Source organism: Lactuca virosa, chromosome 5, assembly GCF_052849685.1.
Source record: "Lactuca virosa cultivar CGN04683 chromosome 5, Lactuca_virosa_CGN04683_v6, whole genome shotgun sequence".
In the NCBI taxonomy this organism is placed as follows: domain Eukaryota; kingdom Viridiplantae; phylum Streptophyta; class Magnoliopsida; order Asterales; family Asteraceae; genus Lactuca; species Lactuca virosa.
The window spans coordinates 248240905-248312993 of NC_136430.1; the positions used below are offsets into that span (position 1 = coordinate 248240905).

Genomic DNA, 72089 nt, shown 5'->3' on the forward strand with positions numbered 1-72089 from the left:
ACCTTGGATCTATGTTTTCTCTATTATACATGCAAATATGAATATTCCAAGGTATTCCCCTAACTAGCATACAAAATCATTGATACTTGAGTAATAAAACAAGTTAGAAAACATACCTTTTGATTTAGTTTGATTCCATGGAGCTTAAGAGCCTAGTTCCCCAAGTGTGACACCTCAAATGGTTCACACAACATCAAGAACACTTGGAATAACTTGAGAGAAGAAGTTCCTTTGCTCCAAATCGGCTAAGTCCTCATGTATATTCTCTTACAGCCGATTTCTTGAACTAAGACACCTTTATATACTATGGAGGATTAGGGTTACATCCATGAAAACCCTAATACCCATGACACTTCATTTTACATAGGATCCATGGGTTAAAAGCTCCATGGACTATCCATGGACTTCCATACACTTTTAGCCCATCCTAAATAAACCTTGGCCCAATCCATATATATATATATATATATATATATATATATATATATATATAAGAGTCCATATTTAATTAGTCTCTTTTGATCACTAAATTAATTCCAAATCAATTCTTGATCAATACTAATCAAATAATATGATTTCACATTAATATATTAGAACTTATAATATATTAATATAAATCATAAATAACCTCTTCTCATAAAAGTCTACCCAAATGTTCCGATGCCATGCAACCCAAATGGACCATGCCAGTCTGGTCAAGTACATACCAATTATAGTTATGGACTTAGACACTAATCCAACAAGAGGCAGGTCCCCATGCATTTGACCTTCCTTGGAGCTTGTGATGGTATTATGGAGCATTTATGTCATGCATGGCCATCAAGATCGGACCTTTACGTGACTTTTGGGTATTAGGAGGCTAGATCTAGAGGTTGGAGTTGCAGATCTGACCTCAGATGTCCAAGTGAGACACCCAGATGAGTCAACTCGCCGAGTCTATGAGATGACTCGACGAGTAGGATCGGGTTGCCCCAGTGATTCGTGACCCAGTGATAATCCGTCGAGTTGGGAGTTAACTCGACGAGCTGTGCGAGACCTTTGGAAGAATTCAGAGGATACGCGTGGACTCGGCGAGTCACCTGAGTGCACTCGGCGAGTCGGGTCAACTTTGGCTGTTGACTCATATTGACTTCTGTTGACTTGAGAGTGGATCAATTAGGAACATTGAGACCATGGAGGGGTAAAATGGTCTTTTACCCATCCAAGAGAGTAGACAGATAAAAGAGGACTTTAGGTGTAAATGAGGAAAAGAGGGATATTGATTGAAATGTTGTCTAATGTGTTAGGCGGAGGCTAGTTCGGGATTCTCGAGTGCGTGTCTATTTCCTACTAGCTGCGAGGTGAGTCTTCTCACTATACTTTACCTAGAGGGGTAACCAGAGTTGTGTGATAGAGTATCTTATGTGCTTATATTGTGTATTGTGATATCCTGCATTATGCCTTTGTGATTTATGTTGTATATTATGTTGAGCCTTACAGAGTTAGGACCGGAAGGTCCCAGAGTTAGGACCAGAGGGTCCATCAGAGTTGTGGGACTGGAGGGTCCCACTGAAACACTTTGACCAGAGGGTCTTCAGAGTTATAGCCTCGAGTGGCTAATTTGTTGTATGTGGTATTTGGGGAACTCACTAAGCATCTGTGCTTACAGTGTTATGTGTTATGTGTTATGTGTTTCACGTACTACCGATGATCGCTGGAAGGCACCGACTTGATTGTACACACACACATTCGAGATGGAGTTATATTTGTTTTTGGATCCTGGTTTTATGATAAACAATACTTGAAAAATGTTTAATATTGAATTTTGAGGTTTTGGTGAAATGTGACATGTGATTGATTGTGATTGAAAAACGAAAAATTTGGTTTAAAATTTTACATCGTTACAAGTTGGTATCAGAGCTTTGGTTAGAGGGATTCGGATACACCTTCGGGTATGTCTGGACTCAAACTGAGGATTTGAGAGAAATTTTCAAGAATAACGATTTTTTTCTAAAAACGAGTAAGAGTTTCTAAGAGAAAAGCGGAAAGGAGCAGTGTGTACAATCAGCCAGCGCCCGAACAGTGATTTCCCAAAAATACCCTTACTTTATGTGTTATGAGATATTATGAGATATATATTATGCATGCTAGAGAGTAGGCTAGGTATTTCATGTGTTAGGACTAGAGTAGCTTGATGTGTGATGCCTTAGCCTAGGAGTTATTGCTACTGTGAGTTGCTTTGAGTGCGAGTAGGTAGCAGTGAGGAGCTTATGAGAGGTCTTCTAAAGAGTAGTTTGTGTTCGGAGAGGCATAGAGTACTTGCGATCTGGGATCCTAGCAGGAGGACTTGGGGTGAATACGGATGTGGTGTGGAAGGTAGTATTGGGCCCGTACTACTGGAAACACTGGATCAGTAAGCAGCCCAAGTAAGAATCCTTAGGATGCTAAGGGGCAAGTAGGGGCGAGTGATCGAGTGTGAGTATACTCGAGCGAGACTCTGATGATTTTATGTTGTGTTTCAGAGATATCATGGTAGGTACGCGCCACAACCCGGGGGGCAGTGGTACCAGTGGTACTAGTGACGAGGATATTCGCAGGATGATCCACGAGGAGGTGGCCGCAACCATTCGAGCAGAGATACCGGAGATGTTTGGGTCTATTAAGACCACCCTGATTGAGACTTTTGATGAGAGATACGCTGCTATTACCGAGGCGGCTGCTGCTGCAGCCACCGCAACCGTCATTGCTGCCAGGCCACAGGGGGTGACTCGTTGCTGTACCGGGAGTTCAGCAGCACGAAGCCAACCGAGTTTGATGTGACTCAGGATCCGATTACTGCGATGAGATGGATCTCTGATATCGAGGGGTGTTTCTATACTTGTTCGTGTCCGGAGCACTTGAGGGTACGGTTCGCGCTGAACCAGCTTCGCTTAGGGGCAAAGGACTGGTGCAAGTTTGTTACAGCTCATTTTACTCCTGCAGAGCTCACTGCAGTGACTTGGGAGAGATTCACCACGATGTTTAGAGAGGAGTATGTTCCCCCGGTGGAGAGGGAACGGTTGGCTCAGGAGTTCCTGTCCCTCAGGCAGAGGACAGAGTCAGTGACAGTGATTACGAGGATGTTCCATGAGAGGGCGTTATTCTGCCCTGAGCACATGTCTACCGAGAAGACACGTATGAGCCGGTATCTGAGCATTTTAAGGAGGGATATCCGCGAGTTCGTGGCGAACTCATCTTATCGGAAATTTTCTGAGCTTCAGGCAAATGCCCGGAAGAGGAAGATTGAGCTGGAGACTCAGGCCAGAGAGGAGGCGGAGTCTTAGGGGAGAGATCGGCGACCGGCATAGTCTCAGCCGGCAGCCAAGTGGGATAAGCCCGCTGATATGAGATCTGGAGGCCAGAAGGGCGCACTTGTGGGAAGTGCGGCAAGGGTCATGAGGGGATTTGTCGAGCGGGATCTTGCTACAAGTGTGGCAAGGAGGGGCACATGGCTAAGGATTGCCCCAAGGGATTTGCAGTTTGCTTTCACTGCAACCAGACCGGCCACCGGAAGGCCGAGTGTCCCCAGCTGCTTCAGGGATCAGCACAGGGATCTGCGCCTACTTCTGTTCGAGCTACCGAGAGTCGGCCAGTGAAGGCCGAGGCACCTAAGGCCCGCGGGAGAGCTTTTCAGCTGACAGCGGAGGAGGTCCGCGCAGCACCTGATGTTGTGGCCGGTATGTATTCTTGTGCTTATTTTATTCAAGTTATTTTGTGCTTATATGTGACAACCCGGAACTTCTATCTTGTGCATCTAGTCAATTCAATCAATGCTAAACTCGTTTCTGTGGCCTTTAGCATTGTTTAAGGGTTCGTTTAAGTGTTCTAAGCTTAAGTACAACCAACGTTGAGATTAGGAATGAGTTGCCAAGTCACAAAGTAGCAAATTCGAGCCATACACTCTCTTAGGAGGAGTGTACGGCCGTACACCGCACACCCCACCCCATGGCAGCACACTCAAGGTGGTGGGTCACCCACTCCTATATATATGAGTAGACCCCTTTCCTTCACTCCTTTCTTCTCTTGGCTGCACACTACTCTATCTCTCTCTAGTTTCATCAACCGTGAACCCTTCCAAGGCCTCAAAAACGTGAGTTTTCCATCATCTAGCTTATTATACTTGAAGGACCTCTTGATCTAAGTCTTGAATCATCATGTTCTTCACCCTTTGAAGGAGTACGGCTGCACACCTTCATAAGGTTGGACGTACACTCCTTAAAGGCTCTCCAAAGTGGGAGTTTGACCCCTATCTTCTAGTTGGGCATGGCCCTAGCCTTGTTTCACCTTAAAGTCGTCAAATTGGGCATAAACATGGAGGGTGTACGGCCGCACACCCCTTTGTACAGCCGCACACTCTCCCCAGGGCCGCAAACCCCCTTTGATGATCATTTTGGGCATCAAACTTGCATTTCAACCAAGCATGGGGCCTAGAACACTTCCTTGATGCTTCTTAGGGCCTTGAAACACCTCAACATACACACTCTTTCATGAGTGTACGGCCGCACACTCATGGGCCGCACACCCATGGCCGTACACACCTTTAAGGTGGCCGTACACCTCCCTCACTCAATCATATGTGGTTTTAACACATAGTTCAAGTGTTTCCAAGTCCTTAGGGTGGTTTTCTATCATGTCTAGTCGTGAAATACCCTAATTTGAATCATATATGTGTTATTACATGATAATTAGGATCCGATTGTGTTCGAGGCTTCATTCGACACTCATCATCCCATATCGATCCTTCATTCAAACCATTCATTCGAGGTGAGTTCATACCCCTACGCTTTTACGATTTTAAATGTTTTCAGGGGGGGATACAAGCCAAACACAAAGTATTTTATTAAGTTTTAAACTTATTAATACAATTCAACGATTTCCACGGCTAATAAAATATTTAGATATTTTATCCCTTTTGTACTATGTTGAGTATAAGGGACGCTTTTGTTTTTGAAAACATAAGTTCATAGTTTCAGAATAATTTTTACAAAGTATTTCCGTATCATTTCAATTAAACTGTAATGGGTATAGTTTGGGAAAATTCAATATACAGATTTTACCAATTCAGATTTCATTTATGAATGAATATACATAAACTATGACATATTTAGTTTATAGCATATATTTTCTCAGGAGTATAATATTTAATAATTATTTAAGTATAATTATTACCTTATACCGCATTCAACGGATTTAAAGGCAAGAGAATAAAACAGAATTTCATGTAAACTATATTATACAGGATTGTGAGGCTCTACTTCGAACCCGTACTCTTAGGAGTACTTAATTAAATCCTATCCTACTATAACCAGAGTCTCCTGGAGGGAGAGCGTTAGATTTGTGAATAGATCTATTCGGGATTGACAATCCCACACCTGAACTGCTAGCTACAGTTAGGCGGGCACGCCTGGGGTGACAAATGTCATTTAACCAACACTTGAAGAACGTTGTAAAGGTCTCTAGGTTATATCAAGCATGTTTATACGACTCACAATAAGTATAAACTAATCATTTGTTTACGGGATTTCGCTTTTCAATTAGTTTTATTTATGTAATAAGACTAATATACATCACTGGGAGTAACCAGGGTTTTTCAAAAGGAATAATGCTTAAACGATATAAGTATGGATTTCGCTTTTCAATTAGTTTTATTTATGTAATAAGACTAATATACATCACTGGGAGTAACCAGGTTTTTTCAAAAGGAATAATGCTTAAACGATATAAGTATGGATTTCGCTTTTCAATTAGTTTTATTTATGTAATAAGACTAATATACATCACTGGGAGTAACCAGGGTTTTTCAAAAGGAACGATGCTTAAACGAATAAAGTATGGTAGATACTTGTACTTTCCGATTTAGAACGGGTAATTCAATAACCTTCACTTAAGGGAAATGCATGATTTCCCAGGGTAATCATCAGTATTTTATAAACAGATGGTTTATTAATCAACTAACGAATATTCATATTTCTTTCCATGACTCCTTGGTTTATGCGTGTTAAGTATGAACAAAGAAGTCATAGAAGAAATGGGTTTAATCATGCTTTTCATAAGAAAATATGGTTTTTCTTGAGGAACCCTTTCAGCAAATATCAAAGAATCATTTTACTTAAGGTTTATACATTTATTACTCCGGATAGCATAAGGTTTTCTGTGAAAGATATCACACTTTTCAAAAGAACCGAGAACTGTCTTTCTAAAACAAAATGCTTATGAACTCACCAGCTTTATGCGGATACTCTTTCAAAATTGCTTGTATTCTCAGGGCTCTAGTAGACAGGTACACCCCCGACGCTTTTGAGAAGACTGCCTAGTACCATACTGCGACTCCTGTCGTCTTCTGTAATGTTTGAAATGTGTAAAACACCTATGTAAAACTTATACTTATTAATGCAATGGTTGGCTATACTTTGATTACTATAATGCATGTGTTGTGATACTTATGTGACGTCATCCGCCCCCGAATGTTTCCGTTTCGGTTTGGGGTGTGACATTATATTGTGTTATGCATAGGTACCTTTCTTGTGAGTTCTGTACCTTCTTTGGTGTTATTTGACTCGGGTGCGAGTCGCTCTTTCGTATCATTAGCATTTAGTCATTACATCGGTATCCGACGAGAGGCGCTGAGTCGGCCTCTGAGAGTATCCATAGCCGATGAGCGTGCGGTGTTTGCGACTGATGTGATCCAGGGATGTGTGCCTGAGATTTTTGGAGTCCAGTTTCCGATAGATCTAGTACCGATCGCGATGGGGGATGTTTGTGTCATCGTGGGCATGGACTGGTTGAGTCGATTCGGAGTTGTGATCGACTGCAAGCGTCAGTTAGTGACCATATGAGACCCTAGTGGGGGAGTGCTTACAGTATACGGTGAGGGTACCCGATATGGGTCGACATTTTGCTCGGCTGCCAGAGCGAGACAGAGTCTACAGCAGGGTTGTAAGGGTTTTGTAGCGTATGTTATGGATACGCGAGTTGCTGCCGAGAGATCGAGTTCTATTACTGAGGTTCTGTTAGTGAGAGAGTTTCCAGATGTTTTTCCCGAGGAGTTACCGGGTGTGCCTCCCGAGAGGCAGGTGGAGTTCCGGATCGATTTGTTTCCGGGAGTGGCGCCTATTGCCAAGGCCCCTTATCGCCTTGCACCGCCCGAGATGCAGGAGTTATCCTCGCAGCTTCAGGAGCTGTTGGGGAAGGGATTCATCCGACCGAGTAGCTCGCCTTGGGGAGCGTCGATCCTTTTTGTAAAGAAAAAGGATGGTTCACACCGGATGTGCATTGATTACCGGGAGTTGAACAAGCTGACGGTCAAGAACCGTTATCCACTTCCGAGGATCGATGATCTGTTCGATCAGTTGCAGGGTGCATCTTGATTTTCCAAGATCGATTTGAGATCCGGATATCATCAGATGAGAGTTCGGGAGGAGGACATCCAGAAGACGGCCTTTAGGACTCGTTATGGGCATTATGAGTTTGTGGTGATGCCATTCGGACTCACCAACGCACCGGCAGCGTTCATGGATCTCATGAACCGGGTGTGCAGGCCCATGTTGGATCGGTCGGTGATCGTGTTCATCGATGATATTTTGGTGTATTCGAGATCCAGAGAGCAGCATGAGGAGCATTTGAGGGAGATTCTGGGAGTATTGAGATCGGAGAGGCTTTATGCCAAATTATCCAAGTGCGATTTCTGGTTACGAGAGGTCCAGTTCCTGGGACACCTCGTTAACCAGAATGAGATTTTGGTCGATCCGGCCAAGATTGAGGCAGTCATGAGGTGGGAGGTTCTGAGGTACCCTACCGAGATCAGGAGTTTTCTAGGGTTAGCCGGCTACTATCGAAGATTTATCCAGGATTTCTCCAAAATTGTCGTTCCCCTCACAAAGTTGACCCGAAAGGGCGTTACTTTTTCTTGGGGTCCCGAGCAGCAGACCTCGTTTGAGACTCTTCGCCAGAAGTTGTGTGAAGCCCCGGTGTTATCTCTTCCCGAGGGGATGGAGGACTTTGTGGTTTATTGTGATGCATCCATATCTGGGTTGGGTGCGATGCTAATGCAGAGAGGGCACGTGATAGCATACGCTTCGAGGCAGTTGAAGCCTCACGAGATGAGGTATCCCACTCACGATCTGGAGTTGGGGGCGGTGGTGTTCGCCCTCAAAATCTGGCGCCACTACTTGTACGGGGTTCGGTGTACCATATACACGGACCACAAGAGCCTGAAGTATCTCATGGATCAACCCAACCTGAATATCCGCCAGAGGAGGTGGCTGGATGTGGTGAAAGACTATGACTGTGAGATCCTGTATCATCCGGGCAAGGCTAACGTGGTAGCCGATGCCCTGAGCCGCAGATCAGAGTATGCCCCGATCCGAGATGTGTGTATGAGGATGACAGTGATGACTCTGGTCTTGGATACCATACCAGAGGCCCAGGTGGAGGCCGTGAGACCAGAGAACCGCAAGAGGGAGCGGGTGATTGGTCAGGTATCCGAGTTTGTGACGGATAGCCGAGGGCTTATGACCTTCCGAGGGCGGATTTGGGTACCCTATACGGGCGGAGCTCGAAGTATACTGATGGAAGAGGCTCATAGATCGAGATTCTCGATCCATCCTGGGGCCACTAAGATGTATTTGGACCTGAAGAGAGATTACTGGTGGCCCTGTATGAATAGGGATATTGCTTGGGTAGTTGAGAGGTGTTTGACCTGCCGCCGGGTCAAGGCAGAGCACCAGCGACCACATGGTCCATTGCAGCCTCTGGAGATTCCCCAGTGGAAGTGGGAACAGATCTCGATGGATTTTATCACCAAATTACCGAGGACTGCGCGTGGAGTCGACGCGATTTGGGTGATTGTGGACCGACTGACGAAGAGTGCTCACTTCCTTGCTATTAGTGAGAGCTCTTATACGGAGAGGTTGGGGGAGATTTATGTGAGAGAGGTGGTAGCACGACATGGGGTGCCGATCTCTATCGTATCGGATAGAGACGTGCGTTTCACTTCCAGGTTTTGGAATAAGTTTCATGAGGAATTGGGCATACGCTTACATTTCAGTACTGCGTATCACCCACAGACAGATGGGCAGAGCGAACGGACGATACAGACGCTCGAGGACATGTTACGTGCGTGTGTCATGGATTTCGGAGGAAGTTGGGACACCTAGATACCGTTGGCCGAGTTTTCTTACAACAATAGCCACCATTCGAGTATTGGTATGCCTCCCTTTGAGCTTCTTTATGGGAGGAGGTGTCAGAATCCCATTTGTTGAGGAGAAGTGGAACAGAGGGTGATGGGCAACGCGGAGATAGTGTTGAAGACGACTGAGCAGATTCAGCTAGTGAGGTAGAGATTACTGACGGCCCAGAGCCGCCAGAAGAGTTATGCGGACAGGCGACGGTCCGAGTTGGAGTTTCAGGTCGGGGACTTTGTGCTCCTGAAGGTATCCCCGTGGAAAGGGGTGATCCGGTTCAGGAAGCGGGGCAAGCTGGGGCCCCGATATATCGGTCCTTTTAGAGTGATCGCCCGAGTGGGTAGGGTGGCATACCAGTTGGAGCTACCCGCGAAGTTGAGTCAGATTCATAACACCTTCTATGTGTCCCAGTTGAGGAAGTGTGTGGCCGATGAGACGGCAGTAGTATCGCTAGAGGACATTCAGGTGGATGCGAGCCTGGATTACATTGAGAGACCGATCACGATTTTAGAACGAAAGGTGAAGGTTCTGAGGAACAAAGAAGTGCCTCTGGTTCAGGTCCAGTGGCAACATCGGAGGGGATCCGATTTAACTTGGGAGCCGGAGTCAGAGATGCGGGAGCAGCATCCTGAGCTATTTGAGGGGCATGACTTCGAGGGCGAAGTCTGATTCTAGTGGGGGAGAATTGTAACATCCGGATTTCCAGGTATAATATTTTTTTTAATTATTTATTTTGAGATATGTGGAGTGACTCGAAGAGTTGGTGCCTCAACTCGTCGAGTAGAGTCGCGACTGGTGACGTGGATTAATGAGTGGACTCGACGAGTCGGTGAGCCGACTCGCCGAGTCAGCGCTGCTGAGGGAAACCCTAATTTCTCGGGCTTGTGGCCTATTTAAAGGCCCTTATGGCCTCCCTTTGCGGCCACCTTTCCCCAGAGAGAAACCCTAACCTGCCCTTTTCGTTGTATAGAGAGAGAGAGAGAGACCATCTTGAGCATTCTTGAGCATTTTGGAGGAAGGATTGGAAGAGTTTGGTGGATCTAACCAAGAGGAGGTTGTGGATCTTGCATTCTTCTGTCATTAGCTGCTATTCAGAGGTAAAAAGCTCTCATTCTGGCCTCTTGTTCGTTAGATCTCATTTTTGGGAGCTTTTAGGGTTTTCTCTCAAACATATTGTGTTCTTGAGCTATTTGGGCATGGTTTGAGGTTAGAACCTCAGATCTGATCTAGAGAGGACCTTGAGGGTCCAAAGATTCGAACTTTATTGAGTTAGAGGCAGGTCCCCATGCATTTGACCTTCCTTGGAGCTTGTGATGGCATTATGGAGCATTTATGCCATGCATGGCCATCAAGATCGGACCTTTACGTGACTTTTGGGTATTAGGAGGCTAGATCTAGAGGTTGGAGTTGCAAATCTGACCTCAGACGTCCGAATGAGACACCCAGATTAGTCAACTCGCCGAGTCTATGAGATGACTCGACGAGTAGGATCGGGTTGCCCCAGCGATTCGTGACCCATTGATAACCCGTCGAGTTGGGAGTTAACTCGACGAGCTGTGCGAGACCTTTGGAAGAATTTAGAGGATACGAGTGGACTCGGCGAGTCACTTGAGTGCACTCGGCGAGTCGGGTTAACTTTGGTTGTTGACTCATATTGACTTCTGTTGACTTGAGAGTGGATCAATTAGGAACATTGAGACCATGGAGGGGTAAAATGGTCTTTTACCCATCCAAGAGAGTAGACAGAGAAAAGAGGACTTTAGGTGTAAATGAGGAAAAGAGGGATATTGATTGAAATGTTGTCTAATGTGTTAGGCGGAGGCTAGTTCGGGATTCTCGAGTGCGTGTCTATTTCCTACTAGCTGCGAGGTGAGTCTTCTCACTATACTTTACCTAGAGGGGGTAACCAGAGTTGTGTGATAGAGTATCTTATGTGCTTATATTGTGTATTGTGATATCCTGCATTATGCCTTTGTGATTTATGTTGTATATTATGTTGAGCCTTACAGAGTTAGGACCGGAAGGTTCCAGAGTTAGGACCAGAGGGTCCATCAGAGTTGTGGGACTGGAGGGTCCCACTGAGACACTTTGACCAGAGGGTCTTCAGAGTTATAGTCTCGAGTGGCTAATTTGTTGTATGTGGTATTTTTGGGGAACTCACTAAGCATTCGTGCTTACAGTGTTATGTGTTATGTGTTATGTGTTTCAGGTACTACCGATGATCGCGGGAAGGCACCGACTTGATTGTACACACACATTCGAGATGGAGTTATATTTGTTTTTGGATCCTGGTTTTATGATAAACAATACTTGAAAAATGTTTAATATTGAATTTTGAGGTTTTGGTGAAATGTGACATATGATTGATTGTGATTGAAAAATGAAAATTTTGGTTTAAAATTTTACGTCGTTACACCAATTTTCCAAATTGGGCCCAGACCTCTACATGGTCTTACCCTAAGGCCCACCCATTTAGTCCAGTCCAAACATTTGGCATTTCAATTGGACCAACCTCTCATAATCCTCAAGGCCCAGTTATGGCCCATCTATGGCCCAATTTTCCAAATTGGGCCCAAACCCTCACATGGGCCTTACCCTAAAGCCCGTCCAAATATTTTAGTCCATTTACTTGTTCTTGGATAGCCCATCAATAGCCCAATCACCAAAGCCCAATAGAAATGCCCAACTCAAGGCCCAAGTGAAATTAGGGTTTTCACATGAAATGACGATTAGGGTTAAGTGTTCCTACTTAACCCATTAAGGACTTAATCCATTAAGTCCAATATTGACATAGGTTAATTGCAAATGATTATTAATTAACATTTTCAGTCTAATAAATAATTCCAGTGCGGGTCCCGATCAAATTCCCAAAATTAGGGGTTGGTGACATTAGGGTTTTCCATACCCTAATTAGGGTTTCCAACCCAATCACAACCCAATAGACCCAAAAGCTAAGTCCTTAGATCCATTAGGGTTTCATTAGTCGGGCACCACCCACTACCTCCTCGGATAGTGGTGGTCAACGGCTGCTCACGGCGGCGGCCACCACCCCACGGTGGTGGTTATGGTTCTAGTCCATTTTTGTCTAAGCATCCCAAATGAAATCAAAACGCAAACAATGCACACTGCCACCCAACACGGCGGCTGGTGGCGGTAGCCACCACCTCACGGTGGTGGTTATGAATTTCTTTTCATTATTCTAATCTCTAATTACATTTTACAATGCTTTAACCCAAAAATAACACATCTAAGTAAAATACACACACAACCACCTTATGGTGGCCGACGGTGGCGCATGGCGGCAGCCACCATGGCTGGCGGCCATGGTGGGTATCCTTTCCCGTTTTTCGGCCATCAAACACCATCTACAACCCATATACGCGATTCTGATTTGTTCAAAGGGCTTAGCCACCCACCTGGTGGCTCACGGTGATGGTAGCGACTATTTTGCGATGGTAGCCACACACCTCATGGTGGTGGTGGTGGTTTCTTTTGGTTCCCAATCGAGCAGCAACACACACCAACAAGCCCTTGCTCGGAATTCTGGACGCAACCACCACTTGGTGGTGCATGATGACGACAACAACAGTCCTAGCGGCCACAACGGTGGCTAACGGCGGTGGCTAACTGGAAGAAGCGAAGAAGGTGGTGGCGTAACAGCAATGAACGACGGCAACGAAGTTCCAGCTCCTCCGGCTTCATCGTCGTTGGTGGTGATTATGGTTGGGGACGACAGCAACACCCACGAGCCATGAAGCTTCGACCACCTCGACTGACCCACGTCGTGATTGCAACTCACCTTCTTCTCCGGTAGCAGAATGGCGACACAACACCCACCTGGTGGTCCTCCGACAGCGAAAAGGGTCACTCGACTCGGTGGCACTCCGGTCCCAACATCGGTGGTGGCGGCTGAAAGTGGAGGAAAGGAGGTTGGCGGCTAGAGGGGTTCCTTAGGGTTAGGGTTTACACAGGTTGTATTATGAATATATATGTAGGCTAAATGAGGGTGACGGGTTCACCCGTGTCCACCATCAAACATGTGCATATTAACATGTTTGGTCCCTCCCCATAAGAGTCTTTTCAACTTAAGTCCGGAATTTACTCCTTTAGTCCCTGTCTTTTAAAAATCCTTACAAATTAAGTCCGAATGATACCAAACACATCCCGACTTCTAAAATCCTTTTCAAAATAAATCCCGAGATTACACTTTAACCCCCGAAGATTCAATTTTTGTCATGGCTTCCCGAAACCAACACCCCGCTGATTATTATTTGATTTTGGACTATTATAATATAAAATAATAATAAAAATTACTTCTCGGGGTTCCGGGTTTATTATTTAATTATTCTATTTTAAACGGGATGTTACAACTTCTCACAACCAACAAAACATATCTTGGTATGGTTTTCTTCTTCTTGTTGTCTCTCACATCATTTGTAGCCAACTCCAACACCTAATCCCAATTCAAAAATCACATCAGCAAGCACACACAATTTGAATTACAATGAAATAATGATTATGAATAAAACGAATGAGCTTTACAGAAAAAAATACCTTCGTTTTTTTTTTTTTTTTTTTTTTTTTTTTTTTTTTTTTGCAATTACCTCAACAACAATGTACTCGAAAACGAGGGCGAGGTAAATCAGAGCACCGCTACCCACATGCTTGGCGTACCGACCATTCTTGATGTGCCGGAATATTCTCCCGACGGGGAGCTGAAGACCGACCTTGACGGACTTGGAGACGAACTACTTCTTTGGACCACCTGCATTCCTTCCGACGATACCCTTTTTCACCTTACCATTACCACTGGTCTCCATTTCAAAGTATGTGGATTCTAGAGAAAATAATCGAGGAAATGTTTGTTGACTACACCTGGTCACTTGATAAAACGGTGGAGAAGAAGAGTCATGAAGGCCTTTGCACAGGAACAGAACATGTATCCAAAAAGAAAAAAACAGACCAATTAAAAATGAAGACTAAGGACTAAACTGTCAATCCCTTAAAATCTTGTGGTCAAATTCTGAAGGCCAGATAATAAGGGACGAAAACTGTCATATTGGAAAAGTGTTGTGGCCAAATTCGAAACCACATAAATTCTACTGTTCCTAACCTTCTTGTCCATTAATATATATATATATATATATATATATATATATATATATATATATATATATATATTAATGGGTTTATTCTTTATGCTTTTATTTTCTTTTTTCCTTTGTGAAAGGACAAAAACTACTCTACTTATTGTTGACTGGTCATACCAAAAGGAAGACCCTCTTGTGTACTCTTTCATTTAGGCTGGAGGGAATGGTTGCACTCTTAGCATCCTGTCACATCGCTTTTTTGACTGTCATGTCATTTTTTTGGCTGCCACCTCGCTAGCACCTCATTCTTAACATTTTATAAGGAATGATACCATATCACTTTTTTCACGGATACCCTAATTCAGTAGAGTGAACAAGGAAATGCAGAATGTGGTTTGTTCTCTATTGAGGCAAGTTGCACTCTTATATCTTATTTCCCTATTAGGGAGTAAGAGGGGTAGTTCCCAGAATGGGGAACAAGGTTATGTTGGTACCAATAATATGTGCTAGGAATGTTTATGTTTATATTTTATATGTTATGTGGAATGTTATGCTATGTGTAACTAAGTGATCCATATCTATATCTATATCTATATATACTTATAAAAAATGCATTTTTTTACTTGCACCACATTTATTTGAAACCTCCATGACTTTTAAATTCATTTCTAATAATTATTAAAAATTGGTTAATAATGTTAAATTCATATAAAAACTAAATTCTAATCATAAATTAACTAAACTACAATATTAAAATATCATATTTTACTTCTATTTATAAAATTATGATTTTAATTTTTTAACATATTATAGTTAACTTTTTAGTTTAAATATGTTGTTGTATGTGAGCAATTGTCAATTTAAAGTCACAACTTTTATATAATTTATGATTTTATGCAAAAATAGTTAAATTATTAATTTCAATATAATGTTTAAGGGTTAACTTAAATCAAAATTTCAGTTAAACATCGAGAAACTATTTTATAAATAATTAAAGTTATAAATTATAGTGTTAAACCTAAATTGTAATCCTAAATTAACAACAAAAATCATTAAACTATTTTTTATAATCATTAAGATTTTTCAAATAAGTAGCTTAAAAATAACTTACAATAAAAATAGTTAAAAGTAATATTATATAAAAAAAATTATAATGTTATCTTTAAAAACAATTTTTTTTTTTTGTTGTTTTAAATGATTACAATAAAAGAAACTAACAATATTCATCAAATAAATTTTTAAAAAGTTAAATTTCTGAAATCAAATTAAATAATTAAGAGTTTCCAATTACGTTATTTTAAATAACATACAACAATAACAGTTAAAAGTAATATTATATACAAAACTTATATTGTTACATTTAAAAACAAAAACAATTTTTGATGTTTTAAATAATTATAATGATAAAAATTAAAATCTTAAATAAATAAACTTTTTAAAACTAATTAATCATAACAACAACTATAAATATCATTAAACAATATATTATATATAATTGTATTCATGAGTAACCTGCAGATAGAGACTATTGAGACAATTGAGATTATAAAATTTTAAAAGATGTATACATTATCATATAATTTAAAACAAACAATGTTTATACTTGGGGTGTGCGCGGTGCGGTTTGGTGCGATTTATAGGTAAAACCACAAACCGCACCGCATATGCGGTTTGAGAATTTTAGAAACCGCAAACCGCACCACGGAAACCTTAAACCGCGTTGTGCGGTGTGGTTTAGTGCGGGTGGTTTGTGCGGTTTAAATGCGGTTTGATTAGTTTTTCAACATTATGCGGTACCGGTTGTTCTACTTCGTAAATCATACGGTGTAATTATTCTTTTAGGGAAAATTACAACCATGATACGTTGATAATTTAAATTAGTTAAAAATTATAAAGCATGTATCGTAAAATTTACTAATAAAAGTATATCTATGTGTATATATTAATCATAAAGAAGTATTGCATCGTAATTTCTAAACTAAATTTAACAGTGAATCAATTGAGTTGTTGGTTTAACAAACAATTTAGTAGTAAAGTGTTTATATATGTTCGTGAATAGTTTTATATATTAACTTGCAAGAATGAATGTTATGAGGTGCACGTCATAAAAATCTATGTCAAAATTATACTAATGACTTCAATATATATATATATATATATATATATATATATATATATATATATATATATATATATATATATATATATATATATATAATGCGGTGCGGTTTGAACCGCGGTTTTATAAATATAAACCACAAACCGCACCGCGTAGTGCGGTTTAGAAAAATTACAAACCGTAAACCGCACCGTGACCGTCAAAAACCACATTTTGCGGTGCGGTGCGGGCGGTTTGTGCGGTTTATGCTGTTTATTGCACACCCCTAGTTTATACCAACTTATTATAAGACATATTATATAAGAGCTAACTACAACGTCATTGATATATTTAAAAATATATATTTGTAAAGATTTCAAATATATTGTTATATTCTGCGCAACGTATAGGTATTCACCTAGTGATATTATAAAAGATACATTTTTCATATCATCATATGTATTTGAAACCTTCATGATTTTTCAATTTCCAACTTAATATAATTAATCAATTAATTCAAAATATGTTATTTAATGCAAAATATTATCTTATTTGTAGACTTTTAAAATGATTATTATAATACATTTATTTGTTAATTTATATATTATGAAGAATCCAAAACATAAATCAAAACAAACTTAAAAATATATTCAAATATTATTTTTCAAAATAGTTAAAAAAAGTTTAAATATTCTAAATATAGAACGACAACTTATTACTGGTAGACTTTTTAAGATGATTATTATAATACACTTGTTTGTTAATTTAGATATTGTAAGAAATCCACAACATAAATCAAAACAAACTTTAAAAAATATATTGGAATACTATTTTTCAAAATTGTTAAAAAAATATCAAATATTGTAACCGTAGAACGAAAACATAAATTAAATAAAAAATATTATATTTTAATTTTTTTCAAATAAATGATTTTTAATTAATTAATTAAAAAAATTACATTGCATTAACTTACAAACAATGATCCATATATCAATTAACCATACTGATCAAAATTAAAAAAATAAAATAACAGATAAGTGATTTATAAATTAATCAGTAATAACATTACATTCTAATACTAAATTGAAAACAATGTTCACTTTTATTTAAACACAAATCGCAAACAAATGCTTTTCAATGATATGATTATAATAGATTTATGTTTTATAATATAGTTTAAAATAATTACAAATTTATGTATTAACTTAGTGTAATAGTATTATTTTATAGTTAATGTCTTATTATTTTCAACATGTATATGCAAAAGTTTAAACTATATAGTTTTATTATGTGCAAAACGCGTATATTTGCTTAGTAATGGTAGAGTAATGTGTAAGCTCACTAAGCGTTATGTTTACCCGTTGTTATTTAAGATTTTTCAGGATCGTCAAGTACTAAGAGTTGAAAGAGATCGGTGTGCTGCAGACGACATTCTCTTGAAGACTTTTATGAAAAATAAATGTTATGTTTTTAAACCTGTGATGTTTTTGAGACGACATTCTCTTGAACACTTTTATGAAAAATAAATGTTATTTTTTCAAACCTGGGATGTTTTTGCTTCCGATAATGTTTCTTTTTAAGTATTATTTTATAAATATGGTTGAATGTTTAGAAAACCTTATTTATGTTTTTAAAATGGTAATGACTGGTTTTACTTTGTGTTTATATATATATTTATTTTACTTTGTCTATTTGAAAAAAAAATTGGGTCGTTACAAAGTTCGATGAGTTCCACTTTGAATTGTGATGTAACAATATTTGTTATTAATTTTCGAGTTTCAAATTTAGATTATGTCATAATTTTGAACCATTTTTTGTCTATATGGTTTTGTTTTGAAGTTTTAGTTTCGGCCCCTAGCCATAATGTTTGTGTTCCGCCCTTGATGTCGAGCGAGCATTTGCATAATATGATTATAGAAGATGATGGAAAGTCGATTTGCCATTATAATGAAATAAGAGTTTACCAATATTTGAAGGAGTATGTATTGATACAGTAGAATAAATAGAGAACAGATGGGAAGTATATGACTAAGCTGGACACCACAACCTTCGCGTTGATTGGGTGGAATGTCTTCAATGCTCATGTATATCATGTCGTCGACAATTGGTATGTCGATTTATTTGACGATACAAATGACGATTCGGACATGTTTGTACATGATTCGGGTGAGGATTATGATGACATTATAACTGACGATGATGAGACGTGGTGTACTATGTTTTAATTTTTTTTATGTATTTTTTATTACATATTTTTTAAATAATGAAATAATTTCTTTTTATTAATTTTATAGAATTATATTTAATTAAATTACATTTTTAATATTTTTAATTAAAAGAAAGAAGAGATAGTGAAAAAATGATTATTTCATGGAAAATATGGGATAAAAAGAATACCTACCAACCTAAACAAATAAAAATGTCTAAATATCCACTCACTAGTAATCAAATCCATTTGAAAGTAAGGAACGCTAGAGTTTTTTAAAGAAAATAATAATACTTATTATTATCTTTTTGTTTTTGAAAAATAACATTTTCTCTTGAATGGTTTATTTTGGGGTTGAATTCTAAAATATTGACATAAAAAATTAGATTTTCGGATATAGATATGGATTCCGTGGAGGTAAGCTCTGAGGGCTCCACGGAATCAACTGTAGCTACGCGAAATGACAAAATCGTAAATAAATCAGGGTATTAAAAAAACCTCAAGCTCCATTCCGCAGAGCTACTTCCGAGGAATGAGCTCATTCCGCTCGATTATTATTATTATTTATAATCAATTAATTAATTATTAATAATAAAAAAATAATTATTATTATAATTATAATAATAAATTTAAAAAAATGACAACAAAAAGAAAAAAGAAAAAAAGTAAGAAAAAACAAAAATAGAGAGTAGGATAGGGAATTTGGTGTTACATACAAAAAAAAAAAAAAAAAAAAACCTAAATGTTTTTAGCTGTGTTGATTTAATGATACTGTGGATGCTTATACTTTCAAACTAAGGGCTATTGCCACTAGAGGTGTACATAGTAACCGGTTAAACGTTTGGATCCGGGGCCAAGGGCAACTATGCCAACTACAACCCTACAGTCCTAGCATGGAAACATTTTTTTAACATCATTTTTTTTTCTTTTTTTTTTATCAATTCTAACATTAGATTATAACATATACATTTAATAATTTAATAATAAAATAAAATTATTTCACTATTTATATATAGAACATAGTATTTAATTAGTCCTTTTTATAAATAATGATTACTCCTACCATCTTAATTACTCAAAATAGTATGGGTGCTTCTTGTTTGGTGCAAATTTGTTGAGGGACGCATATTGCAAAGGTTGAAACTTGAAGGAGCAGGTTTGTGATTAAAGTAAAGTTGATGAGAAGAGTAATGAGGATTATCTGAGAAGTACAAGAGAAGCATCTGAGAAGTTTACTTGGAAGTAGTTCAAGGAGGTGTATATAAAAGTTCAAGTTGTTCTTAGTTAATATTTGTTATATTTACATACTTATTCATCTCTTTGAAGAAATTGGAGTCATTCTTATTGAAAAACTATTTTGTATAATTTTTTTGAACCAAAGAATTATGTATTTGATGACATAAAAAAAATAAATAAACTGGAGTGATGTGAAATTGCACCATGTTTATATTTGATGACATCATCAATGTTGATAGTATATATTTTTGGGATAAATACAAATTTAGCCAAAATCCTAACTTATTAAAAAATAGCCAAATAAAATCACTTAGCCAAAAATAGTCCACAAAAGAGTAGTCAACCTACAGTTGACTACTCTTTTCCGCAGTTGACTACTCTTTTCCCCTAAGACTACTCTTTTCCCCTAATGGACTACTGTTTCACGGACCCGTTTACTTTTTCGTGGCCCATTAGCCCAAAGTATATAATGTAAAAATTTTCAGATTAGGTCATTTTTTCCTATTGTTTTGTTGGTTTGACTAATTTTTTCTCTCAACGGAGCACCCGAAAAACAACCAATTTTGTCTACTTTTCATCAAAATTTTACCGTGTTCGTGATTAGAAGTAGGTTTTGTATATATGGTTAAGTTTTTTTTGAAAAAAATCGAAAAAAAATAAAAATAAAACCGTAGGTTTCATACGAAACCTACGGTGTACAAGTGAGCAATGCACAGATTGTGCATTGTGGACTTGTAAACCTACGGTTTCGTATGAACCGTACGGAAAAATATATATTTTTTCGTTTTTTTTTTAAATTTGATACTACACGATCGGAATTGTATATATGTAATATATTGATGAAATTTTTTTCATAAAACTCAAAAAAAAATAGCGAAACCGTAGGTTTTCTGGAAACCTACGGTGTATAACAATTTAATGCACAGTTTGTGCATTAAAGGGTTGTACACCATAGGTTTACAAAAAACCTACGGTTTTTTTTCGGGTTTTTAATAAAAAAAAATTTATAAGTATCGATTCCGTGATTTTTTTTAGAAAAAAAATATAATATCGATTCCGTGATTTTCTTTTAGAAAAAAAAAATCTTGAAACCGTAGGTTTCCTAAAACCTACTGTTTTATATATATTTTTTCATTTTTCTTCAAAAAAAAATAATGTTCCTACCTATTTTTAACGATTATGTATATGTAATAATTCAATGTTTTCATTTTGTGATAAAGTATGTTATTTTCTATGTTGCGATTATAGCAACAAAGTGGTCAACTTTATCTAAAAAGTAATCAAATTTAGTTTCCTAATTTAGCAAAAATCCTTTTTTTATTATTTGGTAAAAAACTATTATTTTACAAAATAAAAAAGTTAATAAGATAATCGTCAACATAATTGTTAAAATAATTCTCAAAATAACTTGTAAAATAATTCTATATTTTATAAACAATTCTCAAAAAATTTAAACAAAATGATTGTTAAAATAATTCTACATATTATAAACAATCTTTTTTATAGTTTATATCACAAAAAAAAAAAAAAAAATTTAAAAATTTAAAACAGTTGTTTTTTTGACAAAACAGTAGATTTTAACCCAAAAACAGTAAATTTAAAAAAAAAACGTATTATTTTCCCAAAACCGTAGGCTACAGTTTGGGAAACCATAAAAAACCTACGGTTTTGTATCTTAAAAATGAAAAAAAAAAATTTATACAAAACACGAAACAATAGACGAATTGGCGAAACAGTAGACGAATATCGAAACCTACGGTTTCGTGGGCTATATTCGGACATTTACTAATTTTTGGCTAAAAATTGCTAATCACTTCCCTAATTTGGCTAGTTTAGTAATTGCCCCTATATTTTTTTTATAGTAACGTATTTATGTTTTTGTTTTGAATAAAAGAAATTTACGTTATTTCATATAGACTATTTAAAAAAATATGAGCCTTTTATGAATAAAATTAAAATATATTATTATACAAATAAAGAATAAAATATATTCCATAATCCATATATGAACAAAATCGTAACTCCTAGTAAATCCGGTTTCTTATGTTCATAATTCTGCTTGCGTCTCTTTTTCCGAGAGAAGCGATATCAAAACCCCAATGCAATCTCCATCTCTCTCTCCATATCTATACGAATAAATCCATCATCATCCTCATAGTCTGATTTATCGAAGGCTTCAATCCTCTGCTCGGATCTTTCGTTGTAAGTAATCTCTTTACTACACAACAAATATATTTGTTTCGGTTTAATACAGGCTAGTTTGCTGTTTCCGTACCAATTTTTCTATCAAAGTATCTGAATAAGGAAATTCCTGTTCATTGCCGTTTATGTTCTGAATCTTCTTCTTCTTCTTCTTCTTCTACGTTTAGACTTCATTTATGGGCCTATTTAGAATGTTTAATCGCATTTTGGTGTTGGATTGTGTATTTATGGGAGTTTAATGTTGGTTCAAGTGGGATTCTTTTAACTTTTACATTGTTGAAAATTTTGATCTACACATAGTCATGTGTACTCATGCAAAAGATCTCCCGAGATTCTTTTTCTTTTCCCTTTTATTTGAATGACGTCTGTGAGTTCACTCTTGATCCCTCTTTAAATTTTGCTATCGCAATGCAAATTTGTGAATCGTTTGACTTAGTTGGCATATATTTTTTGTAAAGATCATTGTTTATTTTAGTGTATTATCCTCATTCGTGGGGTTTTGGCGTTATGTGATTCTTGTTTTCTCATTCTATCATAGGTTTTTGAGCATTGTAAAAAGGATGTTTCATCTAGTTTTTTGTGCATTATCAGATAAGGATTAGTGATTTTGCATTTAGGGTATTTCCATTCTTGGGACGCCGATTTAGATCTATCATAATCCTCTACACATGTGGGAGTTTCATCCAAGGATTTAGTTCGAACTACTTCAGATTATTAATATTTATTTATATAATAATATAATAATTAGTAAGGAAACTATTAATATAAGTATTTATCGTTACTTTCCTTTGGGATAAGTATTGTATCGGGATAAACATCTATCTTTAAAATAATGTAAAACAGAATGGATTGTTAGTTTTATTCTTTCTAAATTTGAATTTGCAGAAAGAATTGATTTTCAATATTATGATAAAGACGACACTTTCTTCGATTTCCCACCAAATTTTAGGCCTTTCAACGGTTAGTCAATGGAACCACGCCATCCGAGAAGCTGTAAACCAAGCTCAATTTCAAAACGCCCTTTTCTTTTTCCACCAAATGATGCAAAAGGGCCTACAACCCAACCATTTAACCTTCCCAATCATCGCAAAAGCATGTGGGAAACTCAATAACATCTGCTACTCGAAAATCATTCATTCCCAAATCATAAAGTCTCCGTTTTCTTCTGATGTTTATGTACAAACAGCAACAATGGACATGTATATAAAATGTAACCACCTAAACATCGCCCACCAAGTGTTTGATAAAATGCCCAAGAGGGACATCGCTTCTTGGAACGTATTGCTTTTAGGTTTTGCTCAATTGGGTGTTGTTAATCAAGTTATGTCGCTCTTTGAGCAAATGAGAGTTGAAAGAATTCATCCCGATTCAGTCACAGTGATTGGGATATCACAATCGATTAGAAATAGAGAAGATGTTTGGCTTATGAAGGCTATCCATTCTTTTGGGATTCAAATTGGGGTTGAAGAAGATGTTTCAGTATCAAACACTTGGGTTTCCACTTATTCCAAACTTAGAGACTTACCCTCAGCCGAAAAGGTCTTCCATGGGATCAATTCAAGCTTCATTACAATCATTTCATGGAACTGTTTAATATCAGGATTTGCTTATTTCAAGAAATCTTTAAAAGCCATTAGTCTCTATAAAAACATGCTTTTTGAAGGGTTCAAGCCAGACTTAAGTACAAATCTTAACTTACTTTCTTCAATAGACAGAAATGAATCACTTATTCATGGTAAGTTGATCCATTGTCATGGAATCAAAATGGGTTTTGATTCAGACATATCAATAAAAAACACCCTAATTTCTATGTACTCCAAATTGGGTGATCTTAATACAGCAAGACATATATTTGATGGCATAAAGGATAAAACTTGTGTTTCTTGGACTGCTATGATTGGTGGGTATGCTGAAAAAGGCAATCTTGATGAATCTTTGACCTTATTTCACTCAATGGAAGCAACTGGTGTAAAACCCGATTTAGTTACAATACTCAATATCATTTCTGGTTGTGGAGAAACTGGATCTCTTGAAATCGGAAGATGGGTTGAAAACTATGCAAATTTAAACAAATTGAAAACTAATTTAATGGTGTTGAATGCTTTGATAGACATGTATGCAAAATGTGGAAGCATAAAAGAATCCCATGAAATCTTTTCCACAATGCATGAAAGAACCGTTGTTTCATGGACTTCAATGATTTCTGGATTTGCTTTAAATGGTGATTTTCAAGACTCTTTGATGCATTTTTCTCGTATGTTGGAATTGGGAATAAAACCAAACCACATAACATTTCTTGCTGTTCTTCAAGCGTGTAATCATGGAGGGTATGTAAAAAAAGGATGGGAGATTTATGATCTTATGACTAAAGTGTATAAAATCGATCCTGGATTAGATCATTATTCATGTATGATTGATCTTTTAGGACGTAATGGAATGTTAAATGAAGCTTTGGATTTGATTCAAAAGATGCCTATGAATCCGGATGTTGGGATTTGGTCTTCATTGCTTAGTGGTTGTAAAATTTATAAAAATGTGGAGATTGGTGAGCTGGCAGCTTGTAATCTTTTTAAAATGGAGCCACAGGCTGCAGCTCCTTATGTAGAAATGGCAAATATTTATGCATCAGTGTTTAATTGGAATGGAGTTATTGAGATTAGAAGATTGATGAAAAAGAATCAAGTGATAAAATCTCCAGGACAAAGTGTTGTTCAATTGAATGGAAAGAGTTATAAGTTTACAGTTGAAGATCAATTTCATCCTAAAGGATCAGTTATATATGAAGTTTTAGATTCTTTAGGTTTACAGTTGAAAGATGAATTGGATTTATCATATTTACACAATTTTGTATTCATATGAGTATTTTGGAGAAGAATTAAAATTAGAGTCAAGTTTGAGATCCTTAACTATATGATGTTATGAGTAAAGTTTTTTTTTTTTTCCCTATAAATCCTGTTTGATTGAGACTAAATAACCATTTTATCCTTTGAAAATGAATGCATCACATAAACAAATTAGAGCTCAAATCTTTTGAAAATTAATCACAGAAACAAATGTATCAAAAAGCATAGTTTGATCATTATTCTTCATGCAACAGGGAAAATTTCATATTTACTTCAATGAAGCCTTGTTCTACTATCCCGAGAGAAAATGTTATAGATGTGTCATCCTCTGACTGCAGCAGCACAAATGACGAAAATACCCTTTCGCGTGCTGATTCCCAAAAACAGTTGGTAATTTACGAACCTTCAAATAATGGAGGCGAAATTGAAGTATTCCCAGATCCGATTTCATATAAACCTCAATCTTTGCAAAGGGTATTACCGTCCGTAGGTGCTTTCACTGCTCAATGTGCTAACTGTTTTAAATGGAGACTTATCCCAAGCCTGGAGAAATATCAAGAAATCCGGGAACATATTACCAAAAAGCCCTTTGTGTGTGAAAATGCTCATGAGTGGCGTGCTGATGTGTCATGTAATGATCCTGCTGATATTGAACAAGATGGAAGCAGACTTTGGGCTATTGACAAGCCCAACATTGCTCAGCCTCCGCCAGGGTGGCAGAGGGAGTTGAGAATCAGAGGTGAAGGAAGCACAAAGTTTGCTGATGTGTAAGTTTTCTTCCTACTTTATCTGATTCTTTATATGATAAAACATTTAAGAATCTAACTTTGGTTGCTACTTTTTATAATAAGCAGATATTATACATCCCCAACAGGTGTTACACTGCGTTCAATACCAGATATAGAAAAGTATGTTTTGTATCCAATTATTTTAATATTGCATCACATATTAAAAGTTAAAACTTAAATTGGTTCCTAATAGTTTGTATAAAACAGGTTCTTGTTTAAACATCCAGAATACATGGAACAAGGGGTTACAATATCACAGTTTTCATTTCAGATTCCTAAACCATTACAGGAGAATTATGTAAGAAAACGTCCTTCACGTGCAGCATCAGTAGCTTTGCAAGATGATAATCCGTATCTTGAACCTTCCCCAGGTATTATACAGTTCTTTTTTCATATTGTAAAAGTTAAAAGTACATTTCAATATCACATTGTTCATAGGGATAAAAACTTAAGTACATTGCTATTATTATGGGTTAAACTATTAAAAATTAAAGTTAAACAATTGTCCATAACGGTAAAAAAGCAAAACATGTTGCTATTATGGGTAAAAATCAAAGTACATTGCCTATATTGGTTAAAAAGATAAAAACACCTTGCCATTTGTCACAATTTTCCCTAAATATATATATATATATATATATATATATATATATATATATATATATATATATATATATACTGGTTTTTGTGTTACTTTTCAGGTAAACCGATGTCATTACTAGGTCCAGAGCAGAACACAAGTTTAGAGCTTGATTTGCTTCCATATCCGCCTGTAAAGAAGGCAAGGAGTGCACCAGGAAAACGGATACACAATTTCGACTTGATGTTTAGACGTACGTAGGTTTTGGTAATTACAAAGAAGCAAATATTAGAATTAAATTCCACATAATTTTCAACTTTTTTTCTTGTAGTGGTAGCAAACTTTGAGCTCCGAAAGCGGGTTCTTTTTTAGGGTTTTGGGAAAGGAGGATGCCAGTGTGATTGTTGTTTTGGGAACTGTATATGGGAAAGAACCCCTAATATTGGCAAGTATATATTACTAATTTAGTACTATAAGATGGTTTGGTTGTGTGTGTGTGTGTGTTACTAGTCTTGCATATAGTTTGGTTGTTCTTGGGTGGGTTTGTAATGTTTGTGTTTGTTTCATGGGACAGACTTGTTGTACAAGCTTTCTAGGGTTATTTTCGATGATGAGAATGAGAAGGGTGTTCATGTCTTTTGGATAAAGTAGAGATAAAAAAACGTGTCCTTGTTCCACCTTTTTGATGGGAGAAAAAATTGCAAAGTTTGTAATATTGTAACAATCACAATCTATAGTATGATAAACTCACACAATTTGTTTTGTTTTGTCATATCTAGCAAAATGTTGCAAACTTTGTCCCATGATATAAATCCCATTGATATCAGACGCAATCTGTTTTGTCTTTTCTTTCTTATGGAAAAATTTGCTATAATCTTGTAAGTTATGGTCCCATTTATGTTGTACAACGTTTGACATGCATCAATGTGAATGATGCAAATAAAATATTTGCTATTTTTTGTATTAAAATAAGGTGTATCATCGACTTGCTCTTGATCTCTTTGTGTATGCAAAATATGTGAATGTACTCGTGATCCTCATCATTTACAATAGCTCTATAAAGTTTGTTAAGTCTCATCCCATCGAATAAGATCCATTTTGTCTATGATTGGATCTATTCTAGAAATCTTAAATCCTCTAAACAATTCTGGTTTATAGTTTGAAAGTGATTAACGTCTCTTTAGGAATAGAATTAGATCCATTTTGTGACAATTGTTTTATAGTCTTACTTGTTTAATACGTAACTATGGAAACACATGTCAAGTATCCGTATCATCGAAAATAAAAGTATTTTAGGAATTTTATTAATATAATTCATTTTATTTGTAAAATGGATAACTTTTGGGAATACTAAGTTGTTGGATAATGAAAAGTTTGAATATAATAGCAATGAAGGTTAAAGAATGTGGTCCAAAAAAGTACATGTTTTGAATTTGACATCACTTGTCAAAGGCAAACCAACGGAAAGGGCCTTGAAATCACTAAGTTGGACCACTTTGCTTATAAAAAGGCCTTTTAGTCACTCTCTATTATATTATTCTGATTTAATTTAATGATGAGGTTGCAAACATGCTCATTTCCGAAGATTTTAGGTCAAGTTCAAATTGATTGGATAGTTCAACTAAGCGACGAAAATACCCATTCTTGTGCTTATTCCCAGAAACAGTTGGTAATTTACGAATCTTCTAATGGTGGAGGCGAAATTAAAGCCATCCCAGATCCGATTTCAAAGTAGAAAAATATTAGAAGTATAATGATGTAATAGAAAGAAGTGAAAGTAGGATACTATAATACAAAAATAAATGGAATTATACTTTTCTCCCACCTTTTTTGGTGGGAGAAAAAATTGCAAATTTTATTCTATTCATAACCATCACAATCTATTGTATGTTAAATTCAACACTTTTTTTTTTTGTTTTTGTTTTTGTTTTGTGTGTAACAAAATGTTGCAAACTTTGTCGTATGATATAAATTCCATTGATATCAAACACTATCTAATTTGTCTTTTCTTCCGTGTAGACAAATTTACTATAATCTCTGTAAGCTATGACTAATTTTTTATTCAAGACAAAACAACAAATGTTATACTCTGTTTGTCATTGAATGATGAATGTGAATGACGTAAATAAAACAACAATTATTATTGTTTGTCTCACCAAATGCTCCCATCATGTGTATGAATTGAATCTATTCTAGGAACATTAATACTCCAAAAAAAATCTCGTTTATAGTTTTAAAGTGAGTAACGTCTCTTCAGAATAGAATAAGATCCATTTTGCCACAATTGTTTTGTAGTCTTACTTGTTTGATACGTAACTATAAAAACACATGTCAAGTATTTGTATCGTTGTCTTTTCGTTTCCAAAAAGACACTAAAAGTATTTTAGGAATAATATTAATATAATTCATTTTATTTGTAAAAAAGATAGCTTTTGGGAATATTAGGTTGTTGGATGATGAAAAGTTGACATCACTTGTGAAAGGCAAACAAACGGAAAGGGCCTTCAAATCACCAAGTTGGACCACTTCGATTATAAGGAGGCCTTTTAGTCACTCTCTAGTCTCTTTTATGATTTGATGACGATGTTACAAACGGGCTGAGTTTTGAAGATCTTAGGTTAAGTTCAAACTGATTTCGATAGTTCAGCTACTTTTTCTGATAGGCTCGAGGGGGATTGGAGCTAAATTGAAAATCCCCAATTGTTTATTAGAAAATGCTCAATAATGTTAGGGATGTTCACAAATATCACTAAATGATTTAGAGTTAATGTTAATTACTCAAGTTTTATGTATATCATGGAATGATCATCAATTCCGAAATGGAGCCGTTTCGGATTTGATATCTATGTAATTTGCAGTTTGCTATCATTTGAACCAAACACTGAGATTTAAAGAATCAATCGATTATGCACCAACAATAATATAAGCAATCAAACTTGTAAGCAAGCATCAATAACAATTATGATACCAATTATTGAAAGAAAAACAGTATAATCAAATGAAAAAAAAAAATCATAATTCACAAACACGAAGTTTGCAGATATCATATTGCAAATAATCAAAAGTACTAATAAAATAATTAAAACACACGAGACTAAGCACTTGATATAAAACGATGATGCCAATTGTTGGATTTAAATTTCAACAAATAATTCCAATTATACAAGTAATAATATATTACATAAATCATCCTTGTGGTTTGTGGTAAATTGCTTGTTAATATCTTTTTGGGAAAATGGCACATTAGCCCTGTGATGTTTTGCACATTTACCCATTGAGTCCCTTAAATATTGTTCGTGCTTTATGAAGGAGTAAACTTATTTTTGTCGGATCAAATTGGTCCCTTTTGAAGAAATGAAGGGGTAAGCCGGTAACTTCTTGGCCACCTCAACAAAGAAATTGACTTTAACTTCTTCCTTTGAAAATTTCCTCCTTTGACTTTGAATCGGGCCATTTACAGTGAATGGGAATCAATTTGGAAGCTAATTTTGACTATTTAGGAAATCAATTTTGACTATTTATCTTTGGATACTTCATCGACTCTTCACAGATGATGAAATCAACGTCGAGCTGGAAGTCTCCCATCCTTTTACTTACTTTTATTCATCGTTTACATCTGTTTCCTAGTTCTCTGGGTTCTCGAATGCTTTAACAACATAGGATCCGTTCATCGGATCCATTTCTTGATGGCCGTGTTGCTGATCGTGAAATCACTCAACTTACTATGTGCGGCGGAGGAGAAACATAAGATAAAAATTACAGGTACAACCCATGGATGGGATGGGTTGTACTGTTTTACACGTTTCAATTCTTGCAGACGGTGCTTTTATTCACCGTGATCGTGTTGATCGGTACTGGATGGTTGTTTCCTGAAACCATTCTGGCAAGAGAAGGGGAAGAAAGTTCTAATGATTGTAATACCGCTTCAGGTTTTAGCAAACATGGCTTCTATAGTAATTGGGGAAACAGGGCTATTCATTCAGAATTTGGTAACATGGAACCAATTGTTCTTGTTGGTAGTCTCATCTGTTGTTGCGTCATTCTTTATCCTATCTTCTTCTGGTCGATTTGTTTATTGAAGGAGACCTCAAAGACAGATGGAAAAGCTGCTATGAATTTGGACACACTGACTTTTTTTAAGCAGTTCTATTTGTTTGTGATTAGATACTTTTTATTCATATACAACCATTTGGGTGTTGCTCAAAATTCAAAATTGAAGTTGAATCTGAGTACTTGCCTTTCGCCATCAGGTTTGTAACAAGAGAATTCAACAAGGTAAACCTTCTTCAGTCTGCTCATGAAGTAGAGAGTAGCTAAACCACCATTAACGCCAAGCAGATAACCACTATGACTAAATTGAACCGGAGTTAGTTCCATAAATGATTTGTTGTTTTAGGGAGGGCTTGATTTTGAGGGTGTGTCTCCGATTTTTTATTTTTTAATGGATTTTGAGACAAGAACAAATGGTGTTTTGACTTTTAAATGAGGAAATGAATACGTGGAACATCAAACCGGCTAATATAGGTTAGAGGGACTAAAAAGACAGGTCACAACAAAGTATTTAAGGGACTCAATGGGTAAATGTGTAAAACAACATAGAGCTAATGTGTCATTTTTTCTATCTTTTTTAATAGGCGTTCTTTTGTTTTGGTTTTTGTTATGATTTTTGTCCCTTTCAAATATTAAATGATTATGTTGTCCTTAACAATTTATCTTTTAATTTATTTATTATTTCTTAATTATTTAAAAAATTTAAACTAAAATGGGTCCACCTCAATCCCGACCCCCACCCTACCTAATTTGATTTCTGAAACAAAACTGTAATCCCGCTCTTTCTCTCTCACTCTCTCTTCTCTCATCATCACCTAGAACCACGACCACCTCTTATTTATGTTAGTCTTGGTCGGGAAACCACTAGACTACCGTCGTTACCCATATCCACCGCTCCTCCTTATCGTTTAGCCTCCTTCTTTGGCAACCCCCAACCCAAAAGCCTTAACGACATGGGTTTGTCTGAAAACCACCTGGCAACATGGATCCTGATCTGATCTGACTACACTTGACGATGTAGATTTGGTCAAAAGCTTCGTCATCATCTCCTCTTACCGTATCTGATATGCACTAAAAACAATTAGAAGAGAGGATGGGATGAGTCAAGATGATAATGGGATGTTGATTTTGAAAATGTGATAGTTTTTGCTGAAATCGATTTTTTAATGGTAAGCGAAAGTTGATATGAGATGATGAGCGATAAATTTGGTGTGTTTTTCATGTAACACCCCATATTCTATCATTGGTACTAACATGCAAGTATGAAATTATGTCCAAAACGGGGGTTATAAAGACCATCAAAACCATAAAGAAGCTACACGAGTATGAAAATGTCATAATACATAAGTAATGACTAAAGATTCTTTCATGATAATCCCTAAGATTTCAAGAGTTCTAATCTTCACTAAATCTCATACTAAGAAAATAAGTCTTCTATAATGTCATTCTTTAACTTGGATACTAAAGGGAATTAGATTTATCTCATGCCAACTATCTGATTTCCTCATCTATTTTACTCGTTATCTTAGTTTCATATTCTGTTTAGAACTAGCTATCTCCTATTAGATGTGTCCCTTATTAGATGTCTTCTATTAGCTTTCTCATATTAGCTGTCTCATATTTTGTTTACAACTCTTTCACGTATTATATATAGCCCCTTTTAGGTTAATCATTTAATAAGAGAGAATACTTTAAAACTTATATTCAATTTTTATATGGTATCAGAGCAGGATACCTTACCTATTAAACGACCATGACAAGAGGAGAAACACACGACAACAACTCTTCTAACAAAAATCCATCATCAGACCTTGCCTCACCTTCTACATCCATCCTACTGACTACCCATCCATGTCAATGAAGTTCTCAGCGACAACAACTATGTCGACTGGGCAAGGGAGATGAAGGATTTTCTCTTAGCAAAGAATAAATCAGGCTTCATTGATGGAACCTTAATCAAACCAACAGAAGACGACGTAGAACTAGGGGCATGGGAACATTGTGATTTCCTAATACGGGGGTGGATGACAACTGTGATGGAGAAGGGGATACGAAACAATGTTAAATATGCTAACATATCCCAAGAAGTTTGGAAATACCTTGAAGAACGGTTTGGAAAAGAAAGTGTTCCTCGTGCGTATGAACTAAAACGAGCACTAACAATGTTGAGACAGCTAATAGGAGATAACTAATAGAAGACATCTAATAGGAGACAGCTAGTTCTAAATAGAATAGGAAACTAAGATAACGATTAAAATAGATGAGGAAATTGGATAGATGGCATGAGATAAATCTGATTCCCTTTATCATAAACAACCACATATATCATAATAAATAACGTTTTGGGGAGAGTGCGTGTTAACGATCACCTATAGCATAAACAAATTTCTATCCAAAGTACTGAAGAACAAAACACAATGTGAACTTTTATTTGATCGAAAACCAACTTATGATCATGAGAGTCTTCGGGTGCTTGGTTTATATAAAAGAGAATAAAAGGGAAAAGGATAAATTTGAAGAACGGGCGAGGCCTTGCGTTTTTCTTGGCTATCTACCGAGGAAAAGGGTTATCGTGTGTATGATTTAAAAGAAAAGAAAATTGGTGTTTCAAGAGGCGTCAAATTTGTAGAGTGTCAATACCCTTTTCGTGACACACACCCTTACACTCTTGAAACCAATAATGGTTCTTCCAGCCCCGATCTTTGGCTAACACCAGCTGATTAAGATCAACCGCCTACCCGAAAATAAATAATGAGTCATCAGAGCCTAATACCGATCACACATCACTCACAAAAATCAAAAACCAAGAAGATGATTTTGGTCAAAATCCCACTGAAAGAAGCTCACAAAATTATTGTAACGCCCCGATTCTCAGGTATTAAATTAATATAAGAATTGTCTTGTTTTCAGGGTCTACTCGACGAGCTGGTTGCCCTACTCGTCGAGTAGCAGCGGGTTGGGTCCACATATTTTAGTGACCTACTCGCCGAGTCCAAGAAGGGACTGGACGAGTAGGAGCTGGCAGATGAAACCCTAAATCCCGGGGTTTGCACCCTATTTAAAGAATCATAAGCCTCCTCCAACCTCTTTACAGTCCCTTGAGAGCTCAACAAAACCCTAATACGTGTGTGTGTGTACTCCATTGTGTTTTAAGCATTGAAAGAGGATTCTTGGGGAGAAGAGCTTGGGGAAAACAAGGGGATTGAAGCAAGGAACTAGTGGGAATCAAGGTCTACTTCAGTGGGCATCTTTTGGGAAGGTATTAAGCTGTTATCCTAACCCCCTTTTCATTCTAGATCTATTTTGGGTGGATTTTAGGGCTTTTCTAGCTTATTACGAAGCCTTTCTTATGTTTAAGCTAAGATCTGAGGTTGCAACCTCAGATCTGAACTCTCTTGGGTCTCTAAGTCCATAAAGCTTCCAGCTTTTGAAAATATGAGACTCTCCTAAGGTGTAAAGCTCCATTAGAAGCTTAGATTGGTCATTTAGAGTCTCTAGGGCCTTGCATGCACGTAAAGTTTGCAACTTTACGTGATAAACATGCCTTAGAAGCTTGGATCTGCAATATGGAGTCGTTACATGGCTTAAAAGTACCTGTATGGAAGAAGGTCTGAAGGGACTCGGCGAGTTGCATAGTCAACTCGGCGAGCCACATGAAGATGGCCATTTACTCGACGAGTTGGATGAACAACTCGGCGAGTCCGTTGAAGATTTCCTTGGACTCGGCGAGCCAGTCAAAGACTCGGCGAGTCGGCTAGGGTTTTCCCAAACCTTTGGACACGTATGAACTCGGCGAGTTACAGGGAAACTCGACGAGTCAACCAAGGATTTCACGACTTCTTGAGTTCAGGAAGGACTCGACGAGTCGGTGAACTGCACTTGACGAGTCGGGTCAGCATGGACTGTTGACTTTGACTTGGACCAAGGGTTGACCAGTTGACCTCTGGGGGTATTTTGGTAATTTGGAAATTTATGGAAAAGGGTTTTATGGTGACTATAGGTGGTGGAGTTCGTGTTGGTTATTCGAGAGTTTGAGCCTATCACTTCAGTGTGACATTGTGAGGTGAGTTATCCTCACTATATCAACAGGGTATACGGCACCAAGGCCGACCCTTTATGATTTACATCCTGGTCTAGGATGGTTGCTATGTTGTAGCTATGCTAGATTTCATCCTGGTTTAGGATGGTTGCTATGTTAGATTTCATCCTGGTTAGGATGGTTGCTATGCTAGAGATCAGTTAGATCGGTATCCTGGTTATAGGATGGTTGCTATTGTAAGGGTCGAAGATCTGTTGTAATATGTCGAAGACCTAAGTTTATTTTACAAGGCATTTATGTAACGAAGCTTAGATGTTTAGTCCTTGTAATTTTTTGTGTGCTTTCATGTTTCCTATAAATAGGGACATTACTTAGAGTTAGATAAGAGTCTTTTTATGAACTTGTCTATTTTCTCTCTATAACATTTGAAAGCATAATAGAGCTGAAACCAGATCATATTTACATCGTGTGTTCAATCTACATTCGTTTAACTCTGATTTGATTCATACTTGATTCTACACTTCATCAATTGGTATCAGAGCAGGAATCATCATCTGCGATCTGATTTTCACTCTGATTCAAAAGGTTTTTTAATCAAATTTCTGGTTCAAAAAGTTCCGCACCTTTTGACGTGAAAAAGCGTTCTAGATCTCCAGTTGTGATTCGATTCTGCAACTGATTTGTTGAATCGAGTATTCTACTTGATATTTCTGTTCAATTCAGCAATTTGCTTTCAAATTCTCTTTGATTTCTCATAAATTCTCAAAAATCTTCTTTCGTACATCAATGGCGAACTTCAATTTCAACTCGATGACTTCATTCTCTCACTTGCTAGGATCTTCAACTAAGATTCCTATGGTTATTCCTGAATACTATGATTAATGGGCGGATCGGATGCAAGATTACTTGAATGGAATCGATGAAGAGCTTTGGTCATGTATCTCTGGGAATATTAATCCTCCGACAATTGTGCAACCAATTGGATCATCGTCTGGAACTTCAAGTGTTGATAATCAAACTGATCGATTGAAGAAACTTGAGAAAATATGCATAAGAGAGTAACGCGGTGCATTGCCTCCAGTTTTCTATAACTATGTCAGGAGTTGTACAACTGCAAAAGATATCTGGAATAATCTCAAAGACAAGTTTCAGGGAAGTGAGAAGAAAAAAATAAATTCAGTTAAGCAATGTTTGATTGAATTAAAGGAGTTCAAGGAAAAAGATGGTGAAACAATTGAATGCTATTATGATAGACTGAATGAGTTAATCTACAAATGCAATCGATATGGAATCACGAGGACTGCTATGGAATTCAATCTCATCTTCGTTATGGGACTCCGTAAAGAATGGAGGAGTGTTAGTATGATGGTGAAAAATCAGCAAAGTTTCGACACTTCTTCTCTAAATGATTTGTACAATCAACTGAAAACTCACGAAAGTGAAGTAAATGAAATAGCAGAAGAGTCGAAGCTTAGTCTGGGAGGTCTATTAGCACTTGTCTCTAAAGTGACTGAAAAGGAAGCAGTCGAAAAAGGTGATTCTGATGATGAAGAGGGGTTTATCATGAATTCGGATGATGAGGCAGTAGCTTTTTATTCAAACAATAGAGTCAAAAAGTTTTTCAAGAAACCGTTCGTTCCGAAGATGAAGCAAAGTGAGGGAAAAGGTAATTTCATGAATAAAGCTGCTGGAGAGGAGAAGAAGAAGTATGAGAAGAATGATGGAAAGGTTGCTGAGGAGAAGAAAGAGAAGAAACTGAAAGGAGATTCTGGTATGGATTGTCATTATTGCAACGGAGCAAATCATCTAGCAAATGATTGCATGCTTCGTAAGAAGGATGAGAAAAAGAATAGAGTAAAGGATGAAGCGTATTATGTGGAGAGATTAGAAGAGGTGCGTACGAAGTCGAAAAATTTGTCTTTGGTGGCTCAAGGTGAACAGGAGGATGATGGCACATATCAAATTTGGTCTTCGAGCTCCGATGATGAAGAAATGCGTAATCCTACGCACGGAGCCATGTATGCGAAGCTATAGGAAGATTCGGACGAAGAGGTAACGGGCCGTTGCTTTGTGTCAAAGTCTGCTGATAAGTCTCCAGTGACAACTAAGGTACGTTATATTCTTCAATCTTTCAATATTCCTTTGAGTGCATATGATCCTGAAATTGTTGCTTTTGATGATACTGTTGCTTATTTTGATAATTTGGTTGTTTCTGCTAGCAATGAAGATAAGAAATTAAGCAATCAGTTGTTAGAGACCCAGAAGAAGTTAGATTCGAAAGTTGTCAAGATAGAACGTTTAGAATTGCAAATAACAAATATTATGTGTGATCGAGATTCGTTGTCTAGTGATGTAAAACTCTTATTAGCTCAACGAAATATCTACTGCAATTCTGCTAAATGTTTATATGGCAAGTTAACTACATTGCATCATTCGTGTGAAATTAGCAAGGAACAACATAGGAAATTATTACCTTTTCAAGCATATGAGAGAGCAAAGGTTGATAATATTTCGTATGATTGTGAGAAAAATATTGCTGAGTTTGATAAAATTCCTGATGATAGATATGCATATGGAATTGTCAAAATTGACGAATGTCTTGATTCAAGTGAATTAGTTAACATTGTGAATGATACGTTGACAAAATCAGAACAAATCAAAATTTTGAAAAAGACTGAGAATTCAACATCTGATTCTCAATCTAATTTTGCCGATATTGAAGATAACTCTGACAATATTAGCGAAATTAGTGATATTGAGGATGTTGATTGTTCTCAGTTGTCTGTCATTAATGTTGCATCAAAATCTAAAGGAAAAGAAAAACTTAAGGATTTGATGGTTAAGATTGACACTGACAAACCTTCAACTTCGAAAGTTTGTGATCCCGAGTTTGTGGATATCCGAGATAGTCAAATGGATAGCAGTGATGATAAAAATGATGAAGACGATTCGCACAACAAGGTCTCATCAAACAAAGATTTGAAAGAAACTGAAATTCCACGTGTTGTTGTTGATCAAGTGTTTGAGAACACTGAAAACTTCGATTAAGTGTTGTCTGAAAAAGGAGCCCATTATTTGGAAACAAATCAAGTGGTGTATCCAAATTTCAAGTGTACTGAAGATGTTGTATTTCCAAATCAAGTGTTTGTCACTACTGGAAATGTTGAGAACATTAAACCAGAATTCAACAAAATGGTCGAAGATGACAACAAGAAAACAACAGACGAAGGATTCTTTTCAAATCAAAGCACTGTCGAAAATAATCTAACAAAGAATTCATATGTTTTTCAAAGACAAAAACCACAACGCAAATGGGTTGAAAAATCGAAAATTGTGAAAGAAGTTACACAAGAGGTTGTTGTAGAAAATGAAACTGTTGTCAAATTAAATTCCAAAGAATTTAAAGAACAAATTGACAATTTTTCAAAAGAAAATGCAATTTCAAAAAGACAAGCAAGAAAGAAGATTTTTTGGCAAACCGTGGAGTTTCAAAAGAAACAAAATGGTTTGACATTGAAAATGACTGAAAACACAAAGACTAAATCTGTTGAGAACATTCAGCAATTCATTCAGATCAAAAGATAAATCCCGCTCAAACAAATAAAACTAAATCTGAATTTTATCCAAAAACAAATTCTTCGAAAGTTCCAAACTCATCATTTTCTAAAGATAACAATAATACCTCAAAGAGTGTTCAAAATCAACCATCAACACAACGATTTTCGTCTAATCAACAAACAAGGTTTTCTCAAAAACAAAAATTTCAACATCAATTTTCTCAAAATATAAGTGTCGGAAACAATGATGGAAGTCGATACGCTATGGCATTTCGACCTAAATCAAATGTTGATTTCGTCCCACAAAAACCGAATTTTCCAAATCCTACAGGGAAACAAACCTTAAAAGTTTCGTACACAAAAGTGTTGTCTCGTGACAAAAACATCGATCATTGGCTTGAAGGAAAAGGACGAAAGTATCAATCAAGGAAATATTCTCAACAACAAATTCACGACGCTTATGAGCATTATGTGAATACTTCGTCAACTGAAAGCTCATCTTCAAAAGATTCGAATGTTTCGGTAAAAACTTGGCAACCGGTGTCGAAAGAAAAGGATGATCATACACAATCTAAAAAGACGAAGGCATGTGTCAGTGACAATCCCAAACTAACAAAAACTTATATTTCTGTTCCTTTACCTAGTGATGTGGACTTAGTTGATAGTCTCAAAACTAAAGTTTGTGATTTGGTTAAAAGTTCTGCATTTCATTCTGTTTTCAAAACTAATTTCCAAGGACCCAAACAACCTTGGGTACCTAAATTCTTTCATTGATCGCAGGTATTATGTGACGAGCAATATGATGAGAAATGGTATATCGATAGTGGTTGCTCACGTCACATGACTGGACGAAAGGAAAATCTGAGAGATTTTCGAAGCATGGAAAATGCAGGGGTTGTGAAGTTCGGCAACAATCACAAGTGCCAGGTGAAAGGGTATGGCAAAGTCACAAATGGAAAGTTTACTGTTAATCGTGTTGCTTATGTAGAAGGTCTTCAACATAACTTGATAAGTGTTTCACAACTTGTTGTGGGCACTGGCAATCAAGTGGTGTTTAACGAAGAAGGCAGCATCATTTCGAATGTTGAAACTAACGAAGTTTTGCTCAAGTCTAAACGACATGGTGACATGTTTACTCTTGATATCAAACCGATCATCGGCAAACCCTCAGTGTGCTTACTTTCGAAAGCTTCCTCAGACATCAGCTGGCTATGGCATCGTCGTTTATCACATTTAAATTTTCGCAATTGAAATAAGTTGGTACTTGATGATCTTGTTCGAGGTTTATCTGTACTAAAGTTTGACAATGATACCTTGTGTGCAGCTTGTGAACAAGGGAAACAGCACAGAAAAGGACATCCAATTGTGATAGATTCGAAAATTGTGGAACCATTGGAACTTCTTCACATTGACCTTTGTGGACCATCAACTATTGAAACTCTCAACAAGAAACGATACATTTTGGTTATTGTTGATTATTTTTCACGATTCACTTGGGTGTATTTTCTCAGGTTAAAATTTGAAGTCGCTCAAACAATGATTGATTTTATCAAGAAAATTGAGATGAGTCTGAAGAAAAATGTTCGAAAGATCAAAAGTGATAATGGGTATGAGTTTAAGAACAAAATGCTGGATTCGTACTTAACAGAAAAAGGAATTTCGCATAACTTCTCTTCGCCTTATACACCTCAGCAAAATGGTGTGGTTGAAAGACGAAATAGGTCACTTTGCGAAGCAGCAAGAACTATGTTGACATATGCGAATCTTCCTCAATATCTATGGGCTGAAGCACTTTCGACAACATGTTTCACTCAAAATCGATCTTTCATTCATCTTCGATTCAATATCACTTCGTATGAAATCATCAATAACCGAAAACCTAATGTCAAATTCTTCCATGTTTTTGGTTGCAGGTGTTTTATAATGAATCTTAAAGATAGCCTTTCAAAATTTCAAGCTAAGGCTGACGAAGGCATATTTTTGGGATATCCGCACAATTCGGTTGCATACAGAGTGTTAAATAAGCGCACACGAAAAGTCGAAGAGACATTCAATCTTACTTTTGATGATTATTATGTCAAAAAAGTTGAAAAGAAATTTGAACAAAAACTAATTATTAATGAATCATCTGATGAAACTGAAGAATCAAATTCATCTGACTTTGATTATGATTTAATTTTTGGTATTCCTGACAGGGCTGTGGATGCTGAAGTTCATGCGAATGATAATCATCACTCTGAATCTTCGAAGCATACCGATGACTTGGAAATCCCTCAAAATATTGTAGATGATAATTCAACAACGAATTCTCCAGGAGTTGGCGAAAGTATGCATAATAATCCAGTGGAGGGAGAGCACTTGGATTCGAATACTCTGGTTGAGGGGGAGCATTCTTTCAAGGGGGAGAATGGGAGAATGGATGAAGTTGTTGAGGGGGAGCATCTAGTTGAGGGGGAGCATCAGAATGATATTTCTGTTGAAATTGAATGAAATAACAATGATTTGATAAGTCTTGATGAAAATGATGAATTTTCCGAAATAAATGATAATCTTTCTCTTGCAGGATCTGAACATGAAGAGATGTACGGAGATGCACCTTTGGAATTTGATCTAGCATACCCACCGTTGGAGAAATGGACAAGGACTCATCCGAAAGATCAAGTCATTGGGAATCCTCAAGATGGAGTATTAACAAGAGCTCAAATTCGTGCAAAGTCTGAGGTATTAAATACTCATCAAGAATTTTGCATGTTCAATGTTTTCATCTCGAAAATTGAACCAAAAACAGTTAAGGTTGCAATGGAACACTCAGATTGGGTTGTTGCAATGCAATCTGAACTGGCTGAATTCGATGGAAACAAGGTATGGAGATTAATTCCTAAACCTGAAAATGTTTCGATTGTCGGGTTAAAATGGATTTTCAAAAACAAAACCGACAAGGATGGAAATATTGTACGAAATAAAGCACGTTTAGTAGTAAAAGGTTATTCGCAACAAGAAGGTATCGACTATGAAGAAACCTTTGCCCCTGTCGCAAGACTCGAGGCTGTTCGAATATTTTTAGCTTATGCAGCTCACAAGGATTTTGATGTCTATCAAATGAATGTGAAATGTGTTTTTCTCAATGGTGAACTCGAAGAAACTGTTTACGTAGAACAACCTCCAGGTTTTGTAAATGAAATGCAGCCTGATCATGTGTATATATTAGATAAAGCTGTATATGGGTTAAAACAAGCACCAAGAGCATGGTATGCAACACTTACCAGTTTCTTAAAACAGTCGAAATTTAAACAAGGATCAGTTGACCCCACATTATTTCGAAAGAAAGTTGGGAATCATCTAATGGTTGTTCAAATTTATGTCGACGATATTATTTTTGGATCTACTGACCCTGCTTTGTCTAGTGAATTCGAAAATTTGATGAAAAGCCAATTCGAAATGAGCATGATGGGTAAAATCAATAATTTTCTTGGCTTAAACATTTTTCAAAGCAGAGAAGGCATTTTCATCAATCAGGAAAAATATACAAGGAATTTGCTCGAAAAATTTGGAATGACAAATAGAACGAAGCTAAGAGTACCAATGGCGGTTGGCACAAGGCTATCACCTTCGTTAGAAATGCCTGCGGTTGATCTTACCTTATACAGGAGCATGATAGGTTCATTGCTTTATCTTACTGAAGTAGACCTGATATCATGTTTTCTGTATGTAATTGTGCTAGGTATCAAGCAAATCCACGAGAACCACATTTAACTGCTGTGAAGAATATCTTTCGTTATCTCAATGGAACAATTTCGTTAGGATTGTGGTATCCTTCGAAAACAGGATTTTTCATTCAGGCATTTTCAGATGCAGATCTAGGAGGGTGTACTTTGGATCGAAAAAGCACAAGTGGTGGTTGTCAATTTTTGGATGGAAAGTTGGTTAGTTGGCAGTCGAAGAAGCAGACGTGTGTTTCGATTTCTACTGCTGAAGCTGAATATGTTGCAGCTGCTGCTTGTACATCACAAATTATTTAGATCCAGAGTCAGTTGAGAGATTATGCCATTAATATGAAAAAGATTCCATTGTACTGTGATTCACAGAGTGCTATACGCATTTGTCATAATCCAGTACAACATTCGAAAACAAAACATATTGCACTTCGTTATCATTTTATCAAAGATCATGTGGAAGATGGCAACATTGAAGTTTATTTTGTAAAAACAACTGATCAGCTTGCTGATATTTTTACAAAAGCTTTGGATGAAAAATCATTTGTTCGAATTTTGACAAGTTTGGGAATGATCGAACCAAGTTCAGTTCTAGGAATGATTTCGCGTGTATAACAACGAAGTGTTACATAAATATGACGATTCAGAGGTTATCATGATTCATTCAGAGGCTGATAGTATTAACCATTCAGAGGTTACTGTTCATAGTCAACGCTTCGACATGCTTCGTCTTCGTTACATTGAGCATTTTGGTTTGGGGTAACACTTTTCGTTAGATTTCCAAATTTTCTTTAGTATCTTAGTTTTATTTTCGAAAAATCAAAAACTACAAAAAGATTTTATTTTTGTTTTGTCATTTTATTTTCGAAAAATCACAAAATTAAAAAAAAAATTTCTTTTGTTAATTGTCTTCCTTTTTGAAAAACTTACAAAAACACAAAAATATTTTTTCTTTTCGAAAAATCAAAAATATCAAAAATATCAAAAATATTAAAAAGATTTTTGTTATTTTGTTCTTTGTCTTTTGTGTGTACAAATTTCACGAAGGTTATACAAGGGTCATGCTTGTGTTTCTCTGGGAAGGTATAATTTCGACAACTTTGTACTAGTTAGACTGTCCCTAGAAGCATGTTGCAGCATGTCGACCCAAGCCTCCATAGACTCAATGTGTGTTTATGAAAGCCTTAATGAAATCTTTCATACGAAAATTTCTTCCCAAGTCAGGCTTATATTCACATTAGTCAAATGAGCTATCTTACTCTTCTCAAAATGAGTTAAGAGTTATCTGTTTGGTCCAATCATAACAGAGGCACAAGTGTTTTGGTGAACCAATCTTTTTAATCACCAAATTTCTTACACTTTCACACACGAAGACATATGTCCAAGAGATCTTTGATTCAACCTATCAAGATTTAGACATGTCAAAACTCTATGTTAATGATCTGACATCATGAGGCCGTGATGGAAGTGAAACCCAAAATTCTATCTTTGTAAGGAATTGACGGGAAACTATGTTCCAGTTTTCACGAAACATTTGTTTCAGTACCACTTTTCGAAACTCCAAATCATATTTATTTCATATGAGTAATCTTGATCAAACTATCGAAGCCTACGATGTTTGTTACCCAACAAGATTCAGTATCAATTTTTTTTCATGAATATGATTTCCGTGTGAGTTTCATTTGCTTTCGAAGTCACTTTCAAAATAATTCAAAGCATACTTGTCACTGACTACACTGGTCAAACAGGTAATTTCGGTTACAATTACTCACCTTATGTTTAGGTTAATATGTAACGAAATTGTAAACCACCCACGAAGCCTTATAAAAGAATCCCTTCGATACTTCTCTATAAGTATTCGATTGAAATTCACGGGAACATACACAAGCAGTTGATTATCTCTCTTGATAATTAACGAAGCAACCTTTGCCCGGGGTTTATTTGCTTTTGTGTCGAATTTTTTTTTTGACATCACAGATCCAAATCTTCGTTAATTTGCTTCTTATCTTTTCTTTGGCACACTGCACTCACGAAATCCTTGAGGTTCTGAGTAATACCAACTCAGGCTGATGATTTCAAACATCTGGCACATGACTTCGCTTTTTATCCCAAAAGTGAAAAAGCCTTACTTCCATCCGAAGATTGGTGACGGTTACAATTCAATTGAGATAAACGATCAGACTGTTTGAAAAGACGTTCTGTATTCAGTTCGGGTTTCTAGGTGATATGACAGCTACTTTTTGACGCATGGCTACTTTATCGGCAGAGTGGTGTGAGATTCAAGGTGCCACATCGGATCTCATTTAATGCCAGTCCCGCTTCAAATTCAAACACTAGGGTTACATATAAAAGGGGAATTAAAGGGTTTTATCAGTTTACGCTTTCAAACGTAAAATTCCCAACTTTTCTCTGAAAATTTTCGATTGTTCTTCAAAGCTTCAACAAACCCTAATCATGGCCAATTCTGCTGATATTGTTGTTCACTCACAAAACACTGATGATGTTACTTCCCACCCGATAATGAAGATTCAAGGCACGAACTATCAAGTTGAAGATGATGTTTCTCTTTATCCAGACAAATTGAAGATGTTGGTAGTTGCATTGAAAAGCTCTGTTCTTTCGACTGCCATGTTCAATTCCTTTGCTGTTCCACTTTCATGGCTTTCACAACCAGGATCCACTGCTACTTACAGCAAAGCAATGGATATCATGACTTTCCAACTGGAGAATGAAAAGAAGATCCGATTGTCCAAGAAGATTTTTTGTCAGATTCTTGATATCCCTAATTCTCCAATTTATACTGATCTTTCTTCTGCACAAGTCATCCACATGTTTAATGAGATGGTTCATCAACCCCCACTCACCAAGATCAGTGATTTCAAGAAGTCTGGACTTCCGACTGTTTGGAATTTTCTCTTCGGAATCTTTCTACGATGTTTGACTGGTCGCCATGTTGGCTTGGATAAAGGTCGAATGGAGGTTTATGCAATGGTAGCTGGTGTGTACTATGATATCACTGTGGATTATTCTACACAGCTGTGGAAGGAATTTCAGAAAAGTGTAGAAAACACGAATGTTGTTCAAGGAATTTCGTGTGAAAGGTATTGGAGTTTAATTCTTCGATATTTCTATGCCAAAGAAGGAATTGCGGTGCCTACTGATGAGGAAACAACTGAATTCATGAAGTATCAATTTCCGAAGGAGGTTACTGATGATGCTGAAATCTTTATGCACATTGCAAGAATTCCAGATGCAATGTTACAGTGTGTTGATCCAACAAACTTGGTTCTTATGGAGTATTTAGAAACAATCAATCCTGATGATGGGTCTGGGAAGTTGTTGCCAAAAGAAACAGCTAGTCCTTCGAAGAAGTCTCGCAAATCAAAGAAGGATACAACAATTACTCCTGAGAAACCTGTTCAGGAGCCAAAGAAAAAGAAATCACCACCGAAATAGACGAAGCCAGAAGCACAAGTTTCGACTTTTGTGGTTGAGCCGGTCAATCCTGTTATTGATGACCAAGCAAAGGAAACAATCCCATCAAAATCAGGTATTTTTCGAAGAATTAAGAAGAAGTCTCGTGGCTCACGAAGGCTTTCAGATGTTTCGTTTAAGTCTTCCTCTACTATGGTTCGTAAACCATATCTGAATCATCAAGGAATTCTTATTCGTGAGGTTCCAGCTCCTGTTTCTCCTTCCTCAAAGAAAAGAAGAGATGAAGATGTGGCTTCACGTATTACAAAGAAGAAGTCAAAGAAAAGAAAGTTGGTTCTTCAAAAGGAATTATCTGAAGGGGAGAATGTTCCTGAAACACCAGAAGCTAATATTCTTAAATCCACATCTACTCCTGAGAAGACTAAGGTCACACCACCCGAAGTTCTGTTAACGGAGTCAGTTATTGAGGAGGTTCGAACTTCAGACATCAATACACACGTATCTAATACGGATGTAAATGTCAACATGGGTGAAGAAGAGTCCAATAAAGAAATCTATGTTACAACTCAAGGTATTCCTACATCTTCTGATACTCTTGTTTCTTTACCTCCGTTCATTATTCCTATTTCGAACACTACCAATTCACCCACCTTTGAAACCATTCTCACTCAACCCATCACTACATTGTTCTCATCTCAAACTACTGATCCACTTCCATCTACTTAGGACACTGATGTTGACGAAGGGGGTTTTGGAGGTACATTTGAAGTGTTGGAGTTTGATGAAGAAGAAGAAACTTTCCCCGACAATATGTTAATGACGATGAAGCAATTTAAGATTCTGAATAAGAAGATGAATTCAATTATTCAGTCTCAAGCTGACATGGAGGGAAGTCAATCTATTTCAAGTTTGGAACTTGATGTTATGCTCAAAGCATTCGAAGCCAGGATGGTTAGTAAAGTATCTGGAATGATTCAAGATTCTGAATCTAGAATTTTGGAGAAGGTGGATCAAAATGATAAGAGTAATGAATTACGAGTGAAGTCTCAATCTTCGAATTTTCAGTGCGAAGTTCAAGATTTACGAAGGGTGGCTAAAAAACGACATGTCTTGTTTATTAAAGATATGAAACAAGTACGCGAAGATGTCAACTTTAAGCTTCAAGAACTTCGTGAAGATATGATCAAAGAGATTGCTAGTGCTCAGCAAGACTATGCATCTCTCAACCAAAAGGTGGATATTATTTGTGATGCTGTCACGAAGTATGTTAAAATGTATGAAAGTTTGAGTCCTCAAGTAACTCAACTGTCTACGGATAACAGCCGAAGTTTTGTGGAGCTTAGTACTTTGTTAAAGGAATTGAAAGACTTATCTGTCAAGCCTGCTACTTCTCCGATCATTACCCCATAATTCTTATCTCAAAAGTTTTCTCAATTTGAGGCTGTGTTGCATAAACAGTTGGTTCCGTTATCCAAGTTTTCTAGTCTTCTACCAACAGATGCCCCACCTGTTGTCACAGGGGTGCAAGGGGGAGAGAAGAAGGTTGGTAATGCAAAAGTTGGTGAGGTTTCGCATGAAGCTGTGAAAACTGTTGGGAAGATTTTTCAAACAACGATTCCATCATCAAAGACAATTGTCTCAACTGCTGGGCCTGTTACTTCAACAGTTATTACAAGAATGCCAATTTCCACGAAGCCAATTTCAAGACCAATTTCTAAAGGAATTATGATTGGGGAAGGTGGTAGTAGTTCGAAGCCCAAAGAAGTTGTTGATAGTTCTTCGATCAAAGACAAAGGGAAAACAATTTTGGTCGAAAAGTCGAAAGAGGAGAAGAAAGCTGAAGCTGAAGCTGAGCTAGAGAGATTAAGAGTAGTTCAAAGCATTTTAAGTCTTCCTGCAAATGATCCACCTGGAATGAACAAGGGTGATCCTGTGAAGCATTACAACTACGAAACAATTGAAGCAAAAGTTGCATATAATCATATGTATGCTTTTGAGAAGAAGCCGAAGCAAAGCTATGCTGTTGTTAATTCTGATATGAAACAACTGGATTTCCCGGTGAATGAAATGATGTTCATCATGGCTCAGTACAAGATTGTTGAGAAATTTGATAATGATGATGATTACATATACATGAAGCTCAGGTTTCATGTTGTTCTAGGGAAACTTCCAGAGGAAATATGGTCACTGGTAAAGATAAAGAAGGTGATTAGTATTAAGAAGGATGTTATGTTCGAGAACATGATGCATAACCTTCGTTTTTATGTTGCAAGGGCGAATGGTCAGGAATGTGATTTTTCTGTAGCAGATTTTCCACTGATGAACTTGTATGATCTTATACAAGTTGCATTACTTTTGAAAGATAAAAATGCTTCTTATCTTCGAGAGACTGATCCAGAAGTTTTTCGACTTGGTCTCGCCCACATCAAAATATTCATAGATAAATACTATGAGTGTTTGGCTCTTACTGATGTGGAGTTGGCAACTACAAAGGGATTGGAAGTGAAAGTACCCATGGAACCATCGAAGACTCAACCTAAGTTAAAGAAGTATGTTGATGTGGAGATTTGCTTGAAGCCATTCGGTTTGGTATTCGCAGGAAAGGATAAAAATGGAAAAGCCAAGAGATTCTTATTCCAAGCTTGCGAAGTGGAGAGATACACAACGTCCCAGTATACGAACTTTATTGTTCGTATGAATAGTTGCAAGAAGAATAAAGAAGGGGACAAGAAAGAGTTGAAGAAGATTATTTCTTGGTACTCTGAAATCCGAAGGGTGATGCTGTATGCTATACAGATTCTTTTGAACTGAAGATGGTCGACATTATTACAAAGGGGGAGAATGTAAGGGTCGAAGACCTGTTGTAATATGTCGAAGACCTAAATTTACTTTACAAGGCATTTATGTAACGAAGCTTAGATGTTTAATCCTTGTAATTTTTTGTGTGCTTTCATGTTTCCTATAAATAGGGACATTACTTAGAGTTAGATAAGAGTCTTTTTATGAACTTGTCTATTTTCTCTCTGTAACATTTGAAAGCATAATAGAGCTGAAACCAAATCATATTTACATCGTGTGTTCAATCTACATTCGTTTAACTCAGATTTGATTCATACTTGATTCTACACTTTATCAGCTATGTTATTGATCGGTTAGATCTGCATGTTTACTTGTTTATATGTATGTGCACATGTTTGTTGGTTTGGGGAAAGGGTTGAGGCAGGTCCTGCTGTGTGCAGTAGGCCAAGACACCCTGGGTGGACCGGATAGACTGTAGGCCCGGGCCGGGCAAATCTAGTCAGACCGAAGGCCCAACGAGCGGTCCGGATAGGCTGAAGGCCCCGAGGAGGGCGGTCCAGACGTGCCGAGGGCTCGGAGAGCGGTCCAGATAGACTGAGGACCGGGATTCGGTTCAGTCAGACTGATGGCTCATTACGCATGCTGTATTGTTTGCTTATATGTTTATATGATATGGTTATATCTATATGGCGTTGGTATTTTGGGGGTAACTCACTAAGCCTTCGAGTTTACATTTATCGATTATTGTTTCAGGTACTTCTGATGATCGCGGGAAGGCAAAGGCATGATCGTACCGCTCCTCACATTTTATGATTTCATGATTTGATTCTGGGATACTCTGACAATATACTATTTTGAAAACAAGTTTGTAATAACCACGTGTTTTGAAATGTTTTAAAAAGTTTTAAATTGTCTTGAATTTTATGGGTGTTACAATTATTCTCATTCTACTACCATTCCAACGCAACAACATCGACCAGAACAAGTTTGAAATCTTCCTCAACGATTTGGAAATTATGAAGTGCAATTGCCAACTTCCTTAGACCATTCTCTTCCCAACGTCAATTCAGCGTCCTCAACATTACATCCCTTGTCTCATTTTATATCATAAAAAAAATTCTCTAACACACACAAAGCTTTTTAATTGCCATATCAACGCATGATGAGCCCAAACATTTTTCTCATGCAGTCAAAGACATCAAGTGGTGAGAGGCCATGAAAAAAAGTCCCAGTGCTTGAAACCAACAATACTTGGATCTCTCACTCCAACTTAGCCAACTCGGTCATGGACAATCCATTCAACAAGCATCATGGCGTAAATCCTCCTTGGTCACGTCATGAGCACAACAGGACAAGATAATCACAAAAACTTCAATCGCCACGTCATGACATCCTCAATGTCACGTCGTGACCATAGTCTGAGACAACTTAATGATTTGAGTCCTTAATCCATTAAGTCTTCAACTCTCACTTTCCAGAAAGCTTTAAAGGATTCCATAGGTCCATAAAAATGACAGCTTTGTGGACATACATGGCTTACCCAACATATGTCAAAAGCCAAGAAAATGACATAAAACTTAAGCAAGGTTCACAACTCACAACCAATCCTTAGATCCAAAAGATATGATGTTTTAGGGAATTAGGAGGATCATAAAGTTGCCAACTTTATTCCATCCATTTACTCAAATCAAAACTATGAACCAAAAGGGACCAAGACAACTTAGACCAAAGAGAATAAACCATAAAGGAAGAGGCTTTAATCCGTACAAATGATCCAGAAGGTGAAATCAAAGATGAGAATATATTGCTTGCTTGATCCTTGCACTAATTCTCATTCCACTTCCATCGAAGAGCCCCCAAAACCACCAAGATGAGCCAAGAACCACCAAAAGAGGTTAGGGTTAGGCTTTTTGAGGTTTGAGGGTGATGGAGGTTGATAATGAACCCTAAATTCGAGTTAATGGGGTTTAAATACAAAGGAAACCCTAAAAGATCATGAGCTTGGGTTGCAACCTTCTTCACATCGTGACCACATACATGTCACGTCGTGACCTCTCTCTAGATGTGCGTTCTTCACTTTGGCTTGTCATGTCGTGACCTTCCTTTGGTCACATCGTGACACCTGGTTTCCATAAAAACCATGCTTTTGACTCCTTAATCCCCTAATCTGATCCATTTTGGAAAACAGGTGTTACATTATAAAATAAAATACAGGCCCAATGGAGAAATTGAACGTTATAAAGCACGATTAGTGGCTAAAGGTTTCACCCAGATCAAAGGGGTGGATTTTCATGAGGCAGTTGCACTCGTTGCTAAGCTTGTGATAGTGAGAACAATATTAGCTGTTGTTGTTCATCAAAAATGGATAATTCATCAATTGGACGTCAACAATGCCTTTCTACACTGTGATTTAGACGAAGAAGTTTATATGAAAATTCCACAAGGTTTTATTAAATATGGTGATAAGCATGTCTAAAAACTACAAAAATCCTTGTATGGATTATGACAAGCCTCTCGTAATTTGTATAAAAACTTCATTGATGTACTGTTAAGCGTTGGCTTCCGACAACCCAAAGCTAATCATTTTCTTTTCATCTTCAAAACACAAACTACTTACATGGATTCTCTTATATATGTCGGTGATGTTGTTCCTATCAGAAATGATATCGATCATATTAACAAAATAAAGACATATTTACACAACCATTTTAGCATAAAAGACTTGGGTTCGTTAAAGTTTTTTCTTGGAGTTGAAGCAATAAGAAATCTAGACGGTATGGTTCTTAGCCAACAAAAGTACACGTTACACATTTTAGCGGATTGTGTTATTCAAGGATGCCGACCTAGCGCCTTCCTAATGGAGCAAAATCTTCATCTTGACAAAGAGGATGACACACCTCTTGCAGATGCAAGTCAACTTTGAATAAAAATACCAAAAATCTCACCCATCCCACCTCTCTTAATTTATTTTAAATATTTTAAAGATAATATATTTTGGACACCACTACCACCATCATTCAGTCACCACTACCACTGTCGGACCGTCTCCAACCGTTGTTACTATATATATATATATATATATATATATATATATATATATATATATATATATATATATATATATATATTAAATTTTCAGTAATTATTCACAAAGTGAGATCATCATATGTATTTTAGTTGTTGTGTATTCATATTTATATAATTTTATTATATATTTCAATAAACTTATGATTTTAATTTATGATTTTGACATATATAATTTCCTTAAAAATACTTCTACAAGAATTACAAAATCCGAGTACTCCTGAGTACTCGCTACTTGGTAGTCGGACGAACGAGTACCGAATAGCGAGTTCTACAACCTTATCACCACCTGAGGTGGCTATGACGGTTTGAAAACCCTCGATCTAACATTATCATCATCGATGGTGGTGTCGGTAACGAATGGTCGGCTAGAGGCTATATGTTTTTTTGGGGTTTGTTGCGTATTATGTGGATAGTCGATCAGTGTAGTTTTCATCAATAATGCCCGACTATAGGCGATGATCAGCGATTTCCAGTGAGATGATACGAAGTCGCAAGGTAGTAGAAGGAAACAAATGAAGGAACAAACTAGGAGTGTTTGGATCGGACCTCCTGGTGGTTCGAATAGTGGTGGTTATAGCGGAATATGGTTGGCTTAGTGGCAGATATAGATGATTCTGATGGATATTTAAGAGGTTGTCATAGGTGGTTACTGACGGAATTGGGTATAACAAGTTAGTCCGGTTTTCGTCAGGCCATCGATGAAGGTGATTGGCGGTTGTCCCGTTGATTTTCAACAATGGGAGGCGTCACTTTTGCTTATTCTGACGACTTTGTGGTGGAACCAATAAAATTCAAAAAAATTAATATTATACATTATAAATCATTAATCTAATAAAATAATGTTTATTATATCTAAAAATAATAAATTAGAAGTAATAATCCAACAAAAAGAATTAACGCAATAAAAAATTCATTTAAAGAAATTAATAATCCAATAAAATATTTTTTATTAATAGATAAATATTATATGTTAAATATAATATTTATTAATATATAATAATCCAATAAAAAGAATTAATCCAATAAAAAGAGATTAAAAATTAATTAAAAAATTAATAATATAATAATATAATAGTTATTAATATATAAATATAATATATTAAAATAATATTTATTAATATATAATAATCCCATAAAAAATAATACAATAAGAAAAAAATTAAAACGGAATTAATGTAAAATAATTCAATAAAATGAAAAAGAAAATTGCAGAAATAATATTTGTAGTTCGGTAAAAAGATAAAACTGCAGAAATGGTCTTAGGTGTAAAACTATCATTTTTAAAAAATCTACAGCCAAACTGTTAAACTTAATGATATAATGACTAAAACCACAACAAAACCATCAAATATAGATTTTTTTTGCTAATGAATTTTTATTTTACCTTACCTAAAAATTCAGCAAACTAAAAGGACCATTTCTACAATTTTGGTGAAACTTTATAAAGGTTCATCCTTTAAAAAATTATCTATGTATCCAAAATAGACAAAATTATCTATGTACTCATGACCGTGGTCAAAGTTAAGTTAATCTTGATCTTCAAGTTCCTGCTGTTTTTAATTTTGTCCATAAGTATACTTTAATAATGCTAAACTAGCATTCCAATTATTGTCCTTCAGTTGTCAAATACTATATTCTACCAATTATTATACAATTTTAATTCTCATTTCATCATAAAACACTTCTAGGATGTCATAATGTTATAACTTTGTTTATTCCATTTAACTTGATCATTTGTTTTACCATTAATACCAGTTACCCGATTCAAGCATAAGTGAGTTTGACTTCCAATAATCCAAAAATTGAAGATAATAAATTTTATAGAAATAACAAGTTATTTTTACCCATTGCATGGTTGTATTATCAATTACTTCAAGCTATTGATAAACTCATTCTACTTTAGGGTTCAATGCCTCAATTTACAATTTGAGGATAAAATTTATCACCTTAGATGCCACATGATTGAATAAGTTTGTGATATAAACCTGACCACACACAAAGTCAGAAGCATCTTCCTTGTTTCATGGTAGGCGTGACTTTAGTTTTCCTTATGTTTGAAAATAAGTCATACATTTGGTAGAATAATAAATTTGGTTGCAGCTATCCATGACTTTTACCAAGTAGTTAGGATTTTTTAAGCTTATATAAGAAGCCGAATCGTAGGCTTGAAGTGAAGAATATATCCCATATTGTAATTTGTCTTTCAAATATTTTATCAACAATAGCCTTTTGGCAACATCTCCATGCACGTCCAATTTATTTAGATAACATCTGAAACCCATATTTGTTCACAAAACTTTAGCTTTCTTGCATACAAATTATTTTATAAATTCCAACAAGTGGTATCAGAGCGAGGTTAGTGTATGCCAAAATATATGCCAAGAATGACAACTATCGAAGGTGAAGGTGTTCAAAAAACCGAGAAGAACAGCAGTGTTACGTTACACTATCCGATGCTTACAAAGCTAAATTACTCGGTGTGGGCTATAAAGATGCGTGTGAATTTGCAAGCACAAGGAGTGTGGGATGCAATTCAAAAAGACGACGTGGATGAACGAAAAGATCGGATGGCTCTTGCGGCTATCTATCAAGCGATTCCGGAGGACGTGCTACTTATGTTAGCTGAGAAGGACACGGCTAAAGAAGCATGGGAGACGCTGAAGATGATGCACATGGGCGCCGATCGAGTAAAGGAGGCTAAAATTCAAACCTTGAGAAGCGATTTCGAGGTTATCCGAATGAAAGACGGTGAATCGGTGGATGATTTTTTCATAAGGTTGAATACCATTGTAACCGGTATTCGATCTCTGGGCGAAAAAATAGAGGAGATTACGGTGGTGAAGAAGTTCCTTCGAGTCGTCCCATTACGATTTATGCAAATCGTAACATCTATCGAACAATTTGGTGACTTAAAAACATGACTGTGGAAGAGGTTGTGGGTCGCTTAAAAACCCATGAAGAGAGGCTTCGGGGTTATGGTGAACAAGGAGACGGACCTTCCTTGTTGCTTACTCATGCCGAGTGGGCAGCACGATCCAAGAAGACCGACGAGGGGAGCTCGTCAAACACCTCAAAGGAGAGAGGTGGTCATGGTGGCCGTGGCCGAGGCCGAGGGAGAGGCCGAGGACGAGGGTGTGGCCGAGGAGGTGGCCGTGGATGCAATGCAAACCAAAATAACTATAAAAAAGATAAAAGCAAAGTAAAATGCTTTCGGTGTGAAAAGTTTGGTCATTATGCATCAGAGTGCCCTGAAAAGAACCAAGGTGAGGAGGCGAACCTCACACAAGCCAATGAAGACCAACCCATCTTGATGATGGCAATCTCACAAGAATATGTACCCGGAAAGGTGTCGCTAAACGAGAAGATTTGTGTCAATCTTCTTGCCTCGGGGGAGAGTCGAGTGGAATCTGAGGTGTGGTATCTCGACAACGGTGCTAGCAACCATATGACGGGAGACCGCTCAAAGTTTCATGAGTTAGATGGAAATGTGACGGGTCACGTGAGATTTGGCGACGGTTCTACTGTTGCTATTTTTGGAAAAGGCTCGATTCTATTCGATTGCAAAAATAGCGACCAACGACTTTTAAATGAAGTATACTACATCCCAAGTCTAAAAAGTAACATTATTAGTCTTGGTCAAATGACGGAAGAAGGAAGTCGAGTCATTATGGACTGGTCGGATTTGACGGTATACGATAGAAATAAGATTCTACTTTTAAAAGTTCAAAGATCCGCAAACCGGTTATACAAAACTCCTTTGAAAACCGGTAGAACAACATGTCATTTAGCCACGAAGGATGAGCCGGCTTGGATATGGCATTCTAGACTCGGTCATGTTAACTTTCCCGCGTTGAAGAAGTTGTCCGAAAAGAATATGGCAACTGGAGTTCCAAGGATTGAACATCCAAATCAAGTGTGTGAAGGGTGTGTTCTTGCGGACCAAGCAGTTTTTCGAGCTCAAAAACCACTTCAACTTGTTCATGCGGACTTATGTGGTCCGATCACACCCACTTCTATTGGAGGAAGCAAGTATTTTCTTCTTTTAGTCGACGATTATAGTCGGTGGATGTGGGTTTATACGTTATCCGGGAAGTTTGAAGCCTTTGGTGTTTTCAAACGTTTCAAGTTGATGGTCGAAAAAAGTTCGGGTTATGAATTGAAGACACTACGCACAGATCGAGGGGGAGAGTTTACGTCAAAAGAATTCTCATTATTTTGTGAAGAAAATGGAGTAAAAAGACATCTTACGACACCATATTCGCCTCAACAAAATGGTGTTGTAGAAAGGCGAAATCGTACGGTTATGGATATGGCAAGAAGTCTTCTTAAAGGAAGAAATGTACCCGGAGAGTTTTGAGGAGAAGCCGTTAGACATGCGGTTTATCTTCTAAATCGTTTACCTACAAAAGCGCTCACCGACATCACGCCGTATGAAGCATGGTTTGACAAAAAACCAAACCTTGAACATTTGAAGGTTTTTGGTTGTGTTGTCTTTGCCAAAAGTGTAGGAGGTCATTTGAAGAAACTTGAAGACCGAAGCAAAAAGATGGTGTATTTTGGAGTAGAAGATGGAACTAAAGGGTGTCGATTATTTGATCCGGAGAGTCGGAAATTACGGGTTAGTCGTGATGTTGTTTTTGACGAAAACGAAGGATGGAATTGGTACAAAAACAAGGAAGAGGAAGAGACGACTGCTAAAACATTCACAATAATCGAGTTGGACGGTGACGAAGTCAACCCGATGAATCCGAACATCCCTGAAGTCGATCTGGAAAATCCGGACAACCCCCATATCGAACCTGTCCAGCCCGTAACAGCCCCAAGTTCTCCTACTACAGCCCCGATTTCTCCAACTTTGACCGACACGGATAGCCCTCCAAACTGGGTTGGGCCAAAAGGACTCCGTTCGCTTGCCGATATCTATAATGATTCCGAAAATGTGATCCTAGAACCCGGAGAATTGTTAATGATTGCAGCGGATCAACCCTTGAATTTTGAAGAGGCGGTTACCTATAAACCATGGCGGGAGGCCATGCAAACAGAGTTGGATGCGATCGTTAAAAACAAGACGTGGCAACTCACCGACTTGCCACCGGGTCAGAAAGTGATAGGATTAAAGTGGGTCTTTAAAGTGAAAAAAGACAATCTTGGAAATGTGGTAAAACACAAAGCTCGACTTGTCGCAAAAGGTTACGTACAAAAGCAAGGAATTGATTTTGATGAAGTTTTTGCACCGGTAGCACGACTTGACACGATAAGGCTCTTTCTTGCCTTAGCAGCTCAACATGGGTGGGTTGTCCACCATTTAGATGTCAAGTCGGCTTTCCTTAATGGTGATCTTGAAGAGGAGGTCTATGTAAGTCAACCGGAAGGATTCGTTGACAAAGTACATAGTCACAAGGTGCTAAAACTCTCAAAAGCTCTTTATGGTTTACGACAAGCCCCTCGAGCATGGAACATTCGCTTGGATAAAAGCCTAAAAGGACTTGGTTTTTCGAAATGTTCACAAGACACGGCGGTGTACAAAAGGAACTCAAAAGGAAAAACTCTTTTAGTTGGTGTCTATGTTGACGATTTGATCGTTACCGGATCAAACAACGAAGACATTATCGAATTCAATGACCAAATGAAAAAAGAATTCGAAATGAGTGACTTGGGTTTACTTTCTTACTACCTTGGAATAGAAGTGGCACAAAAGAAGTGAGGAATTTCTTTACGACAAACGGATTACGCAAAGAAGATTTTGGATCAATTTGGGTTACTAGATTGCAACCCTGCAAGTTCACCGATGGAACCAAAGTTGAAAGTCAAGAAAGACGAAGACGGTGAAAAAATTGACCCGACCGAATATAGACGAGTAGTGGGATGTTTGAGGTACTTGACGCATACTCGACCAGATTTGTCGTACGCGGTTGGAATTGCAAGTCGTTTCATGGAGCAACCCACCACTTTGCATTTCCAAGTAGTAAAACACATTTTACGATATGTCAAAGGAACCATTGATTACGGACTCAACTATGGAAAGGGTCGTGAAGTTGAAGACTTGGTTGGGTTTAGCGATAGTGATCATGGTGGTGACAAAGTTAGTGGAAAAAGCACAAGCGGGATGATTTTCTACCTAGGAAGAAATGCGGTGACATGGCAATCTCAAAAACAAAGGACCTTTGCTTTGTCAACATGCGAAGCCGAGTTCATGGCAGCCACGGCAGCGGCATGTCAAGCCATTTGGCTTGGTAATCTCGTGAAGGAGCTTACAGGTGATCATGTTATGCCTATCACGTTGTATGTTGACAACAAGTCAGCAATTAAGTTGATGAAGAATCCCGTGTTTCATGGTAGAAGCAAACACATTGACATTCGCTATCACTTCATAAGAGAATGTGTCGAGGAAGAGAAAGTTGTAGTGGAACATGTCGACTCAAAGGATCAGCGAGCAGACATCTTTACAAAGGCCTTGACACAAGTGAAGCACGGCGAAATGCGAAATATGATCGGTGTGACAGATATTGAACTTGGTCCGGTTTAAGGGGGAGAATGTGATATAAACCTGACCACACACAAAGTCAGAAGCATCTTCCTTGTTTCATGGTAGGCGTGACTTTAGTTTTCCCTATGTTTGAAAATAAGTCATACATTTGGTAGAATAATAAATTTGGTTGCAGCTATCCATGACTTTTACCAAGTAGTTAGGATTTTTTAAGCTTATATAAGAAGCCGAATCGTAGGCTTGAAGTGAAGAATATATCCCATATTGTAATTTGTCTTTCAAATATTTTATCAACAATAGCCTTTTGGCAACATCTCCATGCACGTCCAATTTATTTAGATAACATCTGAAACCCATATTTGTTCACAAAACTTTAGCTTTCTTGCATACAAATTATTTTATAAATTCCAACAAAGTTCACCTCTAATTTGAAATTAGAACACATGATTTTAGACCAAATGGTTGGGTTTTTCATAATGTTCCACATGTCAATAGCTTTTTTTTGTGGTCGCTCGCAGACTATGTACCTTCTGGATTAGAAGTTATGGTTATCCATCTACGGTTGGATGTTTTCTCAACATTTTTACCAATCCAAGTCTGAGTTAGTCAACTAATTAGTTATTTGTTTATTAGAGATCAAATAATTTTTCCGAAAGATCCAGAAAATCTGAGATGCCAGTCACGCCACCATGCTATAATGCATATAAGTTATAGGATACCCTACTTACAACATGAGTTGTCTTGATCACTAACATAATGCATTATTGGATGTGTATGCATGCATAATGGGTTGTCTTCATACATAATTAATTGAATAGACTTTTGTTTTTAAGATAGTTTAAATTAAATTTAATGAATTCCAACATATATTTTTATTATTTTTATAAGACTCATAATAAAATAGTTTAGTTGGAGTCATATTTATTTTTACTAAAATTATGTCCTCCCAAAATAACGCATGTTCATGTGCCTCCTAACCAGGGCAGGATCGACACTTAGTCCCTTAGAGTTGTCCTTGAATAAAATTATAAAATTAGTTTGTTAAGACTAATTTTTTTTTTTTAACAAAAACATATTATCATGATAATGCTTATCCAGATGTTTTTAATGTATGCCCAGGTTTAAAAGCATAGGTCTCTCTTTCTCCAAGATAACTATGTATGCAACAAACAACAAACATTAAAACACACATATATAAGCCATGACACAGTGTATCTTTGCATCACACAACACATCCCTACATTGTTTTCTTCCAAAACTTTATAACATAAATGACCTTATTTCAATCTGAAATAATATGCATAAATAAATTATTACATAAAATTACAATATTTTGAAGAAGACATGCATGCATATAGAGTTTGGCAATGTACTGTTTTGCATTTAATGCTTTGTTTGGCTTATCTTCCATGCTAATGCCAAATTCATAATGGTGATATCCCCTCTCCACCTTCTGTTTGTTTGTGTGGCTTCCTTTCTTTTCAATCAATCCTCTTGTGGTTTGTGGCTCCACTAAAGAGAATGTGATGCTCTTCATTTTCACCATTAATTGTCTACAAAGGTTTCATTAGAGTCCCTTCAAAACCAAAAATGGTGTCATATCAATTAAAGTAGATTATGTTTTCTGACGAACTCGAAAACCATACACGAAAAGTATGTTTCTTGATGTATTCAAGTTAATCTATCGAATGAAACTATAATGATCAACTAATTTAGGGTATTTTGAACAACCATTAACTAGTTTTCAAGACTTAACTGAGCAGTTGGAATTAATTAGATAAATTACCAACAACTAAAGGCAATTCAAATTGAACGAAACAAGTTTAATTATAAATTTGAGTTGAGTTTATAAACTCGAATAAACTCAATCAACCACTTCACAGTTATTTGACATGTACGGTTTATCATACAAAACTGGTGTATAATTTCCATAGCCTCCTACTGATGTGGATTCTTGCATGGAGAAAATCCGTCTTCGTGAAAATTGGCTGAAAATGAAAAAAAAGAATTTCACCTTTGGATCTTTGATGACATTCAACGAAAATCCATGAATGTATATCAACAAAAAGAAAGTACAATTTTAAAAAATGTAGGGTTAAATTTGTCATTGTAGTAAACTTTGGAGACTAAAATGAAATTAAGCTTATGAAATTAGGCAACTAGCTATTAATCTTCAAATCAAACAAGAAAGAATCTGTTAATGGGCCGTCAAAAAAAATTTATGTCGGCCATCGAACACTATTTTATATTTTCAACTTTTGTTTCGATTATATTAAACATTTATAATTTTGTGCTCATTACGGAAATATTTTGTGAGAACGTGAATTGGATTTTAGCGACATGAATTAATAAGTTACTTGATTTAGAACGAAGTAAGAAACTTGAATGACGATTTTAAAAAGATTAATGTTTGGAGTAGGCTGAGGATTGTTAGGCTCAAAACCATACACGATAAACATTTACCCTATGAGGATGAGGGGGCGGATTAGTTATTCTGGGTTTACTAATACATGTGTTTGACCCTAGCTATAGTTGTTAAAGTTTATAGTTATAAGTATTTTGTAGCTAAAGATTTCGATGTAATCATTTTTAAATAATCAGTCGAGTAACAAAAGAGTTATATGGTTCATGCATGCGTATGTTGGTCATATACTTGGCCACGTCACGTTGATAATTTGTGTCATTTTATTGTTTTTCGTTGATCATTTGCAAAACCGATTTTAATTTGCACCATCGTGGTACATCAATCGGTGAGACATCCAAAGATAACATGATTTCCTTTTTGTTTTTGCACATTTTTAACGTGCATCTTGTATTATTCTTACATCTATGATGGTAAAGTTTATTTTAATTCGTAAAATTTTAAATTTAAATTACTTCAATAGAATTCTACACGTGAAACAAATTTATAATTTTACATCTTTGCGTGAATGTAAAAAATATCGTGCACAACTATTCACCGAGATTTTGCTTTCAGAAAATTCCCCACGAGAATCAAAGCAACCATATTTTTGACTAATAAGTGAAATGGAATATATCTAACTATATCCTTATTAAATAATAATGGAATACAAACAAATTAATTTAATACAATGTCCCAATGAGGGCCTACTCCTCCGAATATATTTGGCCTTTCATGGGACATAATGACCCATTTAACGAAGACATGTTTTCTTGGATAGGGGCATTAATTCCAACTTAAAAAAATAATTATTGGTCATATTATGCTTTGATGACGAATTTACAATATCTTTTCAAAAGTTAATTTACGCATCCATTATTTTACTTTTTAAATTTACAATATTTGTCTTCAATAAGATATATATGTAATTTAACTTTTGGTTAGGAACATAAGTCGACCAACCCTTGATACAATAAAAACGTATTCTTTTGTTTGGTTTTGTAATATGAATAGATCTTGCTCGGTTAATTAAGGTTGTTGTATGTCAAAACCATTTAAACAATACATAATTAGGTTTTTGCTCTAGTTACTCTCTCTCTCTCTCTCTCTCTCTCTCTCTCTATATATATATATATATATATATATATATAGGTTCATTTGTTTAAAGTAAGTATTGTGTTAGGGCCAATTAAAATTTAAAATAAAAACAAATAATTAAATAAATAAATAAGGGTAAATAGGTAATTTGATAATTAGTTTCCACAAATAATATCCTATAATTATGGCAACCATACCTAGGTTTTCTCCATCCATCGGCTTTTTAAAACCACCTAAAGTGAACAAGATCATTCGTTGACGTTTTCCTTCCGGGCTCGATGAGTGCACGTCTCTGTTACCTGCTGCGACGCTATTGCTGCTACCAGTGCCTTCTTCGTTTGAACCAGATGAATCAGACAATCCATTGAATCCATCATGTCAACACACGGTGATGATCTCGATCTTCTTCTTTCCCTTCAAGACAGGGTGCTAGAAACCCCTCCTTCTTCTCCTTCGCCCCATTCACCTGGTAATCTGAGTAGTAGGTTAATTATGTAAGTAATTAATCAGATTGTTCATCAACAAAATGTTTATAATATGTAGGAAAGGAAATATTTCCAGATGTTGGTTATAAATCCTCGATTCTTCTGCATTGCTTTCGTTTTGACATTCTTCAGTGCACTCGGGATATACATCCTTAATCTGCTCATAGGATTTCTATCTCCTCAGGTTGATCCGGAATTCCAAGACCTTTCCGATGACCCTACTCTTCCCTCTCGGAGTTCCGACGAGTTCTGCCCTTTTTTTCGTCGTCTTCCCGAGTTTAAGTTTTGGTAATTACTGTTTCTACTCTAAATTCGATTTTCTAATTCCTGATTTCAATTGCAATATTAACTCAGCGATCAACTGATTTAGTTACTTTAGATTTAGATATTAGATCAAATAGGATCACGTAATGAATTTAGGGATCAACAACCCAACAACACACGCAAATTGATAGCAAGACGAACTGGACTGTTGATTTGCAACATAATCTAGGGTTAGCAATCAGGATGTCTGTGCTGTTAATTACTAACCAATTAACCATCATTCTTCAAATCCACCAGTTAAATAATTCTGTTACTGTTGATAATACTGATCTAATTACTCAATTGTACTTGATAAAATATCTGTTACATCTCAAGCAAGTTGTTGAATATGTACAATACACCAATATTATGCAGATACAAATGACCTTCTTCTTAAAAGCTAACACTGTTACCCAACATTCCAGTCTTTTTTGTTAAGCCTTAACAATGAAATCACCAGATGTCAATCTTGTTTTCATTGATGACAGGTACTCGATAACAAAAGCCTTCTGCATTGCTTTCGGTTTCATCAGATTGGTGGTTATAAATCCTGGGTTTGTCATTGGTCCTCTCTTACAGCCAACTCTCAACACCACTTCTGAGTGGGTTATGGGATTGATTATAACTGGTAATTGTCTACTACAACTAAAAATCAATTCATCGGATTTGTATAATTAATTTAGTGCATGCTCAAATCTTTATAATATGTAGGAAAGGAAATATTTCCAGATGGAATTTATAGACTTGTTGATGTGAGAGATGCAATATCATTCTCATTAAATTGTTTTTTACTTTGGATATTTTTCCAACAGAATGCATACCGTAACTGAATCTTGAATTCTAATTCTATCAGAATGGAATCACGAATTACAATTCTGTTGGAATGAAATATGGATATTTTCTAACGAATTTATGCATTGGATTTGTTTCCACAGAAACAGCTGATGCTTGAAGAATGGACCATGAAATTGAGAGTGATTCTTAGCAACATTATTCTTTTAGAATGTATTAGTGTCTTTGTTAGATTTTGATGTTTTTTTCCCTATTTGAAATTTTTTTTAGTTTTATTCTTTAACAATAAATGTAATTCTTAGCAATTGTTACCCGTATTCTATAAGAATTAATGTAATTTTTGTTTTTATTCTTCAATTGATGGTTCAAGGATTTGTTATTCTCCAAGAAGTTTTTAAAGTTATGATCAAGAAATAGGTTAAAAAAATATTTTTATTATTTTATAGTTCACGAATATTTTTATTTTTGATAAATATATTCTGTCAGAATATCCGAGAATTATTATCACTACAACCAGATTTTTAAAATTAATAGAATCTATTATCCCTTAAAATATGCAATTTTCCTTTTTTAAATTTATGTTAATTGACTAAAATACCCTTAAAATGAAATTATATTGTATTTTCTAATTATCTTTAATTTAATAATATGTATTATTCACTTTCTTAAAATAAGTAAAATTGATTGGTCCACATTTATGCATACAATAACACAATAATTACTTTGAATAGAATAACCTAAGCCTATATATATATATATATATATATATATATATATATATATATATAAGACGGATCACTTGAGATTAAAAAAAATAGAGATCTTAAGATTCAACCTCAGTTACGTATTTCTTATTTACTGCTTTAACGTTCCAGCGTATCGGCAGCAGCGGGGTGTACCTAATCATATATGATTATACGACAAAGAGGTATAATCATATATGATTATATATATTTATATGTATATCGGTATATGCATAATCATAAATGATTATACATATATATCTGTTCACAGATTGAGTAATCATATATTATTATGACAGTTCGTGACAAAAGAGGTAGTGGTGACAGAGATGGCTATGGTATAAGTGACGGAGGTGACAGTGGTGGGGTCGGCTGGTGTCAGATGTAGTAGTATTGGTGGACACGGTTACGGTTGTGGTGGTGGGGATGGTGGCAGAGGAAAAAAGAATGGGTGGTGCTATATAATCATCTATGATTATAACAGGTCTGTCGCGCCGGTACGCCGAAGGGTTAGAGCGGCAGATGTAAAATATATGGCTGAGTTTGAATCTCAAGATCTGTATTTTATTTTTAATCTCAACGGAACCTAACTACCTCTATATATATATATATATATATATATATATATATATATAGGGGCGAGGCTATATGCAACTAAGGTGGGTCCAATGACCCACCTATTTTTTTTTAAAATTTTCTAAAATTTCTATAGAAAATTTTTAGTGAGCTATCTTAAAAAATTTAAGACCTACCTTAGCTATAAAATCGTTGAATTTGTATAGAAATTTTATATAACAAAGTTAATGAACCATGTAATTTTTTATTCTAGACTGATATATATATATATATATATATATATATATATATATATATATATATATATATATATATATATATATATATAATGGTTGGTTGTATGAAAAAATAATCAACTTTAGCATACGAACATCTCTATTATCTTCTTTACACCTCTAACATGTGACATGCTTCAACATTATTATTTTTAAACATAATTTTAGTACGAAAAAAGATTTCATAGAAAACTCGGTTGTTTATAATAAAACGTTTTCGTTTTCATGTATATGACAAACTTCTTTTCCAAACAACATGTCATTACTGCTTAGGGCCAAATATGTTTGGAAGCTTGTTATTGAAGGTTTCATTATGTTGGAGTGTTGGGTCTATGTTTCCTAGCTATTGTACATTGATGATTTAACCAATCAAGGTAGCTTCAAATATTTACACTCTAAATGATTAGGATTTGTAGATATTTTTAAATAGTCTAATACAAAATTTATTTATGAATCTTAAACTCGTCAACACATAAAGTAATGATTTGTACCTTGTGAGCTACACCAAGCAACATATTTAATGATGGTGTTATTGTTTAGCCACCTCCATTAATTTAATTTTTCATTATATACCCCTAGTGATTAGGTCGGTCGGTAAGGTCGTGTAACAAAGGGCGTAAACTGAGGTGCACATTGTCACCTCACGGTGAACACCACTCCAAACATGAGTGATGACATAGTGGTGATGGAGGTTAGTCAGTAACATTGAAAAAGGTTACAAGGGAGAGAGAAGAAGTCTATATATATATATATATATATATATATATATATATATATATATATATATATATATATATATATATATATATATATATATGTGTGTGTGTGTGTGAGAGAGAGAGAGAAGACTACCCCATAACAAGGTTGTAAAAAACGTTCGACGTTAGCTAGTCGGTGGACTAGGGTTATGCGATTAATCGGCTAGGCGGAGATTAATCGGGGACCATTAATTGCTAATTTGCTGAATTTTTAAAAAAATAAATATGACTAATATCATATAAAAGTTCATAAATTTCACTAATATCATAACAAAATAGGTTAATATGATTAATACAACACTAATCACTCCTCAAATAGTTTCCATTGAGATAAAACTTCTTCAAAATGTTAAAATTTCATCGTTTTATACTGTTTCACTCATTATGTATGTAGGGATTAATCGTTAGGCGTCCTCTAATCGGTCGAGTAGCGCCTAGGGATTAATCGGAGATTAATCGGGACCTAGTCGGGATTATTACAACAGTGCCCCATAATAATGAAGTGGTGGTGTGTGACAACCCGAAATTTTTTTGCTTTTAAGACCCAGTCAATCAACTCGACTGAGTGTCAAACTCATTTCTGCTATCATTTAGCCTCGTTTGGAGTCCATTTAAAGGTCCAAAGGTCAGTACATTCAAGCATTGAACATAGGAATGCATCGCGTACACTTCGAGCATCAAAACCGGGCCTTACACTCCAACACAAGGAGTGTACGGCCGCACACACGGGTGTGCGGCCGCACACCCCTTTCCTGGCAGCACACTCACGTGTACAAGGGGTAGACTCAACCTCCTTTCATCACTTTTCACCCTCCCAAGCTTAGAACTCGATTTTGCTCTCAACTACCATCCGATTTTAAGCATAGATCTTCGAGTTGGTAAGTGTTCTTCCTTTGGTTTGTTGTTAATCTTCATAAACTAGTTACAACCTTTGATTTCATCCATTTGAAATCGTGTTTTGACTAGATCTTCAAGTTACACCAAGAACACACACTTGTTCTTGGTGATTTTGGACCTTCTCGAGTTTCCGGATCGTAAGTACCCTTTCGTTAAGCTTAGATCTTGTTAAGAACACTTGTTTAAGCCATTAGAAATGCCCAGAACTCAAGAACATATGAGTGTGCGGACGCACACACTCATGTGGCCGTACACCCTCCAAACACCCTCAAAACACCCTTCAAACACCCCTAAAGGCTTCCATATTGTAAGTACCATCCCCAAAGCTTGTTATTTACTAGATATGAGCCTTAGAAAACGTCCAAACCATGTTCATCAAGGAGTGTGCGGCCGCACACACTCATGTGGCCGTACACCCCTTTGTTTGGTGCTTCAGGGCCTCCAAAGTGCCTTTCTAGCTTCAACACTTGATGAGCATCAGTCCTACAAGCCTCCCTACCATTTGGAAAACATTTTGTGCACTCTTTACCATGAGTGTGCGGCCGCACACTCCCCTGGCCGCACACCCATCAATATGGCCGTACACTCCCATTTAGTGAATCACATGTGATTCCAACACTTGGGTAAAGTGTTTCCTAGTCCCGTAAGGTGTTTCCTTGAATTTGGTTGCTTATAAACACTATATTTATGTCAATATATGCCAATATATGTCATTTAGGACTTATTGTGTCTCGGGACTTCATTCGTGGAACTTCTCATCCTTACACGCATACCCGGTTGAATCACCCACATCAGGTGAGTTCATACCCCGAAATGAATCTTTTAACTGTTTTAACTGTTTTAAGGGGGGGAATACAAGTTGAACACAATGATAATTGTGTAATTGTTTGGTATAAACATCTTTCAAAATGTTACTTATGTCATTTATAAGTTGTCAAAACATTTCAAAAACTCTTTCAAAGTTATGTTACTTTATAGTTATACAAAACTCCGTTTTTAAAGTACAAGCATAGCTTAGTAAATAAATGAGTATTTTCAATAACAGTCCAAGTAGAACATTAGTAAACTATAATAGGTATAGTTTAGGGAGACACTAATACTATTACTAGAACAGAGAAACAAACAATAGAATACTATGATGAGAAACAAACAATACCATACAGAGATAACACACATACATGCTAGACAGGGAGAGAACACACAATACAGCTAGCACATACATATACTAGAACATTACTACAGTTATGTGAGCCACGTAACGGGGTATGACACTACCTGTCATGACCGTTTTGTATCCAGAATCTCCTTAATTGGGGAGCGTTTGAGTTTGTGTATAGATCTATACTGGATTGACTATCCTACACCTCGTTGCTCGCTACAGTGGGACTTGCAAGTCTACGGGTGCCAAACGTCATTTCTTCCGACATCTTACATTGTCGCGTTCTATAGTCGGTAGCAGGATACAGGTCGATCACATGGTACTTTAAATAACAATTGGTTTAAGGTAGTTAGTACAACAGTAGTTACTTAATACAACACTACAGTACTATTTCATTTTCCCATTACATTCAATTTGTGATATTCACACAATAAACAATATTGTAGAAAAGCTATATTTTTGGTTAATGATAGTCAAATTTGGGAAAATATACATTCTTACAAACGACAACGGAACAGTCGAGTCTAACACATAACAGAAGATGCCTTGGTAGAAGGATACGAGTAAAATATAGGACCATAATGCTAGTCTTATGATTCCTTAATGTCTACATAACAGGATATATATATATATACTAATAGGGACCGACAAGAAATAGGATGTGTGCTCTCCGCTTCATGTCCTGTTCCTTGTTTGGTTGTGGGCTTGGAACGAATTCACCCAATCTATTTTCTACCTGATTCTATATATATGTATGCTTAGTATACATTAAGTCATCATAAGGGTACCAGGTATGGGTCAGGTTATAGGCCACAGAGTCAAAGCACAGCTTTTCTAGTACAAAACATACTTTCCAAAATCAGTACTTTTGGTATACAAAACTAGAAACTTCCCAGTAAAGGGTTTAATCCATTTTATTAAACCAACACAATTTAAAGGACCTTAGGTGAGTAACTCTATAATACCTTAGTTTATACACCATGTTTATATATAAAACTAATACCCAATAGGTAGTTGGAGGTGTGCTTTCCGCCTTACTTCCTGTTCCTTGTTTGGTTGTGGACTTAGGGCAGATTCACTCAATTAACTTTCTATTCGATATTAGATTATATATATCAGTATAAACTAAGCTATTATAAAAGTGGTCACTATGGTCACCATTTTATTATAAGAAATAAGGGTTTTCTTAGAGAACTTCTTCATTAGATATAAAGGAAATATTACAACTAACTTCATGAGTAACAAGTGAATACACCAGGGTTATATATATGACGATGATCTAACAACCAATGGAATGTGTGTTATCCGCCTTAATTTTTGTTCCTTGTTTGGTTGTGAGCTTAGGGCAGATGCGCACAATCGATTGTTTGTTTACTCTGAGTCTTATATAACTTGTACCCACTTAGTACCTATAGAAAGGGTTGTAGTGTCATTTTTCTTAAACTTCCATCAAAGTAGGAAATATATGATTTTCTAGAGGAACAGACGAACTTTTCAAAACAGAACTTACAACTTACAACATTTTACATCTACATTTTTAACAACACTTTACAACTTACTCACATCACTAAACTCTTATGAACTCACCAGCTTAATTGCTGATCAACTCTTTCAAATAACTTGTATTCTCAGGAGACTATTAGACAGGTGCTCGTGTTGGGGATTCAGAAGATGAAGCATTATAGCTTCAAGTCTTGTTTTGTTATGTGTGTGTGTTTTGTGAACACACACACACACATTCTAAACATGACGTCCTCCACCCCTGAACGATTCCGCCGTTCCGGTTTTGGGGTGTGACATGGTGGTGGTAGGGGGGTTGTGTCGTGTTGTGTTGATGTGACTAACTTTTACGCGTGGTGTGAAGATGCCTCCTCAATTATTTTTACTGTGGAAACAAAGTTTTTGAGGTTTTTTCACACGACATAGTATATATTATTTTAGATCATCAATAACAGTTGAAGTGGAGATCTTTTTCGATCATAGCACTGATCGATTAATAGCATTAATTATTGGTAAATATGATGTCTATAGAAAACTAAAATAACAGACAAAAGATGATGACATCAAAGTGAAGGATAGCTAGCATGTAGGAGTCTGAACTAATTGTCTATGTTGATTCTACTTGTGTATGAAACATCATATTGTGTGATACTATTAGTTGATTGTATTTATTATTAAACTAGAAATTGTCCACTCCGCGCGGAACAAGGCACGCAGACTAGGTTTTGCTTAGTATGTTCTGTTTTGGGTGCACAGTTTGGAGGAGGGATTGTGTTAATTTTTATAAAACGATGGGTTATATATTTTTAGGTGGGGTGGGGGGGGGGAGGGCAAACTTGCCAACATACAAAAGTCCAGGGACAAAACCTGCAAACATGCCAATATACGAAAGTTCAAATGATGGAAAATATCGACGTTCAAATTCAAGAGGATAGAGGTGATATTTTACAAAGTAAAATGGTCAAAAGTGACATTCTACAAAGTAGGGATGGAAAGTGGCAACATACAAAAATATAATTGTCAAATCTATCAACAAAAGAAACTTTTGTAGTCAAGTCTAAAATAAGAAAGTTTTGTGACCAAATTAAGGAAAAAAAACTATAGTTTAGGACCAAATATATCAAAAAAATGAATCTTTGTTGGTAAAGTATGAAATAAGAAATATGTGTACCCAAAATATGAAAACATAAAAGACTTTTGTTTTAATATATTATATAATATTAATATCTCAAAAAAATAAAGTAATGTTATGTAATTTTGTTGATATATACTTCCAAAAATTTACTAAATGGCATTTAAAAAATATATACCTATATTACCTATATGAAATATTTTTATTATGTAAATTTACTAAATGGCATTTAAAAAATATATACCTATATTACCTATATGAAATATTTTAAATACTACATAATAGTACATAATTTTGTTAGATATGTTTTAAAATGACAATTATAAAGTGTATCATTATATATATATATATATATATATATATATATATATATATATATATATATATATATATATATATATATATATATATATATATATATATGTGTGTGTGTTAAATACGTCCACGAAAAATTGGCAAGTTGCCATCATATGATCAAATGCACATGGATGGTGATATAAATATATGAATATATATTATGCTAGTTCATAAATTTTCCTTACAGATCTGAAATTAGGTCTATGACATATACACATGTTATGCTTTTGAAGTTCTTTGGCTAAATTAAATTTACTGATATGATATAAAAGATAAAAGATAAAATATGAGATTAGGGAGTGGATTATATATATATATATATATATATATATATATATATATATATATATATATATATATATATATATATATATACTAGTTCTGATACTCGTATACTATACGGGCTGATTAAAACAAAATATTAAATACAAACGATTAAACGGTAAGTTTATTTGAATTTGAAATTTGAAATAAGTAAAAATTATGAAAAAAATAAAATAAAATAAACATGCAAAAAAATAAATTAAAATTATGTGTTTAGTTGTCAGAACCATCTGTTAAACGTGTTAATTATAACAAAATGTTAAATATGAAGGTTTTAACTGTAAATTTATTTAAAATTGAAATTAAAGTTTGAAATTTGAAATTTAAAATTAATATAGTCATTATGGTATATTTAGTTTATAGAAACTAAATTAATGATATATTGGAAAATGAAAAATGAAGTAAATGACAAGTGGAAATTAAAAATCTCTATATATATATATATATATATATATATATATATATATATATATATACTAGGCGAATACCCGCGCGTTGCGCAGAATACAACAATATATTTGAAATTTTTACAAATATATGTTTTTTAAATATATCAATGACATTGTTATTAGCTTTTATATAATAAATCTTATAATAAGTTGGTATATAAACATTGTTTGTTTTGAATTATATGATAAGGTAGATATCTTTTAAAATTGTATAATCCTAAGTGTCTTAATGACGTCTACCTACAGATTACTTATGAATAAAATTAAATATAATATATAATTTAATGATATTTATAGTTGTTCTTATGATTAATTAATTTTAAAAAGTTTATTTTCTTAAGATTTTAATTTCTATCATTGTAATTATTTAAAATATCAAACATTGTTTTTGTTTTTAAAGACAACAATATAATTTTTGTATATAATTTACTTTTAACTATTGTCGTTGTAAGCTATTTAAAATAACGTATTTCGAAACTCTTTATTATTTTAATTTGGTTTCAGAAATTTAACGTTTTTTAAATTTATTTGATAAATATTGTTAGTTTCTTTAATTATAGTTATTTAAAACAAAAAACATTGTTTTTGTTTTTAAAGAAAATATTATAGTTTTTTATATAATATTACTTTTAACTATTATTATTGTAAGTTATTTTTAAGCTGTTTATTTGAAAATTGTTAATGATTATAAAAAATAGTTTCATGGTTTTTGTTTTTGTTAATTTAGGATTACAATTTAGGTTTAAGACTATAATTTATAATCTTTAGCTATTTATAAAACAGTCTCGCGATTTTTTTCGAGTTTAACTGAAATTTTGATTTAAGTTAATTGTTTAATATTAGATTGAAATTAATAATTTAAATATTTTGCATCAACTCATAAATTATACAAATGTTGTGACTTTAAAATGATAATTGCTCACATACGACAACATATTTAAACTAATAAGTTAACTATAATATGTTAAAAAGTTAAAGTCATAATTTTATAAATAGAAATATAATATGAGATTTTAATGTTGTAGTTTAGTCAATTGTTTAAATGACTTCTTCCCGCGAGTTACACATGAATAAAATGAAATATAATATATTCGTTTAATTTTATTTATGGTTGCTTTTATTTTTAATTAATGTTTTTAAATTTATTTGCTTAATATTTTAATTTCTATCATTATAACTTTTTAAAACATCAAATATTGTTTTTTTATTTTAAAGGTAACAATATAATCATTTATACAGAGTTATTTTTAACTATTGTTATTGTAAGTTATTTTAATCTACTTATTTGAAAACTTTTAACGATTATAAAAATATCTTTAGGAAATATTTTAGTTAAATTGAGATTACAGTTTAGTTTTTGCATTTATCACTACAATTTATCACTTTTAACTATTTATAAAATATTCTTTGGTTTTTTAAGTGGAACTGAA

At 35.7% G+C, this 72089-nt stretch overlaps 2 protein-coding genes and 2 pseudogenes across 2 annotated transcripts; all 4 read left to right on the plus strand.

The window, feature by feature from the left end:
- The first annotated feature begins 21912 nt into the window (after window positions 1-21912).
- LOC145117747 (methyl-CpG-binding domain-containing protein 2-like) lies at window positions 21913-26809 on the plus strand. Its single transcript, XM_079054058.1, has 6 exons — window positions 21913-22032; window positions 25130-25642; window positions 25730-25783; window positions 25871-26034; window positions 26365-26496; window positions 26575-26809. The coding sequence occupies exons 2-6, from the start codon at window positions 25152-25154 to the stop codon at window positions 26613-26615; spliced, it is 882 nt and encodes a 293-aa protein (XP_078910184.1). The 5' UTR covers window positions 21913-22032; window positions 25130-25151; the 3' UTR covers window positions 26616-26809.
- Window positions 21983-24941, plus strand: LOC145117746 (Tetratricopeptide repeat (TPR)-like superfamily protein). Its single transcript, XM_079054057.1, has 2 exons — window positions 21983-22032; window positions 22918-24941. Exon 2 carries the CDS (start codon window positions 22939-22941, stop codon window positions 24889-24891), a length of 1953 nt encoding a protein of 650 aa, XP_078910183.1. The 5' UTR covers window positions 21983-22032; window positions 22918-22938; the 3' UTR covers window positions 24892-24941.
- A 2994-nt stretch (window positions 26810-29803) lies between the features above and the next one.
- LOC145113319 (protein CANDIDATE G-PROTEIN COUPLED RECEPTOR 7 pseudogene) lies at window positions 29804-30874 on the plus strand (annotated as a pseudogene).
- A 25837-nt stretch (window positions 30875-56711) lies between these two features.
- On the plus strand, window positions 56712-57449 carry LOC145112591 (secreted RxLR effector protein 161 pseudogene; annotated as a pseudogene).
- The last annotated feature ends 14640 nt before the right edge of the window (window positions 57450-72089 follow it).

What these genes read in the sequence shown, in the direction of transcription:
- LOC145117746 (XM_079054057.1), top strand. Translation starts at nt 22,939, where the DNA reads ATGATAAAGACGACACTTTCTTCGATTTCCCACCAAATTTTAGGCCTT.
- LOC145117747 (XM_079054058.1), top strand. Translation starts at nt 25,152, where the DNA reads ATGAAGCCTTGTTCTACTATCCCGAGAGAAAATGTTATAGATGTGTCA. An exon ending in AGCACAAAGTTTGCTGATGT is followed by an intron (nt 25,643 to 25,729) that starts GTAAGTTTTCTT and finishes TATAATAAGCAG; the next exon opens with ATATTATACATCCCCAACAG. An exon ending in TTTCGACTTGATGTTTAGAC is followed by an intron (nt 26,497 to 26,574) that starts GTACGTAGGTTT and finishes TTTTTCTTGTAG; the next exon opens with TGGTAGCAAACTTTGAGCTC.